The 51281-nt window shown below is 64.8% G+C and overlaps 2 protein-coding genes and 1 pseudogene across 13 annotated transcripts; 2 read left to right on the plus strand and 1 right to left on the minus strand.

Moving 5' to 3' along the window:
* The first annotated feature begins 2345 nt into the window (after window positions 1–2345).
* Window positions 2346–5008, plus strand: LOC308512766 (putative GTP-binding protein 6; annotated as a pseudogene). Its single transcript has 2 exons — window positions 2346–2408; window positions 3892–5008. The product of its transcript is annotated as a putative GTP-binding protein 6 (transcript).
* Window positions 5009–7749: 2741 nt separating this feature from the next.
* Window positions 7750–28488, minus strand: MAEA (macrophage erythroblast attacher, E3 ubiquitin ligase). Of its 4 annotated transcripts, none has more exons than XR_013996081.1 (10): window positions 27752–27847; window positions 17414–17596; window positions 15204–15407; window positions 14061–14183; window positions 13392–13505; window positions 10997–11073; window positions 10546–10654; window positions 9216–9349; window positions 8534–8725; window positions 7750–8416 (listed from the first exon to the last, which is right to left on the minus strand). XR_013996081.1 is itself a non-coding variant. In XM_081092759.1 (10 exons), exons 1-10 carry the CDS (start codon window positions 27818–27820, stop codon window positions 8321–8323), a joined length of 1305 nt encoding a protein of 434 aa, XP_080948885.1. In that variant the 5' UTR covers window positions 27821–28488; the 3' UTR covers window positions 7750–8320. The 4 variants fall into 4 exon arrangements, 3 of the variants coding, with proteins under 3 accessions (XP_080948885.1, XP_080948886.1, XP_080948887.1); XM_081092759.1 differs by having other exon boundaries at window positions 8534–8729; window positions 27752–28488; XM_081092760.1 differs by lacking the exon at window positions 13392–13505 and having other exon boundaries at window positions 8534–8729; window positions 27752–28143.
* Window positions 28489–31312: 2824 nt separating this feature from the next.
* CTBP1 (C-terminal binding protein 1) lies at window positions 31313–50991 on the plus strand. 8 transcript variants are annotated; one of them, XM_081102698.1, is made up of 10 exons: window positions 31313–31585; window positions 37023–37216; window positions 38616–38770; window positions 44797–44941; window positions 46670–46876; window positions 47503–47717; window positions 48264–48394; window positions 49018–49145; window positions 49625–49742; window positions 50089–50991. In XM_081102698.1, the coding sequence occupies exons 2-10, from the start codon at window positions 37210–37212 to the stop codon at window positions 50273–50275; spliced, it is 1293 nt and encodes a 430-aa protein (XP_080958824.1). In that variant the 5' UTR covers window positions 31313–31585; window positions 37023–37209; the 3' UTR covers window positions 50276–50991. The 8 variants fall into 8 exon arrangements, with proteins under 8 accessions (XP_080958824.1, XP_080958821.1, XP_080958823.1 ...); XM_081102697.1 differs by lacking the exon at window positions 31313–31585 and adding an exon at window positions 31877–32023; XM_081102699.1 differs by lacking the exon at window positions 31313–31585 and adding an exon at window positions 32132–32215.
* The last annotated feature ends 290 nt before the right edge of the window (window positions 50992–51281 follow it).

Consider the following 51281-nt stretch of genomic DNA (forward strand, 5'->3'; position numbering starts at 1 on the left):
CCCAGGGGACCCCGCCCCCGCCCCGCCCCCGCCCCGCCAGCCCCCAACGCGGAACTCGCACCCACGTCCGACGCCGCAGCCACCACGGCACCTACCGCGCTACCGGGTCGCTAGTCTCGCCCCGCCCCTTCCGGCGAAGGGCCCGCCTCCTGTAGGTGCCCAAGACCGCGCCAGTCATTGGCTCGCCCCAGCCCAGGCGGTGCGCGGAGAAGGTCAGCGAGGTGACGTCCGCATCTACCGCGCGACGCTGTCGCTCTCGCCTTAGCCCCGCCTGTTCCGGTGGAGGACCCGCCTCCTACACGTGCCCCGAGATCGCAGCCAATGGCTCGGCCTGACCCTGGAGACGGGGGCGGGGCCAAAGTCTGCGCGGTGACGTGAGCGCGCCCCCGGCAGGGGCGGGAAGGGGTAGAGCGTCCGCGGAGGGCGACGCGCGAGAAAAAGGAGGCGGGAGGGCGCAGCAAGTCTTTAAAGGGGCCGCGCGCGCCTGCACTGGGCGCCTGCCGGAGTGGCCGGAGGGGTGCGAGCTCGGGGTGCAAGTCGCGGCCGCCAGGAGGCTCGCGGTACCCGGGCCCTGCCCTTGCGACGGGCCGGCCGGGCCAGGCCGGATGGGAGCTGGTGCGCGTTTCTCCCAGGGGTGTCAAGGCCACCGCCCCGCGGTGCCCGGAGGATCCGGGCTGGGGCTGCCCCTGGGCCGGGGACGCGGACCGGCTCCGTGGGATCCGATGCGGAGGGGACGGGCCGGGGGCAGCGGCCTGGAGTGGAGGGTCTGCTGTCCGCAGGGAGGCGGATGGCCAAGCCCCGCCCACACCCTTCTGGGGAGCCGCCTCCGCAGGTGACCACCCTGCCCGGCCCACTGGCCTGGACCCCCGTCTCATCTTCCCCAGGACTCCCCGCGCCCTGCCCAGTGGCCTGAGCCGTGGGCACCACATGGTGGGCCTGGGCCGCCCTGGGTGCACCGACCCCGCAGCCCACACCCCCTCCCCACCCTCATCTTGGGCGGCCGAGGGGTGTGGATGTCCCTGACTTCGTGCTGCTCCAGGTGCAGCCTGGGAGCTGGGGCCCAGGCACCCCAGCCTGGCCATCGCCTATTCCTAGGGCTCCAGGCCAGCAGCCCAGAGGCGGCCCTGGGGTCGCTCACACCATGCACAGCCGGGCTCCTGCACCCTGCCCACACGCGTGCTCAGCACTGGGCCTCGGGGCTTTAGCACATGCTGTGTGCCCTGTCCTTGCCCCACAGGCCAGTGGTCACCCGCCTCAGCCTTTCCTCCGAGGCCCGCTCGGCCCCCGGGTGCTTGGGTCTCGGACCTGCTCTGTGTGGTGCTTGGCGAGGCACCAGCACACACAGGTGCCCAAGCAGCAGATGGGTGCTTCTAGGACCTGGGGCGGGGAAGGTGGGGGGAGTGCTAAGGACATAGGCCACATGGGAGCGTGGACGTGCCCGTGGACAGCAGCGCTGCTCTGAGTGGCCACAGGAAGGGACACCCAAATGTGCATCCTGGTCTTAACACTTCGGCGTACGTGAGCCAGACAAGAGGCCAGACCTGTGGCTGCCCTTGCGTGGACTGTGCACAAAGGCAAGTGCACGCATGCAGAAGCAGACGGGCTCCTGGGGCCGGAGGGTGGGGGGCGGCCGCCCATGGGCACCGGGTCCCTCGTGGGTGACGAAGGTGGCCTGCAGTCAGGGGCAGTGGCTGCACCACCTGGTTACGATACTGAAACACCGAGTTGTGCGTTTGGAAAGAGTGGCTCTATGGCGTGTGAATTATACCTCGATGGGGGGTATTAGGAGGAGGGGGTCGGTGCCCGTCACGCCAGCCCCCCCGACCCCACCCCCCTGCCCATCCCAGGCCTGTGGTTCTCCAGTGGCGGCCCCGCTCTCCTGAGGAAACCCCTGTCTGTCTTCTCTGCCAGCCTGTTGCCTCTGGCTCCTCTTTTGCACCAAATTCCCAGAGAGAGCTGTTCACTGCCGAGTCTCCGCTGCACCTGCATCCTCCGTTGCCCGTGGCGCTGGCGTGGCTCCCTCTCCCGTGCACGCGCCTGAGCGACTGCCCTCTGCCCGCCCTCGCCTGGGCTGCAGGTGTCCTCTCTCCACTCCCTCCAGTCGCTCTGACACCCGATAGCCCCTCTCAGAAAGCACTCCAGGTCCCAGCCACCGTCCCCTCAGGGGGTCCCCACCTCTGCCCTTGTGCCCCCAGTCCACGCGCCCCGCAGCCACCAGAGTGGCCCTTAAAGCCTGAGGCCACATCACGTGAGCCCTTCGCCCAAGCACTCGCTCCCATCCGAGAAAAATTTCGCACTGGGCACGGGGCCCCCCTGACCCCGAGGCGGGTGTTTGAAATGATGAGATGGATGAGCTTCTGGCTGGACTGATCAACGAGACAAGCAAGCAGCGGCCCAGTGCCGGGGACGTCAGTACGCGTCACAGAGCTCACCCACTGCGCTCCAGCGCCCAGGAACGTGCAGAATGCCCCGCCCCGCCCCGCCCGGGGCTCTGTTAGGATCGCAAGAGCTAACCCTTCAGATCGTCAAGGCGATTCTTCACCAGAATTCGGGAGGAGAACACGGTAATTCCTGGAGGTGAAGAAAAGCAGCTTTGACGCAGGCGTGGGCTTAGAGAGGTCGAAGGACACGAGATGCACAAAACAAGCCTATGTCCACGTTACCATTCGGGAACCAATTGCAAAGTTAAACTTCACAGTCACGTCTGCGGTAGCATTAAAGACGGTGACGTACTCGGGAGAACAGCTATGTGCGGGGGAACTGTCAGGCGTGGACGATGCGAGGAAAGGTCTGAATGTGGAGGCGGCTCTGAGTTCACAGCTGGGAGGGCTTGGTGTCAGGGTTTCTCAGAGCCTGTATCGGCTCGGCTGTGCCCCGCGCCCAGGTGGCTGTCTTTGGAGGTGATGAAGGTGAGGTCGGGCCAGAAGGCTGCGGCCCGGGTCCCCCAGGACTGCTACCCAGCATTCTCCCTCCCTCCCAGGAAGACGGCCTCACCAGGAACCAGCCCGCAGGCACCTTGATCTTGGACGTCTGGCCTCCAGAATTGAGAGAAATGCCTTTCTGTTCTGATGGTCACCTGCACAGACTACAGCCCCACACTGACCTATGGATTCAGCGTAATCCCAATCAAAATCCTAGCTTTCCTATAGACTTTTACTAGAGGCCCGGTGGACAAAATTTGTGCACTTGGTGGGGGGCGGGGGGTTCCTTAGCCCGGCCGTGCCCTCTCACAGTCCAGGAGCCCTTGGGGGATGTCCGACTGAGGGCTTAGGCCCGCTCCTAAGCCGTCAGTCGGACATCCTTAGTGCTGCCGTGGGGGTGGGAGAGGCTTCCGCCATTGCCACTTCGCTTGCCAGCTGTGAACCCAGGTTCTGGCTGAGCGCACTCCCCCTGCGGGAGCACACTGACCACCGGGGGACAGCTCCTGCATCGATCGTCTGCCCCCTGGTGGTCAGTGCGTGTTATAGCAGCTGGTCATTCTGCCACTCGGTTGGTTTGCATATTAGGCTTTTATTATATAGGCTAAGCTGATTCTAAAATTTATGCAAGGGAACTAGAAAAGCCACAATAACTCTGAAGAAGTAGAAAATAAGTATTGCAAAAGGGACTCACATTCCCTTTCAGGACTGACTTGAGCCCGGCTGGTGTGGCTCAGTGGTTGAGTGTCGACCTATGAACCAGGAGCTCAGGATTTGATTCTTGGTCAAGGGCTGTACCTGAGTTGTAGGTTCAATCCTGGCCATTGGAGCATGTGCAGGAGGCAACCAATCAATGTATCTCTCTCTCATCAATATTTCTCTGTCTCTCCCTCTTCCCTCACTTCCACTCTAAAAGTCAATGGAAAAAAAATATCCTTGGGTGAGGATTTAAAATAAAATCTTACAACTAAAGATTCCTGAAGAGCTGCTGCGGAGGGAGCCCTTGCTGCTGGCGGGGGCCCAGCATGTGTGCCTGGTTCACCCCGAGGTCAAGGGGGGACCCGGGCCAAGTGGCGGAGGCAGAGGCGAAGGCGCTGGTGCACACGCTGGACAACTGGTCGGTGGTGGAGACGATGGTGCCGACCAAGACGCCCAACATGAAGCTCATCTCTTCGGCACAGGCGCTTGGAGCAGCTGACGGAGAAAATTAGAAGCCTGTTGGGAGCGACAGCTGTTGTTCTGAATGTGGAGAGGATGTCTATGCCCCCCAAGAAAGAACTGGAGGCCACCTGGTGCGTGCAGGTGTTCGACCAATACCCGGGGTCCTGCACATCTTCACTGCAGTGCCCGGACCAAGGAGGCGCAGCTGCAGGTGGCCCTGGCCGAGCTCCCCCTCCTCAGGTCCGACATGAAGAACGACCTTGCCCACCTGGACGGACATGGAGGCAACTCGCTACATCACGGGGTCAGGAGAACCTTTCGTGCAGGTGTGGCAGCGTCTGATGAAAGAAAAGGAGATGCAAATCCACAAGGCCCTGGAGACTCCGGCAGCACAGGCAGTGGGAGTTCCTGGTGGGGAACACCAGCTGTGGGAAGACCAGCCGATCAAGGCTCTGACGGGTGACAGCGCCATGCAGCCCCGGGACCAACCGTTTGAAGCCTTACATCCCCACGCACGTGGGCTCCATGCCGTCCCACATGACCGTCATCTACACGGACCATTGGCTTCCTGTCCCAGCTGCCTCACAGCCTCATCCAGTCCTCGGCCATCCTGCAGGACGTGGCCCACTCAGACGTGATGCTGCACGTGAGGGACGTGAGCCACCCCAAGGCGGAGCTGCAGAAGGCCAGCGTGTTCACTGCCCTGCGCGGCCTGGGCCGCCTGCACCGATGCAGGACTCGGTGCTGGAGGCGCACAATATGGACCTGGTGCCCGGGTACCACCCATCAGGGCTGCGTGCCCTGGCTGTGTCTGCCCTCCAGGCTGGGCCTGGAAGAGCTGAAGGCTGAGCTGGAAGTGGCCATGCTGAGTGCCACGGAGGCGAGTGGTGACCCTCCATGTGCAGCTGGCGGGGCCACAGCTCAGCTAGCTGCACGGGGAGGCCAAGGTGCAGAACGGGCAGGTGGTCTCTGAGACAGGTGTGGCCGACGTCACCATCAGCAATGCCGCCTGTGGCAGGTTCCGGACGCTCTTTCCAGAATGATCTGCGGACAGTCCTTCCGGCCGGAGACGATGCAGGTCCCACCTCAGTGTTGTGGCCGGAGGTTGGTGGGCAGATGTCCGGGTTCTGACCCTGCCAGGCGGTGCATCGGGGGGGTAGGGGGGAGGACGAGGGGACGCACTGTGGGGACCAGCCTTGTGCTATAGGATCAGGTTTGGCTATAGGACACTCCCCCTCGGTCCTCGTGTCCGTAAATCAGTCTTTGTCCAAAGGAAACCAGACCAAGGGCCTTGTGTCCAGAGCAGAAGTCAGTTCTTGCAGCAAAACTGCAGCATCGGCCACTCCAGGTGCTGAGGGCCCCCAGACCGAGGCCTGGACCCCAGACGTGGCTGCAGAACCGACGGCAGAGCCGGCCCAGGTCCTTCAGGTCCCGGACACTCACGTGCTCCTCAGAGCCCAGCGAGCTGAGCGCGTCCCTGGGGAGGTGCCCAGGGGAGGGAGTCTCCTTTTCTCACGCTGAAAGCACGTATGTGGTTTCCCCTTAGACCGCGCTCACCTATGCACGGCTGTTCCTTACATTGACGTTATCCGCATCCTGGGATCATAAAGGATAACCTCAACCCTCTCCTGACCCAAACACAGAAAAAGATTCCTACAAGAAAAAATAACCCAATAAAAATGGGCCGAAGACTTGAACAGATGCAGGCAGCACATCCGAAGCTCTGACATCACCAGTCGTCAGGGAAACGCACCTCTGCACCCTGTACGGCCCCAGTGCACCCGCCCGAACGCTCACCACAGCACCAGGGCTGGCAGAGTGTGCCCAGCGGGACCCTCGTGGCTGTGTCGCTGGGAAGACGCGGCCTTGGGAAGCTAGATGCACAGCAGCACCGTGGCTGTCACCCCACTTCCAGGCACCCCTCAAGCAATGGACATACCGCCCACAAAGACATGCACCAACGCCCGTCACAGGCAAAACCCGGGAACAAGCCAGCACCCGTCACGACGGTAAGGAGCAGCGTGTGGTTACTGCGGGCTCAGCAGCACGCAGGGACCGGACTCACGGCACCGACAGGCTCAGGACTTGCTGAAACTCACACGGGACCATCAACAGTTGGGGTGGGGTGTGGCCGGTCTGGGGGAGACACGGATGACATTCTGGGGTCTGGGAATGCTGCAGCCGGGCTTGGGGGTTACAAGTCCACATTTATCAAAGCTCGTTGCGTTGTTTGAAGTCTGTGTTTCCCGTGTGTGTGGTCTTTACAATTAAAACCTCGCAGTGAGCTGACCAACAGGCTGTGTGGACTCAGATGAGGGCGCCCAGCGGCCGCCGCGAGTGCTTCCACACTTGGGTGGCGAGCACGGCGCCCTGCTCCAGGGTGTGGCCACGCCCACTGCCTGCACACAGGATAACCGCGTGCTCTGGTCTGGTGGGCACTGCCCAGCCGTGGTGAGGACGAGGCGGCTTACCCGGCCTGCCGTCGGCAGCCACGCTGCCACTGTGTGTCCATGAAGGTTGAGAACGGGCCGAGCCGCTCTGGCGGGACGACCATCCCTGCGAGATGCTGGTGGGGGAAGGCTGCTCTGGGTGACTGCAGGCTGTGCACCCATCTTTACTCCGAGGAGGGAAGAGGCAAGGGACAGGCTGGGGGTGACATGGGATCCTGCGCCCAGCTGGATCCTCCCAGCGCTGTTGTGGTCACTCAGCCAGACGTTCGTCTGTGACAACAGCGTTCGGAGCCGAGTGCCGCCACCACGCAGGCCTCTCCCAGTGCAGGCGGCCCCAGGGCGGGCAGGTGGGCACGGCCCGGAGACCATGAGGCTGCGCATGGGCCGGCTGCGGGGCCCACGCTGTGCTCCCCTGAGGCAGCACGGCGCCCGCCTGCGGGCTCTCTCGGGTGTGATCCCGGGCACAGGTTGGGAGCAGAGGACAGCCAGCACCCAAGGGTGGGGGCCAGGGGAGGAGTGCAGACAGGCAGGGTCCAGGAAGCAGCCAAGGGCGGGGGGTGCAGCCCGGGTGGGGAGCAGGCCGAGTGGGGCTGTAAGGGCTGTGGAGGCCATTTGTGGCTTTAGCAGGCCTCGAAGGAGCAATGGGGGTGCAAGTTAACCCCAGAGCACGTCAGGGTCAGGTGCGGAGGGATGGTCCAGCTGTGTCTGAGCCCCACTTTGGCCAATGACAGAAGCTACACAAATTAGGAGGAATTGGCCAAAGTGAGCTGGGCAGCTCCTGAGGCCAGCAGAGGGCAGGGCCCTCCGCAAAGGGAGTCCTACCTGAGGCTGCGGGCAGCCCAGCCCTGGCTCCCCGGCCCCTGGTGTGTGCTGACTGGGGCAGGCCCGACGGTGCGTGACCCAGTGCCCAATCCCTGCCCAGCAACTTCCCAGGAGCACGGCCCCAGCGAGGCCTCACCGGCCGAAGGGGTGGGGGTGACGCCGCCCGCTCCCAAGTTCAGCAGGTACCTGGGGGGTGGGGCAGGGGGGGGAGGGTCCTGCTGGTGGCCCAGCCCCTGGACAGTGCACTGCTCAGCAGGGGACAGCCCTTCTTCAGGAGCCTGAGACCCAGGGGACCCATAGCAGGGGCCGCCTTCGAGCTGCTGACTAACGGGGTGGGGAGGGGAGAAGCAGACAGGGCCAAGGTGTCAGGAAGGCAGAGCAGCTTCCGCTCACACGGAAACGAGAAATAGAAACCCTTTTATTGACATGGTTACATGTACAGTTTATTAGCTAAGCAACATCCACATGCAACTGAGCACTAAGCACAAACCTACGGACAGCGGCGTCGGCTACTCGGTCCCCTGGGCCCCAAGTCGTCGTGGTCACTCAGCTGGACGTTCGTCTGTGACAACAGCGTGGGGAGCTGAGGGCCACCACCACGCAGGCCTCGCAGGCGGCCATGGGGCCCACGGGGGGCACAGCCACGCCAGCGAGAGACGAGAGCGTCCATGTGAAGCGCCACCACGCAGGACACGCCTGCTCCCAGGCTGGTCACGAGCAACAGGGAGGAAACTGTTTCCGAAACGTCCTTGGGTCTCCCTGGTGTCCAGTGGGTCTCGAGTCTCTGGAAGGTGCCGGAAGGTGCCGGTCCTCCCCGGACGCATCAGCTCGTCGACTCCCGTTACCAAGTCCTACGATCAAGTGTGGCTCCCAGTACAGGCTGCCCCTCTCCTTCCTCTGCTCCTAAGCGTCTGCCGTTGCTCACGGATCTTTGGTCGCAAGAAACAGGCACCGCGAGGCAGGCGCCGCCTACATGATGTACACCTTCTCGGCCTGGGAGAAGTGGAAGACCTCTTTGGTTCTCGGGCAGACGACCTTGTCGTCTTGACGGATGGAGAGCAGAGACTGCGAGATAAGACGGACGCATGAGGACAGACCAGTGACCCCAGGCACCCAGCCGTCCGTTCACCAGCGACTTCCTGCAGGAGGCGCACCCGCCCGCCCCCCGCGGCCCCGGCTCACGTTGTAGCCGTAGACGTAGCCGTTGGGCAGCATCATGGGCGGGTTGTTCTCGTTCATCACGTCGCCCGAGATCTTGCAGACCAGGCGGGAGTTGGCGCAGTGGGCCATGGGCAGGGGCTGCGCCAGCTTGTTCAGGGAGCGGCTGCACACAGGGCAGTCGGGGCTGCGGGAGCTGCCGTCCTCCTTGTAGCACTGCCTGCGCGGGTTAAGGAAGGGTCCGGCGACGGCCCGCTGCACGCAGGCCCAGGCTGGAAGCAGAGTTCTCCGAGGCAGAGACCTGGGCTCAGCGGGATCGCAGCCAGAGGCTGAGGGACCCAGAGGCCAGAGCCCACCGGGAGCAGGGGACCCGCATCCCAGGGAGCCCATGGCCTCACGGCGGGAGCACGTGCACGGCCCAGGACGGCCACCTGTCCCCACAGGCAGGGCCTGCCCACCGTGCCAGCGTCAGATGACGAGCAAGGAGGGGACCCCCCAGTGCACTCAAGGGACCCACAGACCAGCACGGGGTCTGGGTCAGCTGTTTGGCCACAGGAAGGCTCCGCTCTGGGGAGCACGGCCACTGGGACAGCAGACACCGCAGGACCTGGAACCCACCGGAAAGCTATTCTAAATGGCCCAGTCCCAGCTGCCAGAGGACACAGGCCGCGAGGCGCAGGGCTGCAGACACAGCCCAGAAGGATACGGTGTCTTTATGGCCGAGAGGCCGGCCTGCAGGGTGAGGGTGAACACGGAGTTGTTCCCCAGCTGGTGCAGCCGGTAGTTGTCGTACCGGAACTGCTGGATCAGCATCCTCCACCGGGCCGGGTCCAGCAGGTCCTGGAAGGGAAGGCAGAGCTGGGCCACCGGACGGCCCTCCAGCCCATGGGCGCTCAGAGGGTGGGGTCCCACGGCCTCGGGACAGACAGGTCTCCATGAGCAAGTCTGCCTCCTGCTGGGCACTGAGTGAACAGAAACTCCTCCTCCCAGGAAATAAGGCTAAGCCTGGCCCACGTCTGCCCCTACAACGGTCGAGTTCACACTCAAAGGCGTGTGTTTGCGCGCGTGTGTGTGGGAGGCACACAGATGAAAAGGGAAATCCCTGCCATCAGCCTGGAAGATGCAACCAACCCTCAGCCAGGTGCACGGCACCCCAAGCCCAGCGGCCACCACACCGCCCTCCCTGCTCTCATCCCAGCACAGCGCCCGGAGGCGGAGCCCACAGCCAGGCCTGCGCCAGAGGGCAGCTCTGTGCCTCCTTTTGGCCCTCATCCTGCCTCTCGTGTGGCCCTCACACTCCCAGGACTCCCTGCCAGGGCCAGGCAGCTGCACACGGCACACGCTGGGTCCTCCAAACCGCCCCCCCCCCGACCCCCAGACACTCCGCAGCCTCAGCTCTATGCTTCCTGTGCTGGAAGCTGCCCGTTTCCTGAGCCAAGGTTCTCCCGTATGCTGTGGGAAGTGCCGCCACAAGGCCCCGCAGGGAGGAAGGCCCAGGCCCCCGACTGGACGCCTGCTCCCAGGGCAGGTCGGCCTTTCTGGCCTACACACTTCCCCCAGAGCAGGGGCGGTGCCGTGGTCCAGCCCGCGGGTGGGCTCACCACCCAGGAGCTCCAGGACCCAGGACGAACTGGGAATTCAGTCGGGGAAGCTTCCAATGCCCTGCAGAGGGGTGGGGCCTGTCAGAGGCTGGCTGGCACCTGGGTGTGGCCCCGCCTGGGATGGGAGAGGCTGCAGGGGAAGCCCTGGGCGCAGCAGCTTCAAGGCCTGACAGCAGGGCTGGTTCAGGCCAAGGGAGGAAGTCACTTGGGTCCCAGGGCACAGGCAGGTCCTCAGGTCCATGTGGCGAGGCAGGGCGGGAGGAGGTGGGCCGTGGGGAGGGGCTCAGAGCTCGCGGCCCCTTCCTGACAAGCAGCGCCCACACCCACCCCCCAGCCTCCAGGACGGAGAGGACCCTGGGCGGCCGCACAGCACAGGAGCCGCTCTGGACTCTGGACGGGGACAGGAGGCGGGAAGGGCGCGCGGGGCGCGGGTACCTTGTAGGGGGAGATGTGTGTGTCCGGCGGGAAGGCCAGCATGCCCATGACCTGCCGCACCTCGTCCAGCTGGCTGCCCTCGGCCTGGCTGAAGTGCTTCCGGGCGTGTCTACAAGACAACGGGTCGCTCTCCTCAGGCTGGTCCCGCCTCTCAGAGCGTGAGCTCCGTCTACACTCGGTGCCCGGCCGGCGTCTGCGGGACGCGAGCTCGCCAGCGCCCGACCCCACCGAGGGACCGGGACGGGGACCCTGTCAGACGCGCCGGGTGGAGTCCCACACCGACCCCCGGAGACAGTGACGCAGGCCCCGGCCGAGCCCTTCCCGTGACCCTGGTCTACACAAACCCGACCCCCAAGGACCCACACGGCACCCGAACCCGGGTGACAGGACGGGTCAGCCCTCCCGTGCGTGACTGCCCGTCCGGACCCCGTGCGCCCATCTCGCTGCGCACCTCACGGCGTCCAGTCTCTTGTTCTGCCGGATGAGCTCAATGAACTCCTGAATCCTGAGGCTGAACTCCAGGCAGCTCTGAGGGCAAAGACACGACAAAGGCTCACCCGGTGGCACCACGGAGCCCTGCTGCCCGGCCAACCCCAGACCAGCTCGATGCTGTGCACACAGTGCCCGGGGCAGGCCTGCCACCCGGCCCCGCCCGCCGTCCACAGCCCACAGCTCCAGGGTCTGCAGTTCAGGGCCCAGCCTCCCCTGGTGCAGCCTCAGCAAAGCGTGGTGGAGCAGCACTGCCACCCATGGCCCAGGCCCTCAGGGACAGCTGGGTGGACCCCACAGGTGTGACCAAGGTGAGAAGCTGCCAGGGTCACGGCAAGGCTGCTGGGCTGTGGGGGACACAATGTCCTGGGCGAAGCAGGTTCCCACATGGGGACAGCTCCCTCTCCGCACCTCAGAGTCAAAGAAAGCCACACCCACCCTGACCTGCCAGGCTGTCCCACACCAGGGCTGCTGGGGGGGCGGGGGGGACGGACACGGAGGGGGCGCGGGAGGCCAGTCCTGTGCTGAAGCCCCAACCCCTGGCACCTGGCAGGAGGAGGCCGGAAGGTGGCATCTTACATGAACAGGGGGGTGAGCAGGTGCAGGGGCCACAGGGGGGTGGGGTGGGGGGGTGGACCCAGACACCCGGGGAGGCTGGCCTAGGCAGAGGGACCAGGCCAGGACTGGACAGAGCCGGCAGAGTGGTGAGGGAGTCAGGAGCCCCAGACTGGCCGAGGCCGGCTGCGTGCCTGACAGGTGCCAGCCCACAAGCTACACACAAAATTCTGGGGGCACGAGCACCAGGTAGAGTCCCACACAGCGACTCCGGAGACAGTTCTGGGAAATTCTGGGGCACCAGCAGCAGGGTCCTGGAACAGACACCCAAACGCTCTGTTGAGATCTCAGTGCCCTCCAGCCCTGTGGGTGGGGAGGGAGCAAGACGACTCTGCAACCTAAGGTGACAGGCTGGGCGGCTTCACAGAGCAGTCACTCCCTGTGCCGTCTCCACGCCATTTCAGAGAACTGTGTCCCAACCAGCAGCGAGTCATGTGGACAGACAGGAGGCAAGGCCTAGGGCTCCCCCCTCATCCTCGAGTCCCCAACACCCAGAACCAGGAGGCCTGACTGGAGACTGCCCACAGCAGTGAGGTCAGTCCTCCCACGCAGCCGAGTCTGTTTACCGCTCACGCGTGCTTCTCCCGCCCGAACCCCCTGGCTGCAGGCAGCCCCAGCTCAGCACTCAGCCCCATCCCTGTGCCTCGGACCACGTGGCACAGCACGGACGTGCTGCCCAGACCCTGGGGCCAGCAGGCAAAGACGCGGAGAGCCACTTACCTGGTGCCCACACGCCCACTGCACAGCAGGCTCCCTGCTCTCCCTTCCCCCTCCGCCCGGGGCGGGCCTTCCCCACACCTGACCCGCCTGGTGAGCAGGTACGTGTGCTGAGTGGCTGGGTCCCGTGGGGAGAGAACGGACTGCCTCCCAGCCTCTCAGGGCTGGAGCCCAGGAGGCCCCTCGGACAGGGGCTGTGGGTGACACCAGGGCAGCTCGCGCAGGACACGCTCTCGCTCTCGGGGCTCTGCTCCCAGGCTCCCTTTCAAACACAGCAGCTCCTGACGCGCCTCTTCTCACGACAATGGTGATGGGGCCCAGGACTGGGGTCTCTGTGCCAATTCCCCCGAGAACTGCCCCACTGGTCAGACCCGCGGACGTGTCAGGCGAGGACCGGCTGCAGGCCGCTCACAGGCGACTGTGTCCCAGAAGCACCGTGGTTGGGTGATCGAGAGCACTGACCACGGGCCACGCCTGGACTGCCGGGCTTTCAGACACGCAGCATCACGGGCTCTGCGCACACGGCCCCAAGTGTCTGGAGACCCCAGTCAGCTCACCAGGCACTAACCTGGCATCTCCAACTATGTGACGCTCGAGTCTCCGAGCTCCTTCCCTCCTCCAGGCTCCTGACTGACCTGAGACCCCGCTGGCCCTGGTGTGACCCTCCCGGCCTGTGTGCACACACAGGCACACGCGTAGAGGCAGTCGGGGCCCTGATCTGTCCAGTCGATGCCCATGAGCATGTTGCCAGGGCGTGAGGGCGTCTCCCAAGCACACTGTGTGTGACTGCTCTTCCACGTGCACCGGCCGCCGGGCTCAGCCTGGCCCGCTCGCCCACACTGGCTGCGAGGCCCGTCTGAGAGCACCGAGTGGCGCCCTCGCCCAGCAGCCATGGGTCTGGGAGGCAAGGGGCTCGCAGGGACAACCTGCCCAGACGGAAGCCCATTTCCTTCCGACCCGGTTCCCGCTCTGCGGGCAGCACGGCTGTGGGACAGGCGGGGGCGGGGCGGGCGGGGGTTACGTACCAATTCTGGCTTTCCTTTTATGGTTTCCATACCAAGATCCTCACTCTCCTTAGGGGAGCCACTGGCCACTCTACTTTTCCGTCCCGGCTTCGCGTCATGCTCGCCCTGGCGGCCCTGAGTGGCAGAGAGTGTCACCCTGGCTGTCACCACGTGCACACGACAAGCTCACACGGGAGGGGAGGCGCTTGGGTTAGCACACAGAAGACAGGCTTCTAACGGAGGCGGAGGGTTAACAGGTACACGTTCCTGCAAGCCCGCGTGGGAGCGCCTTCCGTAAGCAGGTCTAACCCCGCGGCTGCAGGTGCCGTTTCTAAGCTGCTGCTGGGTCTCAAATGAAGCTGCGTTCACGAACATCCCGGCCCGGAACTCCGCCCCCTGCAGGCGGACACCAGCCTCCCTGCAGGCCCCTGCAGATGCAGGCGGGCGGGATGGGGCTCCAGCCCCCGCGGCGCCCGTGCTGCTTCCACGTGGCCGCCACTGGCTCCCTCAGAGCCTCATGCTTAGGTTAGGGTATTGGTCCAAACCCCAGTGCAGAAGGGGGTGCGCCACCCAAAATTCCAAAACCCCGCACCAAACCCCGCGGCCCCGCAGGTGCCCAGGACTAAACTCCCAACCAGCAGGTGCAGGCGGCACCGCCTCAGCCCCGCCCGCCCTCCGGGGCCCAAGCACCTTCATCTTGCGCAGCCGGGACTTGTTGTCGTGGCACCAGGCCAGGCAGGCGGCCGTCTCACGCCTCTCCAGCGCCTCCTCCACCTCCTTGGCCGTCAGGAACATCTCGATGTTCACCAGGTCCTGGGGGGGGGGGGGGGGGGCAGCGGCCCTCGCTCAGAGCACAGAACCCGGCACCCGCACCCCGGCCAGCAGACTTCCGGGACCCTCTCCCAGGCCCACACCAGCCCGGCCAGGACCCCTGATGGCGCACACGCACCTTGCCGGCCGCTCCCAGGGGCGAGCAGGGGTCTGCCCAGGGCAGGGCTGGGCCACAGGGGAGCCCCCCACCCAGCAGGCCCTTTAACATCGAAGGAGCTGAGGCTGGCCCACCCCCCACCCTTCACAAGAAGCCGGGAAACCCCAGCAGCCCATCCCCTCACTCTGCTGTTCCCCTCAGGCCTTAAACAGGAGGTTTTCTAAAAGGGGTGGGTGGCTGGGGCTGCGGCGGCGGTTCCGGGAGAGGCCAGCAGCGCAAGGCGGCAGGCCGGCACCAGGCCAGGCAGAGGGCTCCTGGGCACAGGCCGTGCACCCAGGCCCGGACGTCAGACAGGCCCCTGGAGGGAACGGACACTTGGCGGTAAGTGTCCCTCCACCGGGATGGGCTGCGGGATGTCCGACAGGAAGGCCCTGGGCTCGGGTGAACCAGCTCGGAGCGCCGCTGGTCCTGCGCGGGACCCGGGCCCGGGCCACGTCCCCACGGGCGAGGCACTGTCGGGGCTGAAGCTCGGGAGGCAGGGGGTGCTGGTGGGCGGTGTCCTGCTGAGGGGAAAGGGGCCCCCAAGGTGGTGCACCCGGGACACGCGGCCGAAGACACTGCTCTCCAGAGTTCAAAATGTGGCCGTTTAGCTGAGTGGGTCATGGGCCGCGCCTTGGGCCTTGGGCCTGGACAGGACAGGACAGGCAGGCACACGCCCTGCTCTGCACCTGTCCCACCAGCGCCACTGGAGAGGCCGATGGACAGCGAGCCCCGCCCTGGTAAAAGGCCCCACCAGCGAGAGCAGCGCCCGGGGCGGGGGGTGGGGGGCCCGAGAGCCGTGTGCGCTCATCAGGTCAGGCCCTCAGGTTCAGGGGCGGGGCGCAGGGTCTGCCCAGGACGCCCACCTCGATGCCGCTCTGCCGCGCCAGCTTCACCGCCGTGTTGTAGTAGCCGCAGCGCAGCAGGTGCTCCACCATCATGCGGTCCATGCGCTTCCGCTTCCACAGGCTGGCGGCCGCCGGCTGGTCGCTGCTGTGCTCCTTGAGGTGCTCGATCCTGCGCTTGCACAGCTTGGCGCTCTCGTCCTCGGCCTGGATGGACTCCACCGCCTGCGAGGGGCGGGGTGCTCAGCGCGAAGGCCAGCGGCCCCGGGCGCACTGCCGCCCCACCCGTGGCGCCCCTCCCGCGGTGCGCTGTGCAGGTGCTGCCCTCACTCCCCGTGGACCGCACCTCTGTTGGCTGCTGGCTTGGGTATTCTGCGGCTACGCTGCCACGCACACGCAACTTAACGTCACAGCTTCTTAACCAGACCTCCTGTCATGACAAACTCTCTCCCTAAAGTCAGTTTGTTCACACGAACACAGCTGCCCTGCAACGTCCTAGCCTAGGCGTCCGCACAGCCCGCCCCCCGCGAAGTGTGACGGGTGTGGACAGCATGGGCGAGGCCGGGCACTCCCTTCCCACAGGCGCCACCCTGGGCGGCCAGAGGCTGTCGGGCTCTGCTGCTCTTTACAAGAGGCACCTCTCCCGCTGCTTTTAAGGTTTGTCTCAGGGTCCCACTGCTTCATTTACCGCTTATAGCAGCGGTTCTCAACCTGGGGGTCGCGACCCCTTTGGGGGTGGAACGACCCTTTCACAGGGGTCGCCAAAGACCATCGGAAAACACATACATAATTCCATATTGTTTTTGGGATTAATCACTATGCTTTCATTATGTTCAATTTATAACAATGAAAATACATCCTGCATATCGGCTATTTACATGACGGTTCATAACAGTAGCAACATTACAGTTATGAAGTAGCCACGAAAATAATGTTATGGTTGGGGGTCACCACAACATGAGGAACTGTGTTAAAGGGTCGCGGCGTTAGGAAGGTTGAGAACCACTGGCTGAGGGTGCTGCTCCTGCTCTAGCTCTCCGCCCGCCCGGCAACGACCCGCGTCTGCTCCCGCCCGCCCGCTTCCCGACCTTTGCATCCCTGTGCTGCTCGCGAGGCTCCCGAGGCTCCCGAGGCTCCGGAGGCTCCCAGCCCGCCTCCCGGCTCACTAGCTCTCACTGTGGCTGTCTGATGCACAAGTGCTCAAACGTGTCATAAGCAAACATCTGAGTTTTTCATGTCATTTGTTTTTTTATTTCTTGAAGTTTTATTTGGTTCTTTTGAAACTGAATCATGTGGTCTATTTTCTGCAGAAACTTTCAAGCTGTCCTTTAGTCCTTAAACACAGTAAACCAGGGTCTCTGACCGCTGATGAGTCTGAAGTCTGTGCAGCCCTCACTGCACTGTCTTCCGCCTGTCCATGGTGCCCCGGGGGTCTGTCCGCGGCACCCCGTGCCTCTCCTGCCTGTCCATGGTGCCCCGGGGGCCTGACCGCGGCACCCCGTGCCTGTCCTGCCTGTCCATGGTGCCCCGGGGGCCTGTCCGCGGCACCCCGTGCCTGTCCTGCCTGTCCATGGTGCCCCGGGGGCCTGTCCGCGGCACCCCGTGCCTGTCCTGCCTTGTCCATGGTGCCCCAGCGGCCTGTACAGCACGTGGAGGATGAGACGCACACCTCACACCTCAGAACTGTGTTTACTCTGCCTGGTGCCCCTGCCAGGACAGCTATGCCAGGTGGAAGGGCTGCAATGCCTTGTTGGGGGCGTCCACTCCTGGGTACCCTCCAGAGGGGCAGTGCTCAGGGCCCCGGGTCACTGTCTGCCTCCCGCACACGCAGGGTGGCCAGCACAGCCCCCTCCCCTCGGGCCCCTGTCCTCCTGGGAACCCTTCCTTTCAGGAGGACTCTGATATTTTAAAGTATCAGAATCTTTGGGTTGTCTCAGTGGGCATATCAGTGCCAATGCCCCACTTACCATTCACAGAAACAAAACCCCCACGTGCTGTTCTAGGTGAAATTCTAAATACATCACCCTGCTCCCGTCGGCCTGCCCTGGGGGCTTGGGCACTGTGGAGTCAGGACGGCCGGACCCCAGGAAGAAGAAGGGACTGGAGGCCGGCCTGAGGCTCTGAGTGCAGGCGGCAGGGAGGGCCGCCGGTCAGCACAGCCACCCGCCTCGGGTCAGGACCCCCAGCCCTCTCCGGGCAGCGTGGGCGGGCAGGCCCGGCCCAGGACCGACCTTCCTCTTGAGGACGCTGAGCTTCTCCACCACGCCATCCAGAAGGCTGACCACGGAGTCCACGGCAGGGCAGCTGCTCAGAGTCTTCTCCAGCTCGGCCACCACCATGGTGACGTGGCTTGTCTCACGGTCGATGTTCTTCTGAGCAGCTCGAAAGCGTTTGTTCAGTGTTTCGTAAGGCACCTGGGGGAGAGAGGGTGCTGAGACCACCAGTGCCACAGGCACCTCCTTAGGGCTCTGGTTGTGACCCTGAGACCCGAAAGGAGTGAAAGACGCACAAATGGAGGGAGGGTCCCTTGGGTTCCAGGACGCAGAGACCAACGCAAAAAAGCCAACGGCCCCGGCCGGGTGGCTCAGTTGGTTGGAGTGGCCTCCTGTTGCCAAAAGGTTGCCGGTTCAACCCTCAGTTGAGGTGCATATGAGAGGCACCCGATTAATCTTTCTTCCTCTCTCTCTAAATTCAATAAACCGTGTCCTTGGGTGAGGATAAAAAAAATTTAAAAAGCAAACTGTCTCCACACCCACAGAGCCGACAAGAACGGGAGATGCCACGGCCAGCTTCACAGCAGGGCAGGGGTGTCCAAAAAGGAAGAGGAGACGCGAGATTCCACCCCCAGTCCGTCAGCAGTGCCCAGGCCCGCGATTTACACACTACGGTCAGAGTCAAACTGAACTGTTTACCAGGTGATGAAAGAAACCACCTGGGACCTGGTGCCTGTCGGGGTGTGGGCACCCCACTGCTGCACAGAATCGCAGGTGGGCCTGAGGCCCAGTGGCCACAGATACAGCGCTGGCCCACCCTGGGGTCACGGCACCATCACGCTCCGACAGCTGCAAACACTGCACCTCAGCGCCCTGCCCTGGGCCGAGCCAGCCCCTACACCTCCACTCACTCACCTCCCAGTGGCCCTGACCGTACTCCCTGCCCCACCCCTCCCACGCAAGGACTGGCCCGCACTGGCCTTCTGTGCGCTCCCCAGGGTTCCTTCAGGCTCCACCTTTGGCCACCCCGCCCTCCCCACAGTCTGGCCAAGGTCAGGGGTGTGGCCGCCCCCGCAGGAGCTCCTGGAGTTGGCCTCCCTGGGCTGGGTGGCTGCTGAGCCACGTGGCGGCCGCTCCTGCCAGCTGCTCCTCAGCCTCCGCCCAGGGCACCCAGCCCAGCCGCTGCTGCCCTCCCACAGCCACCCTGCGGTTTGGTCCCACAGCTCCTTCCCTGGCTCCTCCTTCCCAAGGGCTTTTGCCAAATGAAAAAAATGGAATTTCAGAGATGCTGAGGATCCGACCACAGCCAACGGTCGCTGAGAACGAGGGGGGGAGGGCAGTCCAGGCGCTCAGGACGCCAGGGTCAGCACCCACCAGCCGGGAGGAAGCTGACTCGGAGGAAGGCCTCAGCCCAGCAAACACAGCCAGCGAGGTAAGGCCACGGGGCAATGCACAGCAGTGAGGGAGAGACCAACGAAAGACACAGTCGGCTAAAAGAAACATCGATGGCCCGACAGGGAGAACATCCTGCCTAAGAAAACTGGTTAACATGGCTAGAAGTGAAACAGACTTTGGAAGAATTCAAACTGGAAGTAAATAAAAATGTAACCCTAAGAGCACAGGCAACACAATCAAAAGTAGCCAATGGGACCCCTCGAACTGAAACTGAAACAACAGGAGGCCGAGAGGGAAGCAGCCCAGACTACGCAGAGAACTCCTACAGCGCAACAAAACCCCACAACAAAACCCCAGCAAGTCCTCCACAGACACTTCAGTCCCAGGCAACACGCACGTGAGAGGCGCTCAGTGTCACTCCAGGGAGGCGCGTGAAATCCAGAGACCAGTTCAGGCCACTAGGACGGCCCCAACACAGAACCTAGTGCTGGCGGGACGCGCCCGGACCCTGCAGACTGTCGGGGGGCGGTGAGGTGCAGCCGCTGGGGAAACACAGCATGACCAGCACCCCCACCTGCAGGGACAGAAAAGGGAACAGGGGGCCAACCCAGCCTCAGAGCAAAGATCCTGTTTCCAACCGGGTGTTGGTCTAACTGTGGATGGGACACCGGGGGCACCCAGGGCCGACTGTGGATTCACGGGAAGCATTCCCGGTGAGTGCCCGGTGCAGTCCACACGGGGCTGTCGGAGGGTCCACCGTGCCCTCAGCGAGGCCCCTGCAGCCCCTGCACGAGCGCTGAGAAGGGGAAGAGCCCAAGTGTCCAGCGATGGACGAAGGGCTCAAGAAAAGGTGGTCTGGCCTGGCCAGTGGCTCAGTGGTTAGAGTGTTGGCCCTCAGACCGAAGGGTCTTGGGTTTGATTCCCAGTCAAGGGCATGTACCTGGGCTGCAGGTTCGCTCCCGCCCCCGGTCGGGGCATGTGCAGGAGGCAACCAGTCATATGTCTCTCACAGCGATGTTTTCTCCCCACCTCCTCCTTCCCTTCCACTATCTGAAAAAAGCAATGGAAAACCATTCTCTGGTGCGGATCAACAGCAACAGAAAAGACAACACGCTCTACACAAGGTGGCTGTCGTTCGGCCTTAACAGGCAGACACCCTGCCAGGGGTGCAATGCGAGGAACCTGGAGAACAGGGCGCTAACCAGCCAAGCCCTGGAGCCAGCCCGCGTTCACCAAGTCCTAGAGCTACTCACGTCCAGATGGAAAGGGAGATGGTGGGTGCTGGGCCGCTGAGGGTTAGGGAGCTGTTGCTCAGTGGTGCCATGGGCCCAGGATGCCCCCATAATTCCAGTTGAAATCCTAGCCCCGACAAGATGGGGCCTCTGGGAGGTGGTAAGTCACGAGGGTGCAGCCTCATAAATGGATGAGTGCCCTTAGCAGGGTCCCGAGGGCGCTCACTCTCCGCCCAGCCGGCCGTCTGCATCTGGAAGTGGCCTCCCAGAGCCAACCACGCTGCACCCCCACCTGGACTTCCAGCCCCCAAACTGTGGCCTGTCTCTGGTGGTGGCCGCAGCCTGCGCCGCTCACACCACTGTTTTGGCTATTCTGGGTCCCTTGCATTTCCCTAAGAATTTCAGGATTGGCTTGTCAATTTCTGCAAAAAGAACCAGCTACAATTTTCTTACGGCTTGTGCTGAATCTGTAGATCAATTTGGAAAGTATTGCTATTTTAAGTGTAAGTCTTATTCCTAAAAAGTTCATTCTCGGTTTCCTTTCCCATTTTCATTTCTCAGGGACAGAAACGTCTAATGTGCGGACTCTGTATCCTGCTTGTTGGTTCTGGTAGGTGTGTGTTCATGGGAATCTTCCCCGTAAAGAGCAGTTCACCTGCGGATAGCTTTGTGGTACGTTTTCGACCTGACCAGACCCTCAGGGCGTGGCACAGCAGTGGCGAGAGGGACCCCCGTCGGTGCCTGATCTCAGGGAGTCGTGGTGCCGAGTGTGGGTGTTCATAGACCCCCTGACCAGGCTGAGAATGCTCCCCGGTTGGTTGAGTGTTTCCGTCATCGGAAGGTGAATTCCGCGAGCCCATCTGCCCGCTGAGCCAGCCGTGCATTCCCGTGGTGAACCGGCTGGACCCGATGTCCTCGCACGGTGCTGACGACGACTGGCACCTGTCTCTCCTCTCGTGGGGTAACGGCCGCCGTGGCCTGAGCTGCCCGTCTGCTCTGGTGACGGGGAGACTGACTTCACGGGACAGGCTGGGAACCGCCCGCCTGTCTCAGGGCCCACACCAACCCTCTAGGGACGGACAGCATCCACTGGGAGCCCCGGTCCTGCTACTCCTCGGGCAGAGCCTCCAGGGAATCTCTACATGCTACAGGCCTGTTCAGCCATCACTGTTTAACCTACAAAATAGCAATTTTATACGATTCAATTCAACACATTCCCGTGTGTGCCTGTGTCCAATTCCACAAGAGAGGTCTTGGATCTTTCTCCCAACTGCAATCAGCTCTTTAAGGTTCCTATTTGGTGGGTTTTTACAGTTTGTTATTTGCTTTAAATTCTGATTTTATCTCACCAGCTAAACCAGTGACTTAAGTCTGTCTGACCGAGATCTGCGCGGCTTTTTCTTGGTAACCGGTTGCGTTTCAGCCTTGAAGACCATGGGCTCTCTCCAGCCAGTGGGCTGTTCTCCAGCCCCTGCCCGCCCGCCCCTCCCCCCACCACCACGTGGCTCAAGAAGAAGCCCTCCCGTCCTCATACCGCGAGGGTCCTGGCAAATGCGTGGCGAGACCTGTGCTCCCAGCAGCCGCACATCCCTCCCTCGTCGGCAGTGATTGCTGCGGCTTTGGGACAGTATCTGCTGACAAACACCTGCATTTCACTTGTCATCACAGGCCTTCAGCCATCTCTACCAGCGCAGGAAGGAAGGATTTCCCCAAAGGCATGAGGCCTTTTATCTTTCACAATTGAGAAACCTCAGAAGAGGTTTCGAACATTTATCACAAAGCCGCAAACATCTCCTAAGGTGCTGGCGTGGGCCCGCAGGCAGGACGCACCCCGAGCCCTGGAGAGTGGCCTGTTCCGGTGTGTGCTGCCCCGAGCTGACCTTCCTAAGCAGGCACACCCCACAGCAGCGGTACGAACCCCCGTGTTAAACAGGCTTCTGGCCAGTCTCCGCGGGGAGTGATGAGACCAGTGCAGAAGGCGGAGCGCTCAGCACTGCGCCCTCCCCGCTGGGCTCGTGCAGTCGTCCCAGCACCGCCCGCTGGTCACCTCAGAGTCTGGCTGTGCGGCGGGTCCGTTCCAGAAAGGGCACCGAAGTAAAACACCAGCTGCGTCTCCGAGTCAGCGGGCATGCCCAGCAGCATGGCGCCGCCCTCCAGCAGCCCCGCGCCCCAGCCAAATCCAACACAAACCCCATGGGCACCCATGTCAGTGGCGTATGTAACACCAGCACAGCTGACGTCCTCACTTTAAAAAGTGTTTATTGATTTTAGAGAGAGAGAGAGAGAAACATGGATGAGAGAGAACCTTCGATCAGCTGCCTCCTCGCGCCCCCTTCTGGGGATCACGTCTGCAACCCAGGCACGTGCCCTGACCGGGACTCAAACTGGCGACCTCTGGGCACAGGACAAAGCCCAGGCAACCGAGACACCCCGGCCAGGCAGTGCCTCCTTCTTATCTGTTGTTGTTTGTTTGCTTTGGGGGGATTGATCCTCAAATGAGGATATAGTTTCCATTGCTTTTCAGAATGGGAGGGAGGGGGAGAGAGAAACAGCGATGTGAGAGACATGACTGCTGCCTCCTGCTCCCGCCCCCACCAGGGTGGGGGGCAGACCCGCAGCCCAGGCCCGTGTCCTGGGAGGGGAGTCACACTTGCGGTGCACGGACCGGGGCTCTAACCACTGACCCACTGACCAGGGCTGCTTTCCAGATAAAAAATATAAATGGAAGGCAGCCACTTTCCATCCCCACTCTGGTGTCCAGCAGGGCTTCTTATAAATGAGGAATTCCTGATCAGCGCACCAAGGCAGGGGGTGCCGGCACTGCTGCCATGAGTCTGTTCAGACAAACAGGCAGCCTCCTTCCAGGCGCTGGGGAAGCCGCGCCCGCCGGCCGGGTCTGCACTGTGAGGGCCGCGCTTTGTGCGCTGACCACGGGCCGGTTACCGTGCTGACCTTAGGCACCCTCATCACTTCCCAGCTAGTTGGCTTGTGTCTAACGGGTATGTACACACACGCTGTCTCATCCATCCTAACAGTGACATTTGCTTCTGTTTTGATTCTTACTGCTTTGGACACAATTGCCAAAGTAATACTGAATAGTCTATTTTTTAACTGGAGAATTATTCCTTCTCTGCCCTCCTCCCCAGAGCTTATAAGCCCACGGTTAGAAAGACACAAAGCGGCAAAGACAAGGAGATGGTGGGTTTTCCAGTTTAAACCCCGTGACCTCTGGGAGGGGGCACCCAGGGGAAGGACTCTGGGCAAAGCAAGCAGGTGCCCAGGCTGCTTTTGCAGGGCAGCCTTGGTGGCACAGACTCGCCCAGAGACAGGATGGAGGGCAGAGAGGACCAGCAGCTGGAGAACAGGGTTCAGGAGGGGCCATCGGAGCTGTCGGGGGAACTGAGGCAGCGGGAGAACCAAGTGCTGCAGCAGCAGCAAGAAGGTGTGGGCCCAGCACAAGCGGACAGGGACGGGCAGTTCGCCCGCCCGGCGAGGAGGCTGTGCGCTGAGAGTGGAGGCGGAGGCGGCGGCCGAGCGCCACCTGGAGCCTGTGGGCCGCAGTCAGGACTGGCGGCCAGACCATCAGCACAGCCGGTGCTTTTCTCCAGGCTGGCAGTTCACCTGTTAAACTACTCCGGGAAGTTACTTTCCAATCTTATTGTTCAGAGTCTCACATATGTCCCCTTCCTCCTCCCACTGACCCAGCCCGTGTTTGTTGTTAGCTATTCGTCTGCAGTCATTGAAACAGTACATCGTTTTTTTTTCACAAGTTTTCAAAATCACGGTCTCCACACGTTGCACCGACACACCCACCAGCCCCCACCGGCCTTCACGGCAGGTCAGCCCCCCGCCCTGCTCCGCCCAATGCCCCTCACGGGGAAGCTCCGGGGCTCTCGCAAGGGCCCGCTCTGCTCTGGGGCTGCCGTCCTCTTGGCTGCGTCCTGTTCCTGCTGACCGGCTGGCCTGCAGCTGGCACCGCGGGGCCGGGCACTCGGGGGCCTGCAGCCAGCACCTCTGTGTGGCTTCGGGAACGCTCTACGACACTCCACGGGGCTGAGTGCCAACGGGGTAGGATCTGCCAAGGCGGCAACACAGCCACCACGTCCTCCCAAAACACGAGCCCACGGCCGGCCACCCAGCCACCGCACCCACCCCACAGGCTCCCAGCCCTCCCACCACCTGGTTGATAAAGGCTCTGAAATGCACTGTCCATGCGTTCAGTGCCTCCCTCCCACCACCGGGAGCCGCACCGGGACAGGGACTCACTTGCCTTTTTCTTTCCCCCACTCCAGCACCCCACAGGCCCGGCTCAGAGGCCCCCCGAGAGCCGCGGAGGAGCGAGGCCTGCGCCTGGAGCCCAGCCTACACCCTCTGCCTCACTGTCCCGCACCGGGAGACAGAGGCACCGACAAGCAGGACCCGTCCGCGCTGTTAGGAGGAGCACAGGAGAGCAGAACCCTGAAGCCAGGTGACTGCCCGTGGGGGCCAGCACCGACTCCAGCCGAGCCGCCGGCACGCGAGTGGGCATCAGAAAGCCCTTCTCTCCTGACGTGACTCGTTCGAGAATAAGAGCTCTTTACACACAGCCACCTGCAGCGAGGGAGCGGGAGGCCCAGGCTCGCTCAGGGCAGACCCGGTGGTCAAACCTCCGGCCAAAGGCGAGGACGGTAAGAGGGAAAGGCCGGCAGCCGCAGGCTCAGCTCTTCGAGAAGAAGGCGTTTCACCTGCGGGTCTGGGAGGAAGAGGCAGTGAGTCATGCTGGTAGGGAGGAGCCCCGCGCTGGGCAGGTCTGACAGGCTGCAGGCTAGGAGAGGAAGGGAGTTCCGATTCAGGGGCCGTGGACCGGAGGGCAGCAGTAGTAACGTAGGGCGAGCACCGCTGAGGGAGGGACGCCTGACTTTGTAAGTAAAAAAGCCTCCTGGAGCCCTGGCCGGTGTGGCTCAGCGGATAGAGCGTCGGCCTGCGGACTGAAGGGTCCCAGGTTCGATTCCGGTCAAGGGCATGTACCTGGGTTGTGGGCACATCCCCATTGGGGGGTGTGCAGGAGGCAGCTGATCGATGTTTCTCTCTCATCGATGTTTCTAACTCTACCCCTCTCCCTTCCTCTCTGTAAAAAATCAATAAAATATATTTTTTAAAAAAAGCCTCCTGGAGAGAGAAGTGAAGACCCAGCCGAGGCCACCACCCAGGACCCCGCACACCCACCCCCGTTTGTCTATGTCCACACTGCTTGCTCACCGGTGTTTCTCCGACTGGAGACCACATATCCCCCAAATACAGCCATGACCAACTTTGGAAAACTGCCTGAGAGTTACAATTTTAGGCACGTAACTGTCACCCAAATTCTCTATGACAAGTACAAACCCAGGCTTTGGAACTGTAGGGCAGACTTGGTCAAAAGACTGTCGCCGATTAAAAGCACAATTTACACGTTCTGGCAGAGAAGTCCTACAGACCCACACTCCCAGCCTGCGCCTGTGAGAGGGGCACTGGGGGTGGGACTGAGCTGGGCTGCTGAGATGGGGCTCCAGGTGAGGACGGAGGTGGGCCCAGGTGAGACTCGAGGAGCCAGGTGGCCTGGAGACTACCCGGGCTGTGTGGACTCCCAGTTTGGATAATAATAAAGAAGGTCTCTAAAGTACTGATTGACTTCAACTATCTGAAGGGGAAAATAAAATATACCAGAACATTAATAGGATGATTAGCAGAATAAACTGGAGAATAAACATTAGTTACTTTTGTAATCAGAAAAAAACTATCAAAAATAAAATTAGTTCAAGACGCTGGGCTAGGCACCCAAGCTCCTGCCCTCTCCGTCCATGGAGGCCCGGGGGTATGACCTACACGGGACACCCAAGGGCCCTCCAGGGTAAGAACACAGCCAGGGCCAGAGCATGAGGCTGCGTCCCCCACCCCAACCCTCCTGGGAGCACAAACCAGTTCCCTGAAGCCAGACCAGGTCCGTGGTTCTCACATCTGGCCAGGCCTGGAGACCTTCGAGGCCACACTACTGGCATCTGGTGGGGGGAAGCCGGACATCCCACAGCCCCACAACAAAGAAGCATCCGGCCCAAAAGTCCGCAGTGGTAGAGGCCGTGCCCCCCACCGCAGGACCGGGGCCAGCGAGGACAGGTGCCAGCGAGAACAGGTGCGCGGGGCGGGGCAGGGCAGCAGCACCTCACCACAGCCTTTTCTCTTCCTGGTACCCAGAGCCCCAGGCCCTCGGGCTGTGACAAACCTGCCCCAGCTGCCAGCGTGAGGACTCCCATCCCCTCCGCCTGCGGGACACGTGCCGTGGAGCAGAGCAGCGCAGCGGACCATCCAGGACCCAGCCCCCTGCCCCCCTCCTCCTTCCCTGACCCTGTGCCCGGGCCTGGACCCTGCAGGGCTGCACAGCCTGGCTCGGCCATCCGCTCTTCCCACGTCCCGCTAAGTCCGTGGTAACAAACATCCCAATCGAGGACCCCGCTTCCCAGGGAAACGTCCTCTCCGCTAGGAGCCAGTCCTTCTAGGAGAAGGTCAGCTCGGCAGGGACACGAGTCCAGAGAACAGGAGTGACCGCACGGGCCTCAGCACGCAGGGTCTCCGGCGCAAAAGCCCTGCTTTAGAACCCCTAAAAAGAGGTTCAGCTCCTAGACACCGGCGGGCCCCCCTGAAGCGGCCGGCCCGGGGGCCTCTCCCGGTGACGGCGCTCCGTTCCCGGCAGGGGCTGCTGAGCACCGCGACCAGGACGTGAGGCCCAGGACGGAGAAGCCGGTCCTGCCTGCTGCTCTACATCCCCCGGCCGGACCCACACGGCCACCGCTGAAATGACAACGTGACGGGGCGAGGACACAGCCAGCAGCGGCAGCCACTGACGCGGGGCTCGGGCGCCTGGCACGGAGGCCTCTGGGAGCCGCACGCGGACACCGCACCCGACAGGGTCCCCTCCTGCCCGCCCGCCCGCCCGCCCGCCCGCAGGTTACAGAAGAGCAGGGCCCAGCGCAGCAGCAGCCGGCGCGGAGGTCCCCCCGCGTCACGCTCGGGGGCCGGCGGAGCTCACAGGACCGGCCTGGACGGGAGGGACCGCGAAGAGCCTGCGGCCTCCCCGCCAGCGGTGACCACGGGACAGGCCCACCCGCCACCGGGGGGCGGGGGCAGGGAAGGAATCAGAGCCGCTGCGCTGCGCTCCCCAAGGCGGTGACCTTGACCTCGGGGAGCCCGTTCCCGGGGCGTCCGCTCCTTCCCGGCACCGGCCTCCTGCGGGGATACGACGGGCCGAGCGCCCACCCAAGGTCACCGCCCGCAGCCGGCGGCCGGGGCTGTATTTCAGGTTTGGTGCCGCCCCATGAGCTGCGGGCTCTGCTCGCACCTCCCCTCGTCGGAGGCCGGAAGCCGGCACTCGCCGCCTCGGACCGCGCCGGGGCAGCTGGCGCCGCGACCCCCGCACCTCCCGGCCCCACCCGGCCCGCCGCCCCGGCCGTCAGAGGGCCGCTCGGGCCGGTTCCGACGCCGGGGCCCCACGGCGGCCTCGGAGGGCGAAGCCGGCGGCGGGCTGAACCGCTCCCCGCCCGCCTCGGGCCCTCGCAGGCCGGACGGGACGGCCGCCCCGCACGCCAACCTGCGAAGCCGCCCCGCCGCCGAGAGCCCGGCCCCCTCGGACCTCGCAGAACCTGGGAAGCCGGACCCCGCACACCCCGCCGCCCCGGGGAGCCCGGCCCCAGGCCCGCCCCGCGGCCCGCAGACCCACCTTGAGGGTCGGGTACTCCTGCACCTTCAGGGTCATGGAGAGCTGGGCGGCCGACTCCTGCACCGCCATCTTGCGTCGGCCAAAACATTAGCGGGCGGAGGGGAAGCGCCGCGCGGCACGCCGGGTACTGACGTTGCGGAGCGGGGCGGGGCCGGTGGGCGGGGCAGCGCGGCCGCACCAATCGTGTCCGCCCACCGGCCCGGCGGCGGAAGAGGGCGCGGCCGCGGCGTGCGCGCCGAGAGGCGTCAGGCCCGACCAATCACCGCCGGCCTGTCTTTCGCTCAGCCAATCAGCGGGGAGGCCAGTTGGGCGGTTCTCTCCTTGAACTAGGGGCGGGGCGGGATGGCCTCTTGGCCCCGGGTTGCTCCCGACCCTGGGGCCGCCCGCAGCACCTGGGGGTGGAGAGCGATGGGAATGGGGTCGCTGGGGCTGGGCCCATGGAGGGCGCGGCAGTGGGGGCGAGTGGTGCGGGGCCGCCCGCGGAACAGCCCTTAGAGCAGCGGTTCTCAACCTGTGGGTCGCGACCCCTTTGGGGATCCAACGACCCTTTCACAGGGGTCGCCTAAGACCATCGGAAAACACATATATAATTACATATTGTTTTTGTGATCAATCACTATGCTTTCATTATATTCAATGTGTAACAATGAAAATACATCCTGCATATCAGATATTTACGTTACGATTCCTAACAGTAGCAAAGTTACAGTGAGGAAGTAGCAACAAAAATAACTTTATGGTTGGGGGTCACCACAACGTGAGGAACTGTATTAAAGGGTCGCGGCATTAGGAAGGTTGAGAACCGCTGCCTTAGAGGCTGGGACCCCTCCAGGCATGACCCCTCCGGTCAGTGACTCGCCAAGAAGTGGCCCTTGGAGTCGGTGCCCCCGGCGGCCCTGGTCCCCCACCCCCCACCCCCCGCTCCCCCGCGGCCTGTCTGCAGGCCGGGGCCGCATGTCAGCGACTGAGCCCCATTTCCAGGTTAACAGCTGCTGGAGTCGCACGTGCAACCCCAGGTTTCCTACTGGAAGAGAAAAGGCGGGGAGCAGCTCCCAAAGCGGAAATAGAGTTCATGCCCAGGACGGGGTGGGTGTGCTCTGGTAGAGAGACCCACACTGAGTCCGCTCTCGGGGCTTTTTTATCCTTTTCTGCGGCGAGAATCTTACGGGTTTCAGCAGAATATTCAGCTTCCCAGGTGCACTTTCAATGTTGACGCCTCAAAATGAGCATATGGGGGCGCGCAGGCGGGGCGCCCAGCCAGGCCTGGGAAGGGGCAGGAGGAGCTGGAGCCGGCGACCCTCCCCTCTGGGCACCACGGGCATTTATACCCCCTGGCTTCACAGCGCCTCCTTTGACGTCACCCCGCGCCCCAGCCCATTGTGGGGGGCTCTCCCGGGCCCCTTGCCCACCCTCCCACCCGCGCCTGCCTTGCCCCCTGCGGCGCCAGGCCCCTTCTACCCGGACCCGGAGCCTCCACGTCCTGGGGGCAACCACGGAGTGGGAAACCCGAGAGCTGGTGGTGCTGGCGGTGCAGGTGTCGGCCACGTGGGCGGGTCCTTGCCCCGAGGTTTCCATGGTGATCGCCGCCCGGGCCTGAGGCTGCAGCGGTTCTCCCATCTGATGGCCTAGACCTCGGAGAAAGATGGTCAGGGCCGGCAGGCTGCAGGTGGCCTGGGGCCAGGACAGAGGAGGCGGCACTGCAGGCAGGGGAGAGCCATCATTCGGAGGGGACAGCACCCACCGCCCTCCTGCCCAGCGCCCTTGTCCCCACCACCGCGCCCTCCAGGAAAATGTCAGCCTCGCTCGCTGCTGGGCTGCTGTGTCCCTTTCGAAGATGACGCCTTCGTCCCCAGAGACAATCCATTCTATACCTGGACTTGGGGTCCTGGACCTGCTGTTGAAAACATGGTTGGTCTTTCCCAGCACCCATTTCCCTCTAAGCGGGTGACGCTAAATCGCGCAGGTACCGGTCAGTGTCACTGTCCTGGCCTCCGCGTGCAGTGGGCTCAGGCAGAGGCAGTGCCGGGGAACGCCCGCTGACGGCCATTTATCACGGTCCTCCCTTTCCTCTTGGCTGGGCCTGGCTCGGGGCGGGAGGGCACTGGACCCCATTCCAGCCAATAGAGCCTGAGGGGGTGCCTGCTGAGGAGGCAGGTGGGTTCTGGGGTCCCGGGTTTTTCACTAAGAAAAGGCAGATGGCAGGGACCCGTGATTGCTCTTTGCCTCTGACCTGCGAGGGTGAACATGTGATGTTAGGATCTGTAGCAGCAAAAGTGAGACCTTGAGAAGTAAAGAGAGCCCCAGGGGAACCGGTGCAAAGGTGGTCTCCGCTGACCGGACGGGTGATCCTCGGGGAGCCTCCTGGCTCCGGACGGATGGCTCCTTGGGAGCCGATCATCGCCCAGCGTTCTGGTGCACGAAGCGGAAGGCGCCCTAGCCGACCCATTCCTTCCCCAGCGTCGTCTGGGCCACCTTCTCGCTTCCAGGGTTTGCAGTTCTCGTGCAGAGACACAGGCCACGGACAAAGCCGCACCTCCCTTCCTCTGTGCCCTCCTGTCCTGCGCCTCGCGTCCCGCAGGGGCGGGCGCTAAAATAGTGGGTGATGAGGGGATGGGCTTTCTGCTTCCAGTGGAGGCCGGAGGGTCCCCAGGGCGTGCAGGGTGGGGACAGGTGCTGTGGCAGCTCAGGAGGAGTCCCCCCACCTCGGGCTGCCGTGGCCCCATTTCCTGCCGACTCAATGTAATGACATTTTCCCGTCGTAGATGCCTAGCGGGTCGGCGAGGGGTTCGGGTGTGTCCTGCGGGCGGAGGCAGTTGGCCACCTGCTGCTGTGGAGACAGTTCTTGGGCCTGTTCTCCGTCCTGTAGGCGGGGTCCCCTGCCCCTCCCCTGGGGGGTGACGCCGCCAGCATCAGGGCTCCAGTCCTGGGGGCAGCCCTGGCCCCCCTCCGCATTCTTTGTGGCCCAGAGGGAGCGACATGGAGGTCTCAACATACGTGTAGCCCATCCTGGAGGGGCGCCCGTCCCTTCTGCTGTATCCTGGTCACGAGTGGCCGAGACAGTGGGGGTGTGAGTGCGCGTGGGGTCGTGGGGCTGCCCCCGCCCCCCGCCTTTTCAGAGCACCAGCTTTTGGCTTTGTTAATCCTGTCTAGCGTGGGCTTTTCTTTCTAAAATATATTTTTACTTATTTCAGAGAGGAAGGGAGAGGGAGAGGGAAACATCACTGATGAGAATCATGGGTCGGCCGCCTCCTGCTCGCCCCACTGGGGATGGAGCCGCAACCGGCCTGTGCGGCCGGGAATGGAGCCCTGACCCCCTGGGTCACAGGCTGATGCTCAGGCTGGGAGACATTTTCATACGGGGGCCCCAGGTGACGGGTCAAAAGCACTTTTTTCGCAAAGATACCGAGTTCCCCATCACCTTTATGAATCCCCCGACTTCCTCACCGACAGGAACTATAAAAACAGACAACACGGATGCTTTCGGGATGGTCCGGCCCACAGACCTGCCCTCAGCCCCGTGTCCGCCCCCGGGAGGCCTGGCCGGGCCCTTCCCCTCGTCATGGGTCACGGCCGGGGCACCCCGCCCGGGGCCAGGTCCCCCTGCACCTCGAGAACCAAGCACCCGCCACGCTCCCGGCAGGAGGTGAGGGCCAGACCGCCCGGGGCGGGAACTCCGCAGCCACACCTGGCCGCCCGGACGCCCCCTCCCCTCCCCGCCCGGCCAAGCCCAGGAAGCCCTGCTCTCCTCCGCGGCCTCGGAGCCGGTCTCAGCGCTGTGCGCACCGGGGACCAGGAAGCTCGCCCAGGCCGCCCGCCAAGCCCGCGTTTGGGGAGGTAGGTGTGCGGGGCCGGCGCGTGTGTGGTGCAGCCGGAAGGGGGACGCAGGGAGGCCCGGGCCGGGCCGATGCTGGAGCGGGGCCGGAGCGGGCGTGGGCAGGCGGGCCCCGGGCGGGGCGGGCGGGCGCCGTCTGCAGCCGCCCGCGTGGTGCTGCGCGGTGCCCGCGCCGGGAAACAGGAGGCCGCTGGGCCGGAAGCCCCGCCCGCGCGCGCGCGCGCCTGTCCCCGCCCGCCCGGTGGAGCGGCTGCTGGCGCGGCGCGGCGCGGCTCGGACGGCGGCGCCCGGGCGCAGGCGAGCGGGCGGAGCAGCGGACGGCGCCCAGGCCGCCCCAGGCGCCGGGCTCGCGGCGGAGCGCGCCGGACTCATCGGGGCCCGCGGCCGCCCGCGCCTTTCAATGGGCAGCTCGCACTTGCTCAACAAGGGCCTGCCGCTCGGTAAGGCCGCGCGCGCGCATTTCCGGCCGCGGGGGCGGGGCGGCGGGCGGGGCCGCCGCTTTGTGTGCGAGTGCGCGTGCGCGCCGACGTGCGCGCGCCGCCGGGCTGGGGGCGGGGCCGGGGAGCGCGTGCGCGTGCCGCTGCGTGGGAGTGCGCGTGCGCCGGCGCCGCCCTCCGCCCGCCACCGCGCAGGTGACACAAAGGGGCGCGGGTCCTCGACCTTCCCGCCCCCACCCCCGGGCATCCTGACCCGCGGTTCACAGTCCCGGGCCTGTCAGGTTCCCTGATCCCGGCTCTCGCAGATCCCCGGTGTCCGCACTCCCCAGGCCTCAGGTCCCGGGGCTCGGGTCCCGGTGTCCGGCCCCCCAAACGTTAGATCCCAGGTCCCGGGTGTCCACCCCCCAGGCCTCAGATCTTAGATCCCGAGGTCCGGGGCCCCAGGCCTGAGATGCCGGAGCCCAGTGTGCGGCCCCGGACCCTGGTGCCTGGCAGAGGCTCCGGACCCTGGTCTTCCCGGGGCCTGCCCAGCGGCCAGGGCCTGTCGCAGGTGGAGCCCTGATCTGTCACTTCCTGGTGTAACTCCCCCTCCCCCCGGGGCCTAAGGGCTCCGGAGTGTCACTGGGGCGGCACGATTAGCTGCGAACGGCTCGCTTTGAAAAAGGAAGATGGTTGCATCTGGCCCAGTGGGGTCGGTGGCCCTGCTCCAGCCGCTTGGCTGCCCTGGATTCTGGGCTGCTTGGGAGGGTGCAGCCCTCAGAGCGGAGGGTTTTTCCCTGAGCACCGCGCGCCGGGGGCGCCTTGCCCTCCAGCCGGGTGGTCTTAGCGGGGGCCCTGTACTGCCATTGGGGTGTTTTGTCCATTTCTAGGAATGTATGGAGTTATATAGCGTCCGGCTCGTGGGGAGGGTGGCCTTCAGGCGGCACAGCCCTGCAGCCTCCGCTGGGTGCACAGGGGGAGGTGGGGGCAGGCGCCCGCACTGCCCTGCAGCCGGGGGCGCCGCCAGAACTTAGCAAACTGCAGGCCGCAGGCCCTTCCCTGAGCCGATCTTTTCCACCTTAATAATTCAAGAGCTTTGGACCCAATTCTGTTTGGCTCCGTTCCCCCTCGCCTTTGGAAGATGTCCGAAACTGGGGCCTTCCGGGGGCTCTAGGCCCCGCTGGGGGGACCTGAGCTGAGGCCGTGGGGGTGCAGGCTGGGCTGGGGAGGACCCCGGGTGGCAGTTGGCCCGATGGGAGCTGCCTTCCTGCCCTGCGACTCCCGGTGGCCATCTTGCCCTCTCTAGTCCTTGTCAGCGCCCAGCCTGCTGGGCCGGGGCCTCCCGGTGGGAAGGGCCGGGCGTGGCAGGGAGCGGCCGGTCTGCAGCCCTGGAGGGTCGGCGGCTTCCTCTTCCCGCCCCGCCCGCGCCCTGGAGCCGGCAGGAGGGAGCGGCTGCCACACCTGAGCTGCGGGCGGGAGGCCGAGCTTTGTTTGGCTGCTGAGAAGCCGAGAACCGGTCTTTAGGCTGGCAGTTCCTGGAGCAGCCAGAGCCTGGCCCGGAGCCAGGCCCGCACAGCGATGACCTCTGCGATCGGCTGCGGTTAGGGCAGATTGACTTCCTGCTGAGGGGCGGGAGCCACGCCTGGAGGAGGTGAACTTGGCCGCCTGCTGCTGCGAGAACCAACCTCCCCTCCTCCCCTCCTCCAGTGGCTGGAGGTCATCTGCACGCACCTGAGGGCCCCTGCTCTTCAAGTAGCAGCTTCCTTTGTATAGAAATACACTTGGCTTTGGAAAGCTGGGCATCAGGCTGTGAGGGGCACTGCCGCCTGCCCACCTGCGTGGCGGCATCCAGGGGCCCTGCCCGGGAGCAGTGTCCTCAGAGGTCCCCCAGCCGCCCCCTTTGCAGGAGAAGGCGCTCGGAGTCCAGAGCTAGGTCTGCCCCACAGCCCGCTGGTGGGTGGGGCTTGGCGGGGCTTCCTTGGGCCGCCTGGCAGGGCCAGAGCACGGGCCTCCATGGGAGTGTCCGGTGTGAGCAGCCTGGGCCGTGCAGCCTGAGGAGCCCGCTCTGCTTGTTGGTGCTGATGCACTGGGCTGGCCGCCTGTGCTGTGGCCAAGACCCCGCCGGGAGGTCCTGGTGCCGCCCGTGGTCAAGGGCGAAGCCCGTCCTGTGACAGCTCCCCTAGAGCGCCCAGCTCCCCTGCTGGCGGCATGAGGGAGGGCCGTCCCTCACTGGGACAGCAGGCTCAAGCCCTGGCCGTCCATGCAGGTGGGGTGACCCACGCTGCAGGACAGGACCTCACCCCACGCCAGGGCTCATCTCCTCCAGAAGCTCAGCCTCGGCTCAGCCAGTGGGCTGTGCACTGGCCCCTCAAGCCCCTCTGTCTCCCGAGAGAAAACCCCTCTTCCTGCAGAGCCAGGGAACTTGGGGGCCTGCTGTCAGGCGGACAACAGGGAGGCCCTTGGTGCTGTTTCTGCCTATCATCCTGGGGAGGTGGCCACAGACCTGCCAGGGCGGGGCTCTGGGCATGGGGGCGGGGCTCTGGGCATGGGGGCGGGGCTCTGGGCATGGAGGGCGGGGCTCTGGGCATGGAGGGCGGGGCTCTGGGCATGGGGGCGGGGCTCTGGGCATGGGGGCGGGGCTCTGGGCATGGGGGTGGGGGTGACCTGGTGAGGCTGGGAGCTGGTGGGAGACTGGACGGGGCTGGCCCGACCAGGCAGGTCTCACACCTAAACCCTTGGGCAGCTAATGCAACGTGAGGTGACCCATTCGAGCTCCCCGCTGGCCTGTGGCTGAGAGGACCGACTCTGCCTGGGAGGTGGCCTGGGCACTGCCACCCCTCCCCACTGTGAACTGACCGGGTCGCGAGGGGGGCTGTCCCTGTACGGGCCGTACCGCTGAGCGAGCCACTCCTGGACCTGGAAGCACGGCCGGCTGTCGGCAGAGCAGAGCTTCCTTGATGCTGTTTTCACGAAAGATCGGTGGTGGGCACGGGGACCACAGGGCGCGACGCCCGAGCACCCGGGGCCTGGTTCACCTCCAAGGGCGGCGAGGACCCTCGGGACGTGTGTGTGGCGCCAGCGCGTCACCCTGGGCCGAGCCTGGGCCCCTCGGAGGGCAGGGACCGTCCTGGAGGGCAGGTGTGAGGATGGCGGCTCGGCCGCCTGGAGGGAGCTGCCTGTTTGGAATGAGCTCGTGGCCTCTGGGAATCTCGAGTTGGTTCGCCTTGGGCTGCAGGCCTTTGGGGGCCTGGGGGAGCCGTTCCTGCCGGGCCAGTCCCACCGCGGGAGGGGGCGCTGCAGGCCGCCTCGCTGCTAGGACACGCAGGCCCCGTGTTCCCAGGAAGCCCTGCTGGGCCCGCCGAGGCCTGGGGGCTGGTGCCACCGCGCTGGCCATCACGTGACCTGCGGCCGGTGTCCCTCGGCCCTGCGCTGTCCCCCGTGTCCTGTGGATGTCAGGGTGGAGGGCGAGACTGGCCTGCCGCCACCTGCTGCCCGGTGGGCAGGGCCTTGGGACAGCCGCCCTGTCCCGGACCCGCCCAGGCGTCCCTGCCCTGGTCGGTGGGTGGCGGCTGCGGGACTGACTCACTGGGCACTTCGTGCAGCGAAGTTAAAGGTTCCGTCATTTGCAGTGGAACGTTGTTCCCCGTGTTCTGTGTTCTGAGTCACGCGTGTCGTACAGCTGAGTGATGAGTGGCTGCGAGTCTCTGTCATGAGAGGTCAGGAGGGACCCCTCCTCGGGGCGTGGAGTTCTTCCCAGGGGAGCCGCTGTCCATGCGGAGTGGGCGTGGCAGGGACAGGTGCGTCCGGCCTGGGCAGGTGGGGCCTCCCGTGCCTGGCACTGGGAAGGCCCGTGCCCGCCTGGACCTGCTGCCCTCCTGGCCTGTGAAGAGCTGATGGTGGTGACTCGAGGGGTCGGGAGGGACGGGCTCTGCTGCCACAGGGGTCAGCCCGGGGGAGCAGGCTGCACCCAGGAGCGAGGATCCAGTGGGGGACGGGCCTCAGGGCGCTGCCACGGGGGACTGAGGAGCTGGGGCTGCCGTGGACCCGTGTGTGGTGCGAAGCCCACCGCGAGGAGAGGGCTCGGAGTCCTGCGTGGCGGGAGCCGGGGATGCGGTCGGTGTGGCGCGTGGCCCGCAGGGAACGGAGGGAGATGCTTCCAGGTGCGGAGGCCTGGGGAGCAGCCCGTCCTCGACACCTGGGATGCACGGCAGCACCTGCTGTGGCTGCGGCTGGCTGTCCTCACCTGGCTTCCTGGGGCCCGCAGCCCGGGTCCTGGGGGGTGAGGGCTGTGCACATCCGTGGGGCCATCCTGGCTGTGGTGGGGCCAGGCTGCCCGGTATCCCTGGGGGCGGGGACAGGGCCCTCCTGTGGAGCCTGCCCTGCGCTGGCCCCAGGGCCGCCTGGCGTCGCGGTGCACACCTGCGTGTTCCAGCACCTGTCTGGTCAGCCCTGTGCCCGTTCCCAGCCCGGAACCTCCTCGCGCTGGTCCCTGACGGTGCGAGCCCTACGTGCCCTCGGGCCCTGGCCACCTTCCGGTCACCCGCCCGGGCAGAGCTGCGCACGCAGCACTTTGGGGAGAGCGGCTGAACGGAGTGCCCGTCCCTGGCGCTGCCCGGGAGGCCAGTGGTGCGTGCGCTGACCTGGGGAAGCCCCCGCCGGGCTCACCGTGGGGACGCGTCCCTGTCGGGGCTGCGCCTGCGGCCCCTCCGCGGTGGCCGTGCTGGGGTCACCGGCCAGGAAGCTGTAGGAACCTGAGGGAGAAGCTTGCAGGACTGGCTGCAGACCTGCTCCCTCGCCTCCTGGCTCATGGGCACTGGTGGCTCCGGGTGGGGACAGCTCTGGGGGTCCCGAGTACATGGAGGGGACATCGGTTGGACTTCAGGGCAGGCCCCTCGCGGTCACTCCCTCGCCAGCGTAGGGCCCCGCCCGGCCGGCGTGGACCGAGCTCCGCCTGGGGCAGTGCCGGCGTCTGACCCGGGCAGCCCTCGGCGGCGTTAACGTGTCTCTTGTGTTTGATTTTTAGTCAGACTCTGAGCCTGGCGCGGGCGCCGGTGGCTGCCGTGGACCCGGAGCCTAAGAGCTTTGGTTCGAGACAATTAAGACGTGGGATGAGGATCCAGTGACAGGACGCAGTTCTGCCTGGGGATTCGAAGATAAAGCGTGTGGCAAAGTCGAATTCATGGTCGTGGAAGCCGAGCCCATTTTAGGCAATGTCAGGTTGGTAGGGGAGTCGGATGGAGGCAGTTCTAACCCTCCCGCCTCCGCCGGGGGCGCTGCGCCCGGAGCGTCCCGGCCTCTGGTGCCGCCGGGGCCTGCACAGCCCGTGCAGGGTCAGGACACGAGGGCTCCGGCGGGGACGGCGCCCGCGGCCACGGTGGCTGCTGTGCTGGGTTTCTGTGGGCAGCGCCAGGGAGGGGGTGCTCAGGCTGTGCGCAGGGGGTGGCCCTGGGGCTGATGGAGACCTGCTGTCCCGCCGGCTGTCCAGCCCCCGGCAGGCGGGCGCCGCGTCTGCTCTGGTGTCGGTGGCCTCGGTGCCGGTGAGGGTGTCGCTGCTGAGCCGTTCCTGCACCACCTTGATGGTCCTGGCCCCCAGCCCCCCACCCACACGTGGCCGTGGGCCAAGAGCCCCGACGCTGAGCGCGGGCAGCCCTGCTCCTCAGTCGCGGCGTCCGGTCCCAGCTGGGCCTCTGGCACCGGGGCCTCACCGCGGCCGTCCGGTCGGCAGCAGGGCCAGTCTGCGCCTGCTCTGCCCGTGGCCCGAGGACCCTGCACGTGTGGGTGTGGTTGTGCCGTGTGGATCGTGTGGATCTGCTGGCGTGAGAGTCGGCGCTGACCGAGTCACTTAGCAACGGCCGCGGGAACCTGATTCTCGCGGAAACGAGAGTGACCGCTCTCAGGTGGAGCCGGAGGCGGGCCTGGCGCGTTGCTCTCTCCGCTGCGCGGGCGGCGGACGGGCCTGGAAGCGGGGGTCTGGCCTTGCACACCGCACGCGGGCCGCTGGCCTCGTCTCGGCATCTCCGCCCCTTTGCTGTTTGTGAAGGCGAGGTGGGCAGTGGGCGAGGTGGGCAGCGGGGGCTGGCAGGCACCCCCTCCTGCTGCTCATCCTGAGCCCTGGGCGCTGGCCTGTGCGGTGGGCTCCTGCGAGGGGCGGGGTGGCCCGGTGCTGACGGGGACGCCTGGGAGGCCGTGTCCCCTTCGCCCAGAGGGCGTGCAGCGGCCTCGGAAGGAGCTGGCTTTCGTAATTCTGGGCCCTCGTGTGGGAGGTCGGGGTCTCGCTGCGTCCGTGTCCACCCTCTGCCCGGCACCATCCTGCCGGGGTTGGGGGCAGCCAGGCCGCAGCCTGGGGCAGAAGGGAACGTGTCCCAGTGCCGCATAGAGACGACCCTGCGGGGCCCGGGCCCCACGCCTGGCCGCCTCCGCCCGCGCGTCCGGTCACCAGCGTCTGTGTCGTGGTCAGTGAGCTGTCGCTTTCCCACTGGCTGCCACTCACATTGGACGAGGGCCAGGGGACTGGACATGGAGCGCCGTCCCCGGGGTGGCGTGGCGGGCGACGGGGTGGCTGGCAGCGGGTTTCCTGGGCCGCGCGCGAGGCTGAGCGCCGTGTCTGTCGTTGCAGGCGTCCGACCCCCGATCATGAATGGGCCCCTGCACCCCCGGCCCCTGGTGGCGCTGCTGGACGGCCGGGACTGCACGGTGGAGATGCCCATCCTGAAGGACGTGGCCACGGTGGCCTTCTGTGACGCGCAGTCCACGCAGGAGATCCACGAGAAGGTGACACGCGCTCGGCGTGGGCGGGGCCTGCGGGGGTTCGGGCCATCGCTGCCGGTGGCACCGCCCTGTGGGGAGGAGGAGGGAGGCACTGTGCTGTGCGTGGTCTCCATCCCAGCAGCCCTGCCAGGAGGCGAACGGGGGCTGTGGGGGCGGGGCCGGGCCCGGCAGCCTGCGGTGGGCGGTGTCTGCTCGGGGTCCTGGGCTCCCCACGATGAGAAGTGTGTTAACCTGGTTTTCTGTTTGTAGTCACGGCCGACTCGGTCCTTCAGAACCACCTTCCCACTGAGACAGGGAGGAAGCGGGACCCGGTTTTAAAAACCCAGCATCCACGAGCCAGCGGCCCGGAGGCCGGTCCTCAGGGGGGCAGGCCTGGCGTGGCATAGCGTGCCCGCTGTTCTGGAGAGGCAGCCTCACCGCGGCCGGGGTCGTGAGGGCCCCCTGGTCAGGGTCAGGCCTGGAGAAAGCACGGCACGGAACCCAGCACCCTCCACGGTCGGCGTGAGCTGTGAGCTGGCGCCGTTGGCGGCCCGCACCTGCCCCCGCAGGTGGTGCCATCCCCTTAGGAGGGGGCTGGTGGCCTCGGCCTCATGTTCCTGTAGGTCGTCCTAGCGCCACGTCGCCCACAACCCAGGTAGCAGGCGGCAGTGGAGAGGATTGCTGAGCGGAGACCCAGGCCGCGAGCACAGCCACAGCCAAAGGGAGAACAAGCGTGGGCTCGATAGGAGCTGAGAGCTTAGAAAGTGGCAGCAGATTTGGGTAAACGCTGCAGGGGATCCAGACATGGAAGAGCCCAGCTAATGGGAGGAGCAGCCAGGACGAGGACAGGGGTAGGGAGAGGGGTGGGGAGAGGGGCCGCTGTGGCACCCACATGCTTCTAACGGGGTCTCCGAATGACGGGGGGGCAGACGCCTGCTGAGACGCGGCTCACAGCGCCCAGGGCCAGCGGCGAGGCCGGTTCGGCCCCAGGAAGACACCTGTGGTTTCCCGATAGGCTGGCACCTGCCTGTCACACCCACGGCCACACTTTTGGGTTTTATCCCAGAGAAACACAGCTGATGTGCAGAAAGGTTCCCGGCAGCCTTACTCCTGGCTCCTGCCCTGAGACACCACGTCCCTCCCCCGGGCGACGGACACTGCAAAGGGAGTGAGCTGCCCAGAGAGCCGCCCACCTGCAGAAGGCGCTAGGGCCATGGTGCGGGGCCAAGGCTGAGGTCTGAGGGTGGGTGCTGCCCTGCTGGTCTCCAGCGATGAGATGCTGGTGGGCCACACGTGACTGAGGAGCTGACCGGCGGAGTCTGGTGCTGGCAGCCCAGTCCTGTCTCCGTGAGGCTGCTCGAGTGGCAGGTGGTAAAATCCCAGAGCTGGGCGCACAGGCGCATGGGCAGGGCAGTTGGAAAGTGGGCGAGGTCGTCCCGAGGGAGCTGGCTGGGGACAGGTACCCTCTGCAATGTTGGCCACTTGTGAACCCTCTAACTTTCAAGCTGGAAAGACATCCCTAAAAAAACAGTTCATAGGACAAAAGAGACATGCAGATGGGGAATTTAAAAAGTCATCGGCAGGAGTCAAACAAGTTTGCCAGTAAGTTTGAATACAGACCAAACAGATGCTTCTTCTAAGGTTGTAACTGACCAGAAGCAACTCAGCAAGTTAATCCCATCCCACGGGAGCCAGCGGCAGCCCCCGGGCAGGGCTGGGCCGGGCCCTCAGCATGACGGCCCCGCCCCACCCAGCGACGGACAAACGGCACCTCTGCCCTTGGCGTCCACCTCCCGGAGGAGCACCCTCAGCCAGGAGGACGGCTTGCCCAGGAAGAGCTGGCCATTAAAAGGGGTGGACATGAAACGTTCATGGGAAAGTGGGCAGGACAGTCCAGAGAAGCCAGAAGATGAGGGAGGAGAGGCCGCCGCCCCGGGAGGGCTGTGACCGGGTGCCCTCTGGCGTGTCCCCAGTGGACAGTGCTGGGCAGCACTTCCTTCCCGGGGGCGGCCGAGTGCGGCGGGACAAGGGCAGCGGCGTTGTGTGCAGAGCACCGTCCCTCTTTCTGCTGGAACCCAGACATGACGGCTGGCGCCTCCGCCGCCCTCAGGACGGGGATGCCCGGAAACAAGACAGGAGCCCCGCTCCAGAGTGTGGGGTCGACACAGGCTCCCTGGCCGCCCGCAAGGCTGTGCGAGGCGGGACAGTGGCTGCCGTGTCACTGGGTGGGGAACCCCGTCCCCTCACAGCGGCTGGATGTCAACCTCCTCTAAGTGCTGCGGAAGGAGCTGTCATCACCACAGTGCGTGCGGAAAGGCGCCTGCACTCCACGCGAGTTCCAGGTTCGAGGGCCGGCCCGGCTGCAGTGGGTGCTTCGCAGCTGCTGGACGGCACATGGACGGAACTGCTCGTGCAGCACAGGCTTCCTGTGGAGGAGGCGGCAACGGCGAGAGGAAGCCGGGCGCCCAGATGCTGCGTCCCTCGGGGCTGGTGGGTGCTGACCCTCCTCACCGGGAGCCAGTCCCAGGACGAAGGCACTGGGCCGGGCGGAGAGAAGAGGAGTCCAGGAAAGTGCAGGAACACTTTGTCATGGCGTCCGGGGGACTGCTGGGAGGCGCGTCCGAGCTGAGAGGGTGGGACAGACGGAAAAGCCCTCCCAAGGGGACGGAATGGCCTCCGGTCAGTGGGCAAAGGCGTGGGCGCTGAGGACCATGGCGGGGACACGCTTGCTGCCCGGAGACCAGGACAGCCGTTCCTGCAGGATACGTGGGCAGTAGAGGCCGTCCGATTGGACGGCAAGCAGGTCGCATGTGCAAATGCCCCAGGCAGGGGAGACGCGGGGGTGGGGAGGATCACGGACACGGTCGATGCTCCAGGCCCTGGAACCGCGAGCCAGCAGGGGACACCCCACCCCAGGCACTGGGCACCACTTGCTGTGGGAGCACAGGGGGCTGTAGCCCGAGGCAGCTGTGCTCTTGCCAGGAGAAATGGAAGCATCCATGCTGGTCCTGCATGTGCCTGCTCGTCGTGGAGCCTTCTGGAAGCTTCAGAGGGGGCCCTGGCTGTGTATGTGGACGTGGGAGACCAGGGAAATGGAAAGAAGCCCCCAAAGCTTGTGCTGGTGCCCACCAAACCCTGGCTTTGCCATGGTGCCCGAATGGCCCCCTTTGGGCCCTGCTGCCATGGACCTTGCTCAGAGGCTCTGCGCGTGGGACGTGTCACCCCTGTCCTGGGGTTGAGCCACCGAGTTAAGTCACTGGCCTGGTCACACAGCTGCAGGGGAGGGGCCTGAGTGGATGTCGGCCTGGGCACCCCTGTGCCGGGAGCCGGTCCATCCTTGCTGTTTCAAGGGACCTGGCATATATGGCATACTGTTCTTAATATGTTTGCTCACCTTCTTGGCACTATGTGTTTTAACCAAGGTCTCCTCTCTGAGAAAGGTTGTTTCCCCAGGTAGGGATTTCCCCTCAAGTTAGGGAGGGAATAAAACCCCTTAACTAAGTGCCAGGCGGGTAATCACTTTAACTACGAACAATCATGCTTAAGCTACATAATCTTTACTCCCTGGAATGGAGATAAGAAACGCCCTAACCTTTGGAATAGAGATTGATAGGATTGGAATCAACTGGTATAAATACAGATGTAACAAGACAACAGGACACAGAACCTAGAGACAGAAGAACTTCGCTGGAGAGAACATGGCAAAAGATCCTGGACAGAACCTGGCTACAGAACTTGGAGAACCTAGACAGAACCTGGCTGAAGAACCCGGCTACAGAACCAGGCAACCGAACCTGGAGAACCTAGCGAGGGAACATGGCTACAGAACCCGGCTGGAGATCCTGACCAGAACCAGGCGAGAGAACCCAACCATGCTGGTCAACTGAACGCTGCCTCTGAGTCTTTCCCACTTCGCTGACTCCATCCACACCTTTGGGGACCCCTGGACCTGCTGGGGTGGGACCCCAGCACCCCTGGGCGGCGGTAGGTCCCAGGGACAGACTTCCTCCCGGAGGTGACACGGTATCTGGGTGTCACAGCTACTCTGCAACCCCAGGAGCTGTGGGAACCTGCACGGAGAGTGGCTGGAGGCCAGACAGCACGGCCGTGATGGTCCCTGGGCGGAACGGGCTCGGCTGTGGGCTTGCTTCTGCACTGGAGCGTGGCCTCCCTCCGGCCGGGGCGGGAACGGCTCTGAGTAGCATCGCAGTCCCTATTCTGAGCCTGCACCTGGCGCCAGGTGATTAAAAATAGGCGAGGAAAGGACTAGGACGTGGGAAGATAACTTACAAGACACATGTGGGCAGGTCACACTCAGCAATGCAAGCTAAAGCTAGAATCCTAGATGGCAACGTGCATCCACCATATTTCCCATTCAGTGTCTAGCGCTGCGCGGCCAGGTGGGGGGACACCAAGGACATGGACAAGCACTGGACGCAGCCGAGTGCCCAGCAGTGGGAGGCGGCAGGCCACTGGGCCGCCCTCGCGGGGACCGAGCCCTCGCTGCCGGTGAAGCCTCAGGGTTAGGCCTGCGTACGGCTGTGCCTGCCCACAGCGACACCCTCCAATCTGCCCACCCTCAACTTGCCACAGTCCCTCCTCATCAGCTCTTGTGGCTGCCCCCCCAGTTCACACAGCAGAGGGAGTCCAGAGGGGGCTTCCTGGGTCCTACCGGCCAAGCCCTCCTCCCCCTCCCCCCTGTGGCCTTCGCCACGCTCACTGCCTAAGCTGTGTCCACCTCCCCACGCCCTCCTGTCCCCTCTGCCCCATGGGCACTGGCTGCTACTCTGCTGTCACACAGGGCCCTCCCCTCCCACACCAGGGCCATCCTGGCACCAGAGGTCTGTGCCTGTGCTGCCTGACATCCCCTGACCCCCGCTGCCTGGGGCGGGTACCCAGCAGGTCAGCCACACACCCACTCAGCTCTGCTCTGCCTCCAGGAGCTGGTCCCAGACCCCAGGCAGGAGCAGGCCACTCCCTTTATCTCACAAGTCCTGGCCAGCCTGGTGCCTGCAGGACCAGGGTCCAGGCCCCCAAGGCTGCGTCTCCAGGCCGCCCCCAGGGAACTGTCTGTGTTCTGGTTGGCTGTCTGTCCAGCGACAGCTGAGGCTGCTGTGGGAGGAGGAGGCGGGCAGTTAGCCCTGCATCCCACACATGGAAACCCACTCTACTCGCCCGCCTAACGGGCCCCACATCCAGGCTCTCATGGGAGCCTGGGAAGTTGCGCGCAGCGGGCACTCAGCCTCCCTGCCATCTAGGAGGCTCAGCCTGCAGGGCAGACAGTAGCCCAGGGTTCCACCGGCCACTGTGTTTCAGCGACTCAGGGGTCCTTGGCTGCAGGGCCCCCTGCTCTGTCCTTGAGGGAAGGACAAGCCCTGTCCCCCAGCAACCGCACGTCCTAGTCGTACCAGTGCCTCCGGCCCTTCTCGGAGCGGTGGCCCAGGTCCATGGCCTCTGCCCTTGAGCCCGGAGATGGGACGTTGTGTGTCATCCGCCTACATCTGGCTGTTGCCAGAACGTTTCTCCCCAGAACCCAACCCTAGGGTTTGGGCCCGATGCCTTCCTCGACCACAAGGGGCTCCCTGGGGAGCCAGGTGTGCTGGCTCTGCTCTGCATGAGGCAGCTGTGCCCGGCCCTGCCTGTGGGGAGGTGTGTGCTCCTGTCCGTGGTTTGGCAAGGAAAGCAGTGAGCCCTCGGTCTCATCTGAACTCTCGGGGGACACGCCCCATCCTGTGGCTTTGGTGCCGCGGGTGGGTCTGGGCTCTGGATGCGGTGTCCTCCGGTGCTCAGCATTCTCCATCTTAGCGTCTGCTGCCCGAGCCTGCCCTTCCCATGCTGGTGGGGGGCAGGGACCCTGGGTTTCCTGGCTGAGGCACCTGGTCGGCTCAGGCGGCTTCTGACCCGAAAGCCTGCTGCGCACACAGGAAGCTACGGGGCTCCTGGTGGCCCCAGCCAGGGCGGGGCTGAGGGGAGGTGTCCATGGGGCCTCTGCCCGTGTTGGGCCTACGGGGCGGCAGCTTCCAGGCTCACAGCCGCTGTCCTCGCCGCAGGTGCTGAACGAGGCGGTGGGCGCGCTCATGTACCACACCATCACGCTCACCCGGGAGGACCTGGAGAAGTTCAAAGCCCTCCGGATAATTGTCCGGATCGGCAGCGGCTTTGACAACATCGACACCAAGTCGGCCGGGGACTTAGGTAGGAGGGGCCCTTTCTCTCTGCCGTCGCCGGGTGTCCTTGGAGTGACCTCCCCACATTCTGTGCGGTGCCGGCTTCTGCTTCACAGCAAGCCTCCTGCTGCAGCCCCCGCGGCTTGGCTGCAGGTGGCCTGTGAGCTGGCGTCATGGGGCCCCACGGGGTCGGCCCCCCGGCACGTGCAGGCTCCAGTGCTGCCCACGCCTGTGTGTCGGGGCAGCTGGCACTCGGCCTCAGCTTCCCACACTCCCTGGGGCCGGCGGCCAGTGTCCTTGGGTTTCACACGCCCCATCCAGGAGACACTGGATAGGCAGTGTGTATTGTGAGTTAGGACATGCATGGGTGTGTGCACACGTGTGACTACATGCACACATGTGCACATGACCGTGAAGCGGATTTAACGTGGACTGCACCCTGCTGGGCTGCCTGCCTGCCCGTTCCTCGATGCTCTGCTATCTCTTCCCCTTCCTGTGCTGGTCACGGCCAGGGAGGCGCGGCCACACCCAAGCAGGCACCCCTCCCCCAGGTCCTGGGGTCACTGCTGACACCTCCCGTGGCAGTGTCTCTGGGGCGGCGCCTGCAGGTGGGCTGAGGCCTGGACACTTTCTGAGCTGGTGTCCTTGGGACCTGTCCCTGCACAGCTGGCCCTCAGTCTCACGGTTTCACGGCTGGGCTGACCATTAGCCAGGGACAGTCTGGGCATGCCCTGCTGTCACCTGCAGAAGTCCTGGGACCTGCTGCCCCTTCTCGGGTGGGCAGAAGCTTGGTTCCTACCTGGCCTCCCTGCACCCCCTCCTGCATTTTCCAGGGAGTTGGGGTGTGGCCCTTACTGAGTCCTCATGCAGCCGTTTGTGTGCCCGGCCCCAACCCAGCCACCGGGGACCTCCTCCTCGTTAGGGAGACGGTTGACGGGAGACAGGTTGACGGGAGACGAGGGGTGCGCCATGCAGGCTGCCGGGGAGGAGGGTGAGGGCCAGGACTCAGGGAGGGGGATGGAGCCACTGGGGCAGATCCTAGGACCTAGGACAGCCGTGGGCAAACTACGGCCCGCGGGCCGGATCTGGCCCGTTCGGCTGTTCTATCTGGCCCGCGGAGCCGAAAGAGCGGAGGGTTCTCTTGCTCTCTCCTCCGCTCCTTCACCAGCAGCAGTGTTAACATGGCAATGTCGGGAAACACGGCCGCAGCTCCTTCTTCTGAGTCCAGTTTAAGAACCCATTGTGGCCCTCGCGTCAGAAAGTTTGCCCACCCCTGGACTAGGAGCAGCGTTGCCTCACGGTGGGACCCACCAGCGTGGGCGAGGGCCACGTGGAGAGAAGTGGGGGCCGAGGCTTGCACGGAGAAACTCGAGCCAGCTCGCTTTCCAGGGCCACTCTGCTAAGGGGCCCGGTCGGGCTGGGAGGACAGGGCCATGGGGCACAGGCTGCGGGGGATGAGAGGGGGCCCCATCCCTCTAAAACAAAGCCTCCATTGGCCCAGGGAGCCCAGAGACAGGAGTGAGACCTGTAGGTGTGCGTGGCTGTGGGGCTGGTTCCAGATTCTTCCCTGACCACGACCCCTTCCTGGAAGGTGGAGGAGCAGGTGGTCCAGCCAGGGCCCAGGTGTCCAATTGTCCTGTCTCCTCCGTCCGCCTGGTGGGCGGCTTTCCCACATGGCCCGGGGGCGTGTCCTTGGCTCTCACGGGCGAAGCACTGGGATGGCCGTGGTGACCACCCAGCTGTCTTGTGTCCCCAGGCATCGCTGTCTGCAATGTGCCGGCGGCGTCCGTGGAGGAGACCGCCGACTCCACCATGTGCCACATCCTCAACCTGTACCGCAGGACCACCTGGCTGCACCAGGCGCTGCGGGAAGGCACTCGCGTCCAGAGCGTCGAGCAGATCCGGGAAGTGGCTTCTGGAGCCGCCAGGATCCGTGGGGAGACCTTGGGCATCATCGGACTAGGTGAGCTCACCTCTGTCCTCACCGTCTTCATGGGCTCAGCGGACGATGAGGTGCCCCACCCAGAGACGCTGAGCAGTGGAGGGGGCCCCGCCCACGGTTGTGCGGGCCTGTGTGCCCAAAAATACCAGCCACAGGCCCCACCCACACGCATGCTCGCCCTGCTGCCCTCCCTGCCTATGGTGATGGCTGAGTGGACGTGGCCCTCAGATGAGGGCCAGGTGGCCCTGAGGTCCCTTTGCCACTTTGCCCGCCAGGGCTTGTCCCCAGCAGCGGCTGTGGGGGGAGGAAGGTGTCCCCGCTGCCGTACGGTCCTTCACCCGCCGGCTCACGCAGCAGCGCCTGTCCTGGGGTGGGTGGCGTCTGGCCCAGCACACACGGGGCAGGCCGGACCCTCAGCCCCACCCCGTGCGCGGCCCCCTCGTGTCCACTGAGCGTCCATGTGTGCTCCCTGTGGGCTGCCTCCAGCCCCTGCATGGCCAAGTGGGGGGTCCCGTGGCTACTGACTTGATGGCCCCATGCTCAGTATCGGGGGGCAGAAGCCTTGGAGCCCAGAGGGTCTGCTCCCACGCTGAGCGTCTGCACTGAGGCGGGGGGCCCTGGCCGAGGTGACGCCGGTCTCCCCCCAGGTCGCGTCGGGCAGGCGGTGGCGCTGAGGGCCAAGGCCTTTGGCTTCAACGTGCTCTTCTACGACCCCTACCTGCCGGACGGCACCGAGCGGGCCCTGGGGCTGCAGCGGGTGAGCACCCTGCAGGACCTGCTGTTCCACAGCGACTGCGTGAGCCTGCACTGCGGCCTCAACGAGCACAACCACCACCTGGTCAACGACTTCACCGTCAAGCAGGTGGGCGGGCGGGGTCAGAGGTCAGGGCGGGGGCCAGGCGGAGGGTCCGCTCTGCCAGCACAAGGCACGCACAGTGAGCGACAGAGGCCCCTGCTAGCTGGTCCCAGGGCCAGCGCCCTTCCCTGCACGGCCTGCTTTGGACTTTCCCCACCAGAAGCTCCTCAAAGGCCGAGGCCTATGGCAGAGGTGAAGCCGCGGAGCTTTTGGCGTCAAGTTCCCCATAAATGGGGTGGACACAGGGACCGGAGGGTCTTGGGGCCGCCCGAGGGTGGAGGCTTACATCACAGCAGAATGTTGGCCCTGGGCAACCCACACGCTCACCCAGTGTGTCCTGAGCTGCCCTGCACCCGGCAGGGCTGGAACCGGGCTGCCCCCGCGGAGGCCAGCTGGGGGAGCGAGGGCCGCGAGGCACAGCCCCAGGCCTCACCGGCAAGCCTGGTGCCTGTCTGGGAAGTGCCCAAGTGCGCCCTACTGCCCCCCTCCCAGCAGCAGGGTAGTGAGGCGGCCTGGGGTGACTTGCTCTGGGTGTTGTTTGGTGTCTTCCAGATGCGACAAGGGGCCTTCCTGGTGAACACAGCCCGGGGCGGCCTGGTGGACGAGAAGGCGCTGGCCCAGGCCCTGAAGGAGGGGCGGATCCGCGGCGCGGCCCTGGACGTGCACGAGTCGGAGCCCTTCAGGTGACTCCTGGCAGGGCTTTGGGTGGTCCCAGGACGGCGCCTCTCCCGCTGGGCACTCCCTCCCCAGGCTCAGGCCCCTCACTAGCTGGCATCGGCACTCATGACGTGAGGCCCGGTGCCCACATGCACCACCAGGCCGCAGCCTCCAGCGGCCAGCCGTCCGAGGGCAGGGGTGTAACTGGGCTCCGTGTCCAGCCCACGACCCTGCTCCCGGAGGACCTTCCCCCCAGGCCCGGCCAAGTCTCAGCAGGCGGGCGGCCAGCATAGCACCTGGGCCAGGACAGCTCTCAGGGCCTGCACCTGCCAGAGCCCAGGGCACAGTGCTGACGGGTTGCCCAGGTGTGCCAGGTGGCCGGCCCCCGTGTGGCAATGTCCAGAGGCCCCACAGCCGAGAAGCCAGTCTGCGGCACAGGCCGGCCTGGGAGGGTGGTGCCCTGGAAACGGCGGTGCCAGGAGGGCCTGGGTCTGAGAGCCAGAAGCTCCCGGGACCCGTGTTCCCTCCAGGCGAGGCCCCGCCCCCCGCGGTCGGAAGCCTGGGACAGATGTACCTGCCTTGAGGACCCCTGGGTCTGGTGGAGGGCAGGTGCCGGGCTGTGGCTCTGACCTGCGCTCTGCTGTCCTAGCTTCAGCCAGGGCCCCCTGAAGGATGCCCCCAACCTGATCTGCACCCCCCACGCAGCCTGGTATAGCGAGCAGGCGTCCATTGAGATGCGCGAGGAGGCGGCCCGGGAGATCCGGAGAGCCATCACAGGTGGGCTGGGTGGGGTCCCTCTGAGGCTCTTGGAGGAGACCGGGTGGGAGCACCTCCGCCCCTCATTCAGCAGAATCCGTCCGGTGCTGGCCCTGGGCAGGGAGCAAGAGGGACCCGCCCTGGGGGGACATCAAGGCCGAGGCTGGGGAGGTGGGCCTGGTCTTCCCTCTGGTCGAGCACGGGCAGCCCAGGCCTTCTCCCGCGCCTCCCTTATGACCCTCCCTCCCTGTCACCCCTGGGGTTCAGCTGACGTGTCACCCATTGCCAGCCTTGTAAGTCAGACAACACTGGTCAGCCTGGCCTGGGCTTAGTGGACAGGGTGGGGGTGACCAGACCGACGGCACCCCCATACTGAGGGGAGCCAGGAGGAAGGGAGGCCTGGCTGGGGGACCCGTGTTCTCGACCGAGCTGCCTCTCCTGGGGCCCCCAGTGGCAGCTGTGTAACTCGGACACCGTCCTCCCCGTGCCCTGCCGCCCAGGCCGGGTCCCCGACAGCCTGAAGAACTGTGTCAACAAGGACCACCTGGCAGCCGCCGCCCCCTGGGCCAGCATGGACCCGGCCGTCGTGCACCCCGAGCTTAACGGGGCCGCCTACAGGTGAGCGGGCGGGGACAGTGGTCAGGGACACAGGTCTCAGGCTCAGCCGGGCTCTGGGCCTGGATGGCTGTGCTCCCATGGACCCAGTAGACACAAAGGTCGGGAGTTAGAGCCTGATGAGGGTGGCCTTCAGGCTGGGTGGGAACAAGACCATGTGGGCGGAGGCCATGCTGGGCGCAGGGTTCAGGGTTTGGGGAGGCGGGCGCGGGGCAGGGTACGGGGAGGCCGAGGGGGGTCAGGGTATGGGGAGGCGGAGGGGGCCCAGGCAGGGTCCTCTCAGCAGACAGCTTAGGGCACAACGCCCTGCCCTGCCACTGGGCTCATGGTGGCCTCCCTCCTTTCCTAGCAGGTACCCCCCGGGCGTGGTGGGCGTGGCTCCCAGCGGCATCCCAGCCGCTGTTGAAGGCATTGTCCCCAGCGCCATGTCCCTGTCCCACGGCCTGCCCCCGGTGTCCCACCCACCCCACGCCCCTTCTCCCGGCCAAACCGTCAAGCCCGAGGCGGATAGAGACCATTCGAGTGACCAGTTGTAGCGCGGGCGGAGCTCTGCAGCCTCGGTGCCGGTGGCCGGGCCTCGGACAGGCGCCAGCGGAGGAGGCGCCCTTGGGTGGCGGTGGCACTCCAGAGACTGTCCCGGCGCCCAGCAGCGGAGGTGGCGCCGGCCTCCCCGCGTTGACTAGTCCCGTCCTGAGGGCCCGTGCTGCCCCGTGTTTTTGCGTCTCGTTAAGCAAAAGAAGTTAGTAGTTAATTCTATCATGAATGTCCTTGTCTGTGTGCAGCCTTTAGAACATCACCAAGGATTTGTTTGCTTAGCTGTCACCACCAGGCCGAGGGCGTCAGCAGCCCTTCGGTCGCTCCTTCTCCGCGGAACGTGCCGTGCACGGCAGTTGGCAAACTTCTCAGGACTATGGATCCTCCCCATTTTCTTTCTATGCCACACAGTGCATTGTTTTTCTATCTGCTTGTCTTATTTTTAGAATAATTTAGAGAAACAAAACCAAGGCTGTTTTTCCTAATTTTGGCATGAACCCCTGTTCCAAATGAAGACGGCACCGCGACATAGCAGCAGGCGGGAGCACGCAGTGCTGGCCCTCGGCGCTGACCCAGGGGTGCGAGCGTGGCTCTGGCCTGTGCGGTGCCATCCTGCTGATGTGGTAGGCTAGCAGTATTTTGGTTAAAATCATGTTCGTGACTGTAACCATTTGTATGAATTATTTTAAAGAAATAAAAATCCCAGAAAGAGCCGGCACGCCCAGCCTCTTTTCGTGGCTTTGTCTCACAGGACCCTGGGTCTCCATGCTGGCCCTCATGGCCTCGGGGGCTGGAGCGTGCAGCCCTGGGACACTGCAGGGCAGTGGTCCCCACCCTCATGTGAGGGGGCCTCGTGCCTGGGCACTGCTGTGGAGGGGGTGCCAGCGGGCAGAACGGGCCTCGTGGAGGGGGCTACTAGTGGGCAGGGGGCTGAGCTACAGCCTGGCCAGTGGCTCACCTGCTCTCACAGCGGCCGGTCCTAGAGCAGCTCCAGGCGAGTCCTTTCCG

The sequence above is a fragment of the Myotis nattereri genome, assembly GCF_964212035.1.
Source record: "Myotis nattereri genome assembly, chromosome: 1".
NCBI lineage: Eukaryota > Metazoa > Chordata > Mammalia > Chiroptera > Vespertilionidae > Myotis > Myotis nattereri.

What these genes read in the sequence shown, in the direction of transcription:
- MAEA (XM_081092759.1), bottom strand. Translation starts at nt 27,820, where the DNA reads ATGGCGGTGCAGGAGTCGGCCGCCCAGCTCTCCATGACCCTGAAGGTG. An exon ending in AGGAGTACCCGACCCTCAAG is followed by an intron (nt 17,597 to 27,751) that starts GTGGGTCTGCGG and finishes TCTCTCCCCCAG; the next exon opens with GTGCCTTACGAAACACTGAA. An exon ending in CTCTCGGCCATAAAGACACC is followed by an intron (nt 8,730 to 9,215) that starts GTATCCTTCTGG and finishes TAACCCGCGCAG; the next exon opens with GCAGTGCTACAAGGAGGACG.
- CTBP1 (XM_081102695.1), top strand. Translation starts at nt 31,984, where the DNA reads ATGGGCAGCTCGCACTTGCTCAACAAGGGCCTGCCGCTCG. An exon ending in ACGACTTCACCGTCAAGCAG is followed by an intron (nt 47,718 to 48,263) that starts GTGGGCGGGCGG and finishes GGTGTCTTCCAG; the next exon opens with ATGCGACAAGGGGCCTTCCT. An exon ending in CTTAACGGGGCCGCCTACAG is followed by an intron (nt 49,743 to 50,088) that starts GTGAGCGGGCGG and finishes CTCCTTTCCTAG; the next exon opens with CAGGTACCCCCCGGGCGTGG.